At 44.5% G+C, this 60,948-nt stretch overlaps 1 protein-coding gene across 4 annotated transcripts; it reads left to right on the top strand.

Annotated features, from left to right (window-relative positions):
• Positions 1–987: 987 nt before the first annotated feature.
• SENP5 (SUMO specific peptidase 5) lies at positions 988–29,250 on the top strand. 4 transcript variants are annotated; one of them, XM_043522172.1, is made up of 11 exons: positions 988–1,160; positions 1,198–1,257; positions 10,917–12,505; positions 17,379–17,484; positions 17,643–17,790; positions 18,395–18,442; positions 20,037–20,114; positions 23,180–23,317; positions 25,254–25,337; positions 26,918–26,968; positions 27,065–29,250. In XM_043522172.1, exons 3-11 carry the CDS (start codon positions 10,948–10,950, stop codon positions 27,173–27,175), a joined length of 2,322 nt encoding a protein of 773 aa, XP_043378107.1. In that variant the 5' UTR covers positions 988–1,160; positions 1,198–1,257; positions 10,917–10,947; the 3' UTR covers positions 27,176–29,250. The 4 variants fall into 4 exon arrangements, with proteins under 4 accessions (XP_043378107.1, XP_043378110.1, XP_043378108.1 ...); XM_043522175.1 differs by lacking the exon at positions 10,917–12,505 and having other exon boundaries at positions 996–1,160; XM_043522173.1 differs by lacking the exons at positions 988–1,160; positions 1,198–1,257 and adding an exon at positions 6,978–7,105.
• The last annotated feature ends 31,698 nt before the right edge of the window (positions 29,251–60,948 follow it).

Raw genomic sequence — 60,948 nt, 5'->3', positions numbered from 1 at the left:
GTGGGGGTGGGCATGGAAGGAGAATGGGGGTGGAGCAGGATACTGAGAGGGGCAGGGAGAGAGATGGGGAAGGGAGTTGAGCAGGTTAGTGGGGAGGGAGATGGAGAAGGATGGAATGATAGTTCGCCCAACCACCAATCTAAAAGTGAGGTGCACATAAGTTCCCTCTGAACAGCTAAGTGAGAAGCCCTGCATTTTTGTATGTGCAGGTAAGAGTAAATTTTGCCCATGAAATGATCACACACACACACACACTCACACTCACGCACACACACCATGAAAGGCTCAACAGTCAGAAGACAGACCAAAAGTTTTTGTTTTAATTGCATGATTTTTAAGCCAGTGATGCTTTGGGGTCTAAGTGCTGGTTCCTGACCGCTTGGCGTTGGCACTAGTGCCAGGGGGGGTTCTCCTTCAGCTGAGGCCCATGATTTAGGGAGAGGTGCTGGCTCTGTCCCTGTGAAGTTTGGAGCGGCCTTGTTTTGCAGCACAGTGACCACCACGAGCATCTGCCTAGGTGGCCGGGGATCGGCTCCGAGCTTATTAGCAACGCTCCCAGACTCTCGCCTCTAAAATAGCCACCCCGTAACCTAACCTACTGGAGGGGCAATAAAAGCACCGCGAGCAGGATGGATGGTGGGGGCGGAGAAGGGTGCAGATGCGGGGCTGGCAATGCAGAGGTGCGGGAATCAGGGTGGTCCCTGGGAGATGAGTGGGGTTGCCGGGCATGTGGAGAAGGAAAGGCGGGGAGGTGTGTAGAGATCCTGGGGCTTTAATAATGGCAATGACCTCAGGGGCATGGAGGGTGAGAAGGACACACCCAGGTCCTTCTAAACAGAGATGGATTTAATTGTGCCTGTCCCTTTAAATCTGTAGCCCCGGCCCCTGTGGTGGGAAAAGCGTGGTGCGGTGCCCCGCCTTTCCTGCGCGCGCCCGGGGCAGGAAGGGGACAGAGAGCGCGTTAGCGTACGTGACGCAGGCGCGCTGAGGACCAGGCCCCTTCGAGCACATGCGCACTAGCTGAGCTGCCCGTCGTGCTCTCTCCGCGCTCCTCCCTCCCGCCCTTCGCGGCCTGTCGCGGGAGAGTGAGGAGGTCAGTGTGCGCCGGCGCAGTGCGCAGGGACTTGCCCACGTGAGGCGCTGCTCAGGGGCTGGCGGGAGGCGCTGCGCCAGCCAGGGGAGCCGGCGGCGGCGGGGGGCGGAGCTGGGGGCGCTTTGCTGCGGCCGGGATGCGCTGGACGACAACGAGGGACAGAGGTACGGGCCGGGGCTCGGCTCCCGCCCGCCTGGCGGCCGCTTGGGACAGGAGGGGCCGGTTTGGGGCCGGGGGCGGGTAGAGTTTGAGGGGCGGAAGGGGGGGCCCAGAGTGTGGGGGCGGGGAGGGGCCAGCGTGTGTTTGGGGGGGGCCGGTTGGGGCTGGGGTGTGCAAGGGGGGCGGCGTGTTTGGGGGGGGCCGGTTGGGGCTGGGGTGTGCAAGGGGGGCGGCGTGTTTGGGGGGGGCCGGTTGGGGCTGGGGTGTGCCAGGGCGGCGGCGTGTTTGGGGGGGGCCGGTTGGGGCTGGGGTGTGCCAGGGGGGCGGCGTGTTTGGGGGGGGGGCCGGTTGGGGCTGGGGTGTGCCAGGGGGGCGGCGTGTTTGGGGGGGGGCCGGTTGGGGCTGGGGTGTGCAAGGGGGGCGGCGTGTTTGGGGGGGGCCGGTTGGGGCTGGGGTGTGCAAGGGGGGCGGCGTGTTTGGGGGGGGCCGGTTGGGGCTGGGGTGTGCAAGGGGGGCGGCGTGTCTGGGGGGGGCCGGTTGGGGCTGGGGTGTGCCAAGGGGGCGGCGTGTCTGGGGGGGGCGGTTGGGGCTGGGGTGTGCCAAGGGGGCGGCGTGTCTGGGGGGGGCGGTTGGGGCTGGGGTGTGCCAAGGGGGCGGCGTGTCTGGGGGGGGGCGGTTGGGGCTGGGGTGTGCAAGGGGGGCGGCGTGTCTGGGGGGGGCGGTTGGGGCTGGGGTGTGCAAGGGGGGCGGCGTGTGCGGGGGGGGCCGGTTGGGGCTGGGCAGAGTGACCTCTGACCCCATTTTGGGTGTGAAGTTGGTAAATGGTTGCTGGGAGGGGCCGTGGGTACTAGTGGGAAGCTGAGGCCCTGGTTTTGCTGTGGTGGAGGGAAGGACCCCAGAGTACAGGGACAGAGCTTCTTGCCATCTCCCCAGAGAGTGGTTTGAGTTGTTGGAGGAGGTACAATTATTCCCTGTGTCTTGGGTTCTGTGTTTTCTTGAAACACTTTCTGTGACATCCATTGAGGAGGTTGGGAGGAGATGTGCCCAAAATTCCCTCTCCCAGTTTCCAAGGAAAATCTGACTAGTCTGAGCACACAGATTAAAAGGATTTTTATTGGTTAAAATTCACATTTAAAATCTACATTGTCTTTATGATGCTTAGGTTACTAGTGATTTAAATTATTATAACTGAAAGAACTTTAAAGATTTCTAACTATTTACAGTGTTTGCTTTTTGCTATATTTGTCAGGGTCATGGAAAACATATAGGGGAATTTCGGAGACATTGGTATAGACTTCCCAAAAAAGCAATATGATTTCATTGGGGAATTTTGCCAAAAACACTGAAGCCTTGCCTGGATCGAGATACTTTGTTTAGTTTGCATCTCTATTTTGGCTTATTCTTTTCTTTGCTATCAGATGTCAGTGTGAAATGCAAGGAGTCACTCAAATGTAAGGTGTCAAAGTGAACAGGTGCTCCCGGACCAATCAGAGCAACCTTGCGAACTTTACTACAGGAGTCTAGTTGTTTGCAGCTGTCAGCTGGGTCCTACTCCCTGTTCCAGTCTCTCACTCACTAAGGAAATGTGCCCATTTCAAGCTGGTGCACTAAAAATTGATTGTAGCTGCGGCAGCGAGAGGGGCTGGTCATCATGAGTACATACCCATCTGAGACGCTAGGCCAAGTAAAGTCTTGGATAGTGTAGGGTCAAATGAGCTTTTTCTTGGAGTGCAAGGATTTTTAGATGTGCAGAAGTAAAGAAGAATTTTGGTGACTGGAAATTGTTATAGTGCTTGGGATGATTTGGTAACTTCAGAAGCAGAGGAAGACTTTGGAATAATTTTCCCTTGTCGGAAGTGCTAAACCATACTGTGCTGTCAAACCCCCTTCCTGGCCTTTCAGTCTTCTCTTGAGGAGATTTCCAGCATTGCTTCTCCCTCAATAAACTAAAGGTTCAGCTACCTTGGACCACCAGTTCGTAAGGCCTGGGCTCTACTTTCAGATCAACACAGATCTAGTGTTCAGGAGTCAGAAAAATCCAGACCCCTTCGCATCGTAGCTATGCCGATCTAACCCCCAGCGTAGACGTAGCTAGGTCAATGGAAGTATGCTTCCTTTGACCTAGCTACTGTTGCCTGGGGAGGTGGAGTTCCTACAGCAGTGGAAGAGCCCTTCTGCCCTATGGGGTCATGCCAGCACATGATACAGTTCGGAGGCTGACAGCTGGTGCAAGGCACTGGTGCTCAGCACGGTCACTGGGGACCTGAGTTGCAAGGCAGAGGGAAGCTGAACAGAGAGCCCTGTGTGGCGGAGGGATAAAAACACAAATTGGATACATGGACACCTGTTCCAACCGAATGGATGGATCTTACAATCGCGGCGTTGTTGCTCTGTGAGCTGGACATTTCAATCGGTTTGATGGCATTTAATTTCTCAACTGTCTTGAGAGTTAACACCATGAACATGAGTAGGGAAGCTTCCACCTTTTGGAGCTACTCTTTCGTTCTCTGCATGCTTCAGAAGACAGGAAAACTTTCTAAAAAGATGCTAAGGACCGGCAACTTCACTTGAAATCAGTGGACGCTGTAGGTGCTTAACAGCTCTGAAAGTAGGCTCTTAATTTTTTAATGAAAGCTTAAATTCTGAGAAAACATCAGGGAGGCCCCTCAATCCATGATAAATGCAGAGACTGTGCATGTAGATTTCTAGTTCCTCTGCTCTTTACTCCGCTAGGACAATGAAAATAGACAAATTTCACTATAGCTTTGTCAGTTGCACATTCCTGCTTTGATATAGTGACTGGGGTGGTGTTCGCAGAGTTTGTTTCATGTGATTATAAAACCAACCAAAAGTTGCAAGTCTAAACATTTTAAAATGGCATTAAAACATTTCTACTAAAGACCTTATTTGTACAAAACCTAATTTTTGGGCTAAACATGCCTGACACCATCCCTTTATTGGCAATAATTTTCATAACTTATTTTTTATGTTGATATACATACGTGGTACTACTGGACTTTGCAAGTCACTGTTTGTAATATCTTATATGTGTATAGTGTCTTTCATCCCAAAGCATGCTCTCCAAGTGTTACTTCATCACTGGAAAGTTACTTCACTATGCGATGAAACTCAGCAGTTGTTCAGTCGTGCACATAAACACTGCACAAAGGTTTAGAACATGAAGTGAAGAGCTACTGTATCCAGTACTGTAAATTTTAATCTGTACAAACGGAATTACATCAAATTTGAGCTAAACATCTGTAGCTGCTAATGCAGCGATATGTAATTATCCCCCATTTTCATTGTGTGTATAAATTAAACTTTTCCGTTTCCATATTTCAATCATTTAGATTTTTTTTTTTAACTTTTCATTGCGTGGTCTTCTGTTCATATTAAGCTACCTGTGAAAGTTTTCTAATAACTTCCAGAAAGGCACATAATCTTTACAAAAAGAAAAGGAGGACTTGTGGCACCTTAGAGACTAACCAATTTATTGGAGCATAAGCTTTCGTGAGCTCTGTAGCTCACGAAAGCTTATGCTCCAATAAATTGGTTAGTCTCTAAGGTGCCACAAGTCCTCCTTTTCTTTTTGCGAATACAGACTAACACGGCTGCTACTCTGAAACTTGTCATAATCTTTACAGTGTCGCAAGCTTGTAACTGAACAGAAAAAGGAAGAATATTCACAGTTAAGGATTCAAATGTGCTGTATGTTTTCCAGCACGGAGAATGGTGACATAGCTAGTTAATTTTGCTCCAACAATGAATGTCATGTGTTGACTAAAATGTAGGTGGGATGGCATATGTATGCACTACCTATGTTCACTAACAAAGTAAAAGACCTGTTGGGGTTATAAATTGTTGCACTTGTGCAGAATTTGGCCCTTGGTGTTAAAATGAGTTTCTGTACTTGATAGAACTATTAATTTTACTGGTGGAAGTACTAGCTGTGCACGTCTGAGGCAAAATTGGACCTAAGTAATATTGTTTCCATGCAATGTAAATAAAATATAGTAGAGTTTAACATCCCAGAAGAGTGGGAGTATTCTCAGAGATGAGGCAAACTGTGTGCTGTCGTCATCCTACTGTGCCTGCTTACTGCAGCTAAGAAAACATGACCTGGCAGTGAGTGATCCTAGACAGCGTATGCCGTGTATTGCGTTGGATTTAAGGACGTAGTGTCAGATGTATCTTAGAAGTTTCTTTGATTTTTAAGCCCAATGGGTTGATTTCACGTAACTGTTTTAATGTAACATTATTATTTGTAGTGGCAAAGTGGTGAGCACTTTTATTTTAAGGCACATATACAACTCTACTGAGAAATACATTGCACAGTGCAGTTTCTCTGCTATCATTAGTGCATTTTTTAGCTATTACCCCAAATATTTTCCTTACCCCAAATATTTTTTTAAGGTAAGAGAGAGCACGCAAAACCAGTGATGGTTCTTGCAGCACTGAAAAAATTAAATGTGGCAAACCTCTACTCCAGTATTTTTCAATTAAAAGTTTTCATATAGAATATTGTTTTGCAGCTTTCAGGTCTACTAATAACGATGAAAAGAGGAAAGTTTTCAGCCCGTTAAAATAATACTTAACCAATCCCTGGAAAGCTTTTTCTTAAAGGGGCACCATCTTGAAATCCACACTGGATGGGAGGGTGGGGGGAGAATAGAGTATTTTGTATTTTAAAAAAATGTTTTCCTCTCCCCATTGTGTGAATGACTCAGGCAAACAGAAGAAACTGACCAGCAAAGCATGGGAAATAGTGAAATCGACTATGCGTTGTGTGCCAAATGCCTGAACTGAAATATAGGGAAATTATCATTAACCTTTGTAGTAATATGAAGTATTATAACACTAGTAAGTCAACTTTTTTGTACAGAAGTGTATTACTTTGTCCCTTTTGTCCCGTTTTTAACATTGGGACTAGTGTCCAACAGTTAGTGACACAGTTGTGCAACAATATTGCAAATTTCATTTCAGCTTTGTGAGACTTCTGCTCTGAGAACAATTCAAGTTAGCCTTGTGGGGTTTTTTTACGGTTAGGTCTTATTTTCACTAGGTCTTTTTTCCTAGAAATTTCCCTCTGTTGCTCTCACTAATTCAGTTTAGTGTGGAGAAGACAATGGTAGCTGCAGGCATTTTTAGCCACAGTTCTCTCTGCATGCTGGAGGTTAAAAAGCCAGCAGCAATCCAGAGTCCTGACAATGCTAGTGTTTCCGCTGGTGAAGGTGCATCTGTGTGGAGAAAGGCTAGTGTCCGACACAGTCTTAAAACATAGCAAGGTTTAGAGGTGAACCAGTAACTCCAAATGGGATTGGGCATGAGAGCTGTTCTTAAAAAAACATTGGAAGGTATGTTCATGAAGTTGTTTAGACTGACACTTCTGTGGCTCAGGCTGCAAGACACAGGCTGTTCTGTGCTCATCATGGTATCTGAGTGTCTGAGATTGCCAGTAAGTGATGTTACAGGGATCTGAAGGAAGGTTCTGGAAAGTTCCATGGCAGTTAAAGGGAAACTACAAAGACAAAAAAGGGTTAGGAGCCATTGAATCAGAGTGAAGTGAAGGACGTTGTGGGCTGGCTTTGCATTGAATCACTACCGTGCAGCTGGCTAGTTCTGCTTTTGTTGCCTGGGAAGGTTCCGGAGTGGTGCTGCTGCTACTTAAAAGGCCCAGTCAGCTCCTCTTGCGGTTTTCCAAAAAGGATCTCTGAAGCGTCAGGTTATGTCTACACTATGGCTGGATTGATGCTCTGGCGATCGATGTACTGGGGATCGATTTAGCTGGTCTAGTGAAGAACTGCTAAATTGACCACAGATCGCTCTCCGGTCACCCCGAACGAGAAGAGTAAGATAAGTCGACGGGAGAGTGTCTCCTGTTGATCCAGCACAGTATAAACACCGCGGTAAGTCAACCTAAACTATGTCGACTCCAGCTACATTATTCACGTAGCTGGAGTTGTGTAACTTAGGTCGACTTACCGCGGTAGCGTATACAGCCTCAGACTCCAGTTAGGGTATGTCTTTGTTGCAGCTAGCCAATCCCCTATTGTTGCTGCCATCCACACACACAATACTGTGATCTGGGTTTGGTGGTGCTTCAAACTCGGGCAGGTGGACTGATTTTAAATCAGCAATTTTAATCTGGTCTTGCATTTGTACTTCTTAGTTACTTTCCCAAAGCAAGGTTGATTATCATTAGTTGGTAACCATTAAAACATGTTCATTTGCAACTAACTATGGCCTTTTACACTAAACTTTGTATTTTTTTGTTAACCAGGAGGATACGTTCAAGCTCTATAATTGCTTACATTAATGTAAACGTGTATTCATATTCCTATTTTCTCTTTTTTTGATACAGTGTTAGAAAATGGCGAATTACACGTTGATTTACTAGATTAATTTTTTATTTGATTTAAGTCGAGCTACATTTGGAATGAAATTGGAATTCAATGAAATGCACAAATACAGCATTTTAAATTTTTTATTCAGATAAAGTTTATCAAAAACATGTTTTGCATTTAAAACTGATTTATTAAACATAGGAATATTAACTGTAATTAGTGAATTAAACTGTTTGTTTCTGATCACTGTGTCCTTCAAGATTTCAAAACTGGTATTTCTCATCCCCCGTACCTCATTTTTATTCATAGTCTGGAAGAGGGAAAACAAGCCCTTCTGCCCTTTCAACTCCCACTTGGTTTCTTAACTGTGAATGAACTAATCACTGAATTGAATGTATTGAATAACTGAAGAAAATATTCTCTCTCTACTGGCAGAAGAGGCTACTGCTGTGTAAAGTAGGTTTAGCACTCCAGCAAACTCTAGTTCCAGGTGCTTAGCCAGTGACTTCTGCCAGAGTATTGGTCTTTCTTTAAAACATCAGCAGCAAACTTGTAGTGCTTGAATACTTTTTAAATTTAATTTAAATTATTTTAATTAGAAGTTTAGGCCTTAATATAGGCAGTCATAATTTCAAGTTTAATTGTAAATACATTTATTTTAAAAAAGAGGAAAATATTTAAATAAAATGTATATTTTTAAATTGGGTTTTATCTGCTTGAACATGGGCTGGCTGCTCTGGCCCACCCTGGAAGTATATAGGCTTGAGCCTGGTTTCCACTTTAATTGGGGTTGGTAACCTACCCACATGGGATATAGGCTAATCAACAGAGGTTCTAATAGTCCTCCAGTGCCTTCTTGCAGTTCCCCATGGGCTGTATTTTCTTGCCCTCTGCCTACTCCTTTCTTCTGTACCGGAAGTCACCTTCCAGTTTGTATACACGGATTCAGCATTTGAACCCCACATGTCATGTGGTCTGCCACATTTCGACTGCACTTCTGCATACTTGAACAGAGATGCCATCCAGCACACACACACACACACACACACACGTTGTCCACAGTGCATTGCAAAATACTTCATAGTGGTGCAGTGCAAAGAGCCATGGGGTATCCCTCCAGAAGTCCTAGTGCCTCACACTGGTGACTATAGCACCAGTGTGGACACAGTAACATGGGCTATGCTAACGTGAGTGCTGAACACCCAGGCTAACCCTGCAGGTAAGATATACTCTTATGGAGGACCTAGCCTAAAGAGAGATGGGTGAAAGCCAGGAGAGCAAATGTGAGGAAATCACCCTTATTGGAGTTGCTGCTGTTATATCCCATTTAGGAGAACAGTAATGACTGCCTTATTAATAAGGCTGACAAAAAATAGACTACTTCCTCACAGTTGTGCTGGTTTTTACCAGTGTGTGTCCCAGTCTATTACTGCATGATTCACAACTCTCTGCAAGTCAACAGCTGACCTTTCATGGTACAGTGGGAGTAGTAGTACTAACCTTTAAATTCTTTACCCTCTGTTTGCATTTCTATCCCAACAAAATAAAACCTGTCTGTTTTTCTGATTGTTCACTCTAATAGATTTTTCAACAGTGAGCGCTATAGTCAGGGTTCTGTCAGAACTCCATTGTCAACGTCTGTTTCCACATGTTCATAACTGAAATTCTCCTTTAAGGCTGACATTTCCATGCTTGATCTCAGTTTAGACACCACGCTCCCTTGTTTTTAAACTTGTGGAAGATCCCTTGGTGTCACAGTTGCTCCTCGTACTGCTGTGGATAAAATCCAAATTTTGTAGTAATCATCCTTATTGAGAAGCAGATCTTTCAGTTGGTGAAGAGGGGGAAAACAAGTCATAATAAGTGGGTGACAAATCACTTCTGAGCATGCTTGGTGTCATCTCCTAAAAATTTTAGCAAAGGAAGCCCAGCCCCACTTGTAACGTACAGTGTTCCTGGCAGGCCCTGGGACAAGTTGCATAAAGCAAACTGAGAGTTGCAGCGACACCTTAGCAGTCATCCATTTTTTTTCCATTGGTGCTGCCCTGCTCTGCTGCTTGTTCAAATATTCTGCTATTCTTTTAATCCAGCCTGGCAGAAAAATGACTGTTGCCAAACAGAGCAACAGTGATGTGAACCTTCTTCTGCATATTCCATTCACGTCTATCAGAGGTGGACTGTACTCCCCAGGAGGTTCTTGAAATAACATTTATTTCTCCAGGCTGTACATATATTTGACGTGACTAGTTAGACCACTCATAGAATGTCTGGGTTTGAAGGGACCTCAGGCGGTCATCTAGTCCAACCCCCTGCTCAAAGCAGGACCAATCCCCAATTTTTGCCCCAGATCCCTAAATGGCCCCCTCAAGGATTGAACTCACAACCCTGGGTTTAGCAGGCCAATGCTCAAACGACTGAGCTATCAGTCCCCCTCCCCCCGCAACTATGCCTAAGCAGAAGGAACATAATATGGGTGATTTGATAATATTATGTGGCCCTTAACTTTTAAATTATTTAACAGTCTTATGTGGTCCTAAACACGCATCCTCCCTGTTTTAACTATTTATATTTGCCCATCTAAGATGCAGGTCATTTCAATGGGGAAAGGGATTTGTTTAGAAGGATCAGTCAGTGTCTTGAGCTGGTACTATTTTGTTAGTATAAGGGTTAATTTGGTTGTGGCAGCTTATAGCATTGCCTTTTAAATACAGAGGAACCTTTTTACAGTGGACTTGGCTACAGTGAAACATCATTTATAGTGAAGAAAGAGAGCTCCTTGCCTGGAATATGAACACTTTAGTTCCTTTTTCATGGAAGAGTTTCTGTTGAATTGACTCACCAGAGGATGGCTCCCCAGTACTTAAGGTTTATTATGCAATAATCCGGCTTCATTGTGTCCCTGGTGGAATCTGTTAGTAATGCATCTTGGTGGCTAACTTTCAGACTTAAGCCTGTGGTTTAAAACTCCTAAGATGGAAGTTAAATATTATCTATGCTTTACAGATGGGGCAGTTGAGAGATTCACTAACCCAAATTGGGTCAAAATTAAGATTAGGAGAGAGTGATCTGAGTAAGAGGTTACCTGCTCTTTGCTCTAACTAAGAGGAGCAGCTGAATAATAGAACTGGGAGGGGAGACATGTAACACACTGGTGAGAAAGCTGTTGCAACCATTATGCTTGACCTTCTAATGCAATGTGGGGATTTGGGAAGCTCTTGGAATTTTAGACAGGCACGCTCCCGGAGGAATGTGAATTGTGTTTTCATGGCTTTGAATTCATAGTTATCTGAAATGTAACATTGTGTTCCTTATTCTTACAGCTGCCCTTCGAGATCATAATGCAGCAGAAAAATGAAAGAACATAGAAGAAATTTAAATTGGAAAAGAAGTCGATTGCTGTTCCTTTCTAGAAGATGGACCACTGGATTTTGGGGGCTCAGGAAATACTGCTTCCAAAAGAAGCATTTTTTCCTAGCTAAGAGAAAAAGACAAAGTGCTCAATCAGTTGTGAGCCTAAACCGGAACAAAGTGTACCGATCTCTCCAGTGCAGAAGGAAGGCACTCAGACTCCAGAGTGATTGGGTTCCTGAAGTGCTTCTAAATGCAAAAAACCATCAAAAACCAACTGCTGAACACAGCACCTTTTCTACAAAAACGTCCAGAAGGGCAAAAAAGCCCTTTCCCGATGGCAAAACTGGAAACCCGCGTGCACAGGCAATAGAGAAGTTGGACAATGAATCCCTTCAGGGTGAAGATCTCTTGAACAGAGTCACTGGATTACAAGAAGACACTAGTCTTAGCTGCATGCATGGCAATGACAACAGTGCCTTTTGTGGTGGGCTGTGCGATGCTATCTTACCTGTAAAGAAGGAAGGTTTCATACCTAGTGGAGAGGAACGCAATAATGATGAAGGCAATTCCGTCTTAGTAGTCTTAAACAATTGTAAAAGAAGGTGTTGCAGAGGGCTAGAGCAGAATGGAACTTGTGGCCCCTTGACTACTAAAAAGAGGTCCAAATTTAACCAATATACTGTAAAGAAGATACCTGTATTTATGATGCATAAGAAACTTTCTATGATTAGGTTTCGGGATAGAATCATAAAATTCCCAAAACTTAGAGCAAGAGGCAAAACCTGCAAATCAAGTAAAATCAAGCCAACCTGGGTGGAGAAAGTTACCAGGGACTGTCAAGAGAATCTTCAAGGAGATTTTGAAGGTGGATTTTGTAACTGGTTTTCCTGCTGGAAATCTAAAAATAACTCCTTTTGGAACCTGTACAGCTCATCAGATATGAACAATAATACACCAGGACCTGTAGCTGAGGAGAATAAAACACCTGCATCTGACATCTGCCTTACACAGGATGCATTACAATGTGATGAGCTACATACCGAGGAACCTGCATCCAGAGATGGCAGTGTTAAAATCTGCCAACCAGAGCTGCACAAAACAGCTCCTTTGGGTACAGAGACCTTGCATGGGACGGAAACAAATGAGGCTCCTGCAGTGGACAGTTGCCATGAGGATCTTTTCCTCTCAGTAACAGAGAGAGAAATTGCAATTTCAGGTCAAGAAGATGCAGAATCTAATCAGGTTATGTGTGTTGATGAAATGATATTGTTAGAATCCTGCAAGGGGGATTCACATATGAACAATAACGTTGCAAATGGACCTTTTTCGGTGGAGCTGGCACAAAATGAAGACAGCTCTTCCCAGATGGAAGTTGAAGGCTCCATTAATCTGGACATTTTTAGTGCAAAGTTACTAGATCACCCTTACTGTAAAAGCCCCCTAGAGGAGCCTTTGCCAGAAAGCACAGGACTAAAATCAGGAACTCGAAAGGGAGGCAGAAGGAACAGTCAGAAAGTTTCTCGTGTGGCTGATGAGCAGTTATCAACATGGATTTGTGGTATACTCTTCACACGTTATAAAGCTAGTCATTCTTGAGAATAGCTGGGCATAGCATATGAAGTTGGGAATATTTGAAGTTTCCTTACCACTTTAATTCCTTTATTAAAGTGATTACACACCATGAATTACAAAAAGCGTGTAGCTTAATACTCTGACTGAGATGAGAGGCTGTGAGGAGGAGGATTGTAAGGGAAATGTGGCAATACTTTCCTCACTTGGCAGGCTTGCTTATGCTAGCTTTAGAATGGTACCTTCTGAAGTATGGGTATAATGCTTAATGGACCCAAGGTTTTTATTTTTCAACAATTGTTGAATGGTACATCTTTCTACTTTGTATTAGAGAATACAATCAAATTGGGCTGCTTGTGAAAAATATGGATCAGCATTTTAAATTTAGAAAATGTTTTTACCTTGAGGTTATAAAGGGACAGTATAGGGTTAAAGTGCTTTTAAAAAGTAAAAATCAGGTAATCGCACGTATTACTGGCCACTTAGATCGTGATCTAATTTGCTTTTCCCTAGGCTTACTGCCTGTGTAATTTCTGCACTTCATTTCATTTTAAAAAGGAGACTAAACCAGTCGATTTCACTTTTGGGTTTTCATACCCTAAATGTTTGAATAGGGTGGTAATAAACAATTATAGGGAAAAGTCTAAATCCAAACAAAATTGGTTGTAGTTGAAACTTCAAAAAAAAAAAAAAAAAAAAGCGAACACTCATATTCATAATACATGATGAACCAACGCTGCCTGATGGGGTTCCTTTTAATGTGGAGCATGGTACAAATACTTGTGTTTGAAGTGTGTTGTATATACAACCTTATCTGATGTCAGGAGATCTATATAACACTGTGGTAAGAATTAGCACTCCCTTTTGTACTGTACCATTAAGGTACTGGTACGGACTCCAGCAACACTGTGATAACTGGGTCGGCTGGTTTTTTATTAGAACAGCCTGTTTTCAGTGGATTATACAGCCTGTGATATGTTCCCTTTGACAAAGAGTGTTAAAGGATTGCTACTAAATTTGACAGATTTTGCCCCAATTCTCCATTTTCCCTGTCTGGAGAAGCTATTGGGAAGCCTTTTATGGTTGATCCTCCGAAACATGATGTGAAGGGGAGAGAAGCTGGATGCAAAATATGGTCTAGCATTGAACAAAAATTTCTTTAAACCCTATTGAGACAGAGTGATTTGCTCATACTTATATGCACTATTCCTCTACTTTCAGTTCTCTGTGAAAAGCAAGCCAGAGGGAAATGAGGAACAGACTGGCGTCCAGTTTCTCTCTCCTTCAGATCATGCGGAGAAATTCAGAACCATGAACTTGGGTGTGTCAGCTGGCTAATAGCATTTCAGTTCACTCGGAAGCAAAATTAGCACCTGGTCTATGCTTAAAATTTAGGCCAACATAGCTGCAGAACTCAGAGGTGTGTGAAATCCATACCTTTGAGCGTCGTAGCTATCCTGACTTAACCCCCGGTGTAGACACAGGTTGATGGAAGAATGCTTTTGTTGATCCACTTGCTGCTGCTTGGAGAAGTGGTGTTCCACAGCAATGGAAAAACTCCATCCATTGATGTAGGCTGTGTCTACGCTATAGGGCTGAATTGACATAGCTGCATCACCATAGCTATCCCACTGTGATTCCTGTGGTGATACATGGCCAAAGTATCTAAATAGGGCTCAACTAAATTCCATCCTTGATGTTCTAGATGGGGGAGGAGGCTTTGCGGCTAAAGCGGAGGCAAAATCAGGTGACCTGGCTTTTGTTCACTTGTTTTAGCACTGCTTAAATGGTCCTGGGCGTGTCCCTTAAACAGTGGGCCTCAGTTTCTGCTTTAGAAAAAATTGATATAATTATACCTCTCAGGGATATTTTGAAGCTTAATTCATTACAGCAGTTAGTACCAGCTGGATGTGAATTAGCACGCTACTGGGGGTGGTATTCAGGTATGTTGTGAGGCAGAAAGATAGAAGGTGAGTGCCTTCTTCCAAGTAAGAAGTACACCATTAACTTACTGATTTACACCTTGGCAATATTGATTGCTAATACTCAGGTTCATTCATATTTAATTTTCTTAAAAGTTTTAAAAAAAAATTGGGGGGGTGGGTATGGCATTATATGAAATCTCTTAAAAGAGGAAAATATAAACAGACTTTCACTTTCCACTTTTTTTTTCTTGAGAGTTTTTGGGCTCTTTGGACTCCTCTTTCCATTCCCAAGAAACCCAGCTGTGCTTTCATAAACAGTTTATGACCCAGTATCCACTTTGAATGTACTTTGTTATTAACCGGGGACCAAGTCCTGCTCTACTGGTAGTCAGTGGCAAAACACAAATTTTGGCATATGGAATTCCCAATTGAGTTTGGATATTCAATGGGTTACAAGTGCCTGCAGGGACCACTAAGTGCTGCAGAGATGGTATTTTGATAGGAGGGTCCATCAGGCTGCTTCTTAGGTCTCCAGGTCCCTTATGTTGTCTCCCCCTCCATAGCATTCTCCCCTGATCCATTTAAGAGAATGGGTGAAGGAGTTTTTGTTTCCCAATAAAGAGGTCCTAGCTATGTTGGTACATGTGTGACATCAACAAAGGGCCAGTCAGCCAATCAGTGTGGCTCCAGACAGTCATTCCTAGCTAGACTAACAATGTTTGTAGAAATCTTAGGACCTCAGATGGAAGGTGTAATAAGTGCACATTTGTTTTCTTTGAGCCTTGGGATATCACATGAGGGCCTAAGATCAATGTGATGGTAGGTCAGACTGAGGGAAGACAGAGATGGGGGCAGTGTCTTAATTCTCAACCCCTTTGATTTTTGTGGTTTTGTTTGTCCTTCTAATCTCTATCCCAGATTAATCTAAATCTTGCCCTATTGTTCAAAGGTGTTGCAAAAAGTAACGTTTGGCGCATCTGTAGTGCTGTCTATCTGAGGATCTCAAAGTTCTTTTCAAGCAGTAAAGAACTTCAGCCTCCTCTCTCTCTCTCACACACACACTCACACACACCCCCTCCCCCAGTGTGGTAGCATCTTTGTTTACAAATGAGGAAGCTGGCACAGAGAGGTTGCAACCTCGTGCCAGTTTTGAACTTGGGATTGTTTTCCTCTTTGAGTTACCATTGCTTTACACCAGCATAAGTGAGATCAGAAGTCGGCCCGAGCCAGGAACAGAACTAAGGACTCCTCAGTCCTGTCCCTGAAGCACAAGAACATGTGTATAGCTTAATAATGTCTCCAACATCGTCTAACCTAAAGACAGTATTTCTTAGCCAGGGTGAAAAACACTTTTGTTATCACAGCCCTTTACAACTTAAAGGAATACAAGCTGTGCTGTTAGTGTTTGACAAAGTTACAATTAAGGACAGTCCGCAATGAACTTCAATACTTTTTTTTAGTGTGGTTCATGTTTCTTCTTACTTTCGTTTAATATAATTTCTTTCCTTTCTTGGCTTCACTTCACCTTTCCCCAGTAATACATTATGGTGTATGTCTTCCTACATTATTTTCAGTCTGTTTTCCTCTCTGCCTTTCTCCCTCCCTCTCTTTTTATGTATCTTCCTTTTCATTGTGTTTTCAATCTCTTTTCCTATTTCTCCCCCAGAATCTCTCAAAATACCATGATTTTATTTTCTAACAACTTATCTCATCAGTCTCTCCTTTTCCTGCCTTGCCATGCCCTGCCCCATCCATCTGCTTGGAAACTTGCTACTTGGAAACTTGATCAGACCCCAAATAATTAGAGGACTAGCCAAAAGGCCAATGCAAAATAGAGAGGAACCCATTGCACTGGGGCTGTGTCCAGGTTAGAAGCGAGCTATCTGCCCCTTCCCCTGTCCCCTGGGAAAGGGAACGATGCTGGAATTCCTATTGGGGTGATGTCCCTGGTCCCTTTTCTGGGGCTCCATTTTTCTTATAAGCATTTGATTATCAGGCTTCCAATATGTTTGGAAGTGTTTCCCTCAATTCCAAAAAGCCCTCTGGCAGCTAGAAGGGAGCTTCAGGAGGAAGACACCAAATTCTGAACTGGCAACATTGGTCGATGGTCTGTTACTCCAATCTTCTCTCTTATGATTCTTCCCTCCTACTTACCCTGCTTCTTGATGCTGGAATGGGGTGATGTCTCCACCATTTCATTCCTGTTTCTATTAGCAGCCAGAAAACATCTGTTTGCTAGACTTTCCTGCTGGACTCAATCTGTTGGTCCTTTCCAGTGAATATCTCCACTTGCTGTTGTCACTGCTGCTTAGAGCTTTCCCAAGCAACAGCAGGGTGAAATTGACTTGATTCTTGAGTTTCGCTGCTGAATAGTTCGTAAAAATTGATCAGACTCTGTTATGTTTTTACTGTACTACAGTTCAAGAAAACAGTGAGCAGCAGCATAGGCATGGTAGCTGTCAGCAGACTTCGTAGCCAAAGGGCTAGAAATTTAGTTTTAATGAAGGCTTTAATTCTTGCAGTAACTGATGGCTCCCTGAATTTACAATGTTTGAATAAAATATATGTAAAATGTTAATAGAAATGGGCAAAAGGGCCTGATTCTTCTCTTGCTTGCACAAGTATAAATTGTGAGTAACTCCAGTGGGATACCTGGGTATAAATTCTGCATAAATGAAGAAAATTGGGCTCAGTGTTTAACATATTTTTCTGTAGATGATGACTTTTAAGTGATCTTTCAGTTCTGGGGTTACTTCCCCCCCTCTTTAACGGTGCCTCTCTGAGCTTTTTAACTTTTGTATTCTATTAACTGCATGCAGCAACTTGCCACCGGGTGGGTGGGACACCGTGCTATTAAATATTTATAATATCTCGTTTTGTTGGACTAGAGAACTCACTTTTTACGTTTGCTTTTTCATTTATCTGATGTATTCAAAGGATTCCTAGATGAAGTGATGAAGAAATATGGCAGTTTAGTTCCACTCTGTGAAAAAGATGTCATGGCAAGATTAAAGGAAGTCTTTAATGAAGATTTCTCCCATAGGTTTGTGGCGCTAATATATTCTAGTACTTGTAAAAGGAAAAGTTACTTGAATCGCTAATTTGCATTCCAGATTGAAACTGACACCTGCTAGAACAGCTCCATTTGGTATGAACTGGAATATCTTTATCCATGTCTCTACCTTTTCAATTCTGTTTCAGAAAGCCTTTTATCAGCAGGGAAATCCTGAAGTATCGGACAAGGCATCCAAAATCTTCCACTTGCAATTTCCGGGTCTTCTATAACAAGCACATGCTAGATATGGATGATCTGGCTACACTGGATGGTCAGAACTGGCTTAATGACCAGGTTAGAGATGCATGATGCTTATGTTTACCTCTTCAAAGTGTTAAAAAATATTAGCTAATCCTCATAACCCCCTGTGTGAGGTAGGTCACTGTTATCCTCGCTTCATAGGTGGGAAACTAAGGCAGAGAGGTCGAGTGGCTTTTCATTGGCAGACCAAGTAATATAGAACTTGAGTTTCTGGCTCCCAGACCTGTCCTCATGTAAGTACACTGTACTTCCTCTCAAAGAAGACAGTGGTTGCAGGTGTGAAAGGATAGTATTTCCTCCCACTTAGCTAGAAGAGGGGAAAGTAACAGCAATGCAAGACCCATAGCCAAAAAAACGGAGAGAGTAGCAGTCCTCCAGATGTGCCTCCGTAGACTTGAATTGAATTAAACCAGCATTTCATACTGAGGCCATCTTTAAGCATCTGCTTATATTATGTCTGCTCTAGCAGCCCATGGTTGATTCCAGAGCTCTCGGCCTGCATCAGAGTATAGTAATTAGTCAACTTCTTGTTAGAAAAAAGGTGTGTGCCCTTTAGATGCCCTCTCAGATCTTGGATTTACTTTCATGAATACAATGTTATTTTTGTGCAAATTATAATTTTTACTAACTCTTGCAGATTATTAATATGTATGGTGAACTCATAATGGATGCAGTCCCTGACAAGGTGAGCATTTTTGTTTTGTGAAAAGGTGCCCCTTACGGGGTAGAAAGGGAAAGATGGCATAAGAACATAGATACATGTGACAAATGGGAGGGAGGTCTGATGCAGATTAAAATGCCATTATGATGATTCAAAGTGACAGTCTAAAAATAGCCCCTCTGTACTCACTACTTCTGCTGCCTTTAATCAGTCTTTTGTTCACTTTACTGGCACACATGTTTACACCTCTTAGGCTCACAGAGCCACAAAAATTACGAAAGTGAGCTGGATTCTCTTCTGGCTTGTGCATCATCAGCAGTGTTCTTAACTACTTTCCAGCTGTAGAGTGTCTCATTTTGGTGTTGACGTTTAGGGCAGAAGAAACCCATCTTGACTTTCAGATTCTGGATTGAGTTTGGTTGTAGCACTGACAGTTAGAAGAACCATCTGTTTACTTGTAAGCTGAACAAATTGAATATGGAATCATTGAGACCACAAAGAAACCACACAATGCCATTTTTAGATTGGCTGGCTGCACAGAGGATAGCAACCCTTTAATGTTCTCGCTCAGAATGTAGAGCACTGCTTCTTTGAGTGGTGGTGGTGGTGGTAGTGATTCCTCATCAGTATTCTCTCTGCTTTTCAGTGCATGAACCAGAACTGTGGTATTGGAGATTGTATCTGTCTGCCTGTGCCCACTTTTTATAGTGCATAATTTAAATCCTCATGGGGGATCTTGTTCTAGTACTTTGTAGTATGCAGTTAGAAGTTTCTGTTGGCATAACTAATAGGTTTTATCCAGCATTTTCAAATGCTGAACTATCCAGCTTTTTTCAAGGAATAACTTCTACCACCTCAATACTAGCAAGATTATTAAATGCAGATGTTGTAAAGCTGCATAAGATGTGACTTATAGCTTTTCATTTTGTATTAATCTCTTCCTTTAATTGTAGAGGCTAACACAAGTGTTAACCTAATGCTAAAGAATTGTTTTAATTGTAAAAATCGACAACCTTTTGCCACAACAATAGGTTGCAGTTACTTGCAAAAGATGTGACACCGCAGACAAAGACAAATTCAGAAGCATTTTTGTGAAGTCTAACTGGCCAGAGGGTTGAACACTGATGTCCACATTTTTGTGTCTTAAACTTGTGACAATCAAATTATTTGGTTCTGAGTCACAGAGCAGAAAATGGAAGGAGTTTCCAGCAAGTTATGTCGGGAGGATGGGAAAATATAATTTCCCCCATCCTCCAGTGGTTTTAATCCCTGCAATGCGGGAGAATAATATCTGTAACTCTTCTTTAGCCTCTTCTCCCTAAACAAAATATTGCGGCTGCATGTCCTAGGCTTAGGAATGCTAAGTTCAAAAAATAAATTGCTTTGTAGCACATGGTCTAGGGAAATAGAGAGTTTATCTTCATTCTAAAGAACGGTAGTATTTAAGTTTTGCTAAAACATCTATAGACTTTCTTGTCCTTTTTTACTGTTTTGCTTTTTCAGTTCTTGTTTATTAGCCAATTAGATGTTTAATTTTGTAGAAGGTTTGTTTGGCATTACTGGAAGAATTTACACACGCTTTTAACCCTCATTTCTTTTTTTTAATTTGTCTTTCTAGGTTCATTTTTTTAACAGCTTTTTTCATAGACAGCTGGTAACCAAAGGATATAATGGTGTAAAACGATGGACTAAAAAGGTACTATTTAATTCTGTCTGTCACTTATCATTTATGTAGAATAGATCACTGGATGCTGAGACTTAAAAATTTTCTTGTGAGCAGGGGAGAAATGCTAACTTGAAATTATGTTAGTACCAAGTGACAAAAGAGAGTTTTTACTGCTTGTTACTCCTCTCAGTATTGCTCAGCCAACAAGCCTGTGGGAAAGCTGCATTCTGTTCCTCCTTCAGCATCCTCAACAGAATTGGGTTTTTTAAAGTTTCATTATCATTTGGAGCTTAGCAAAAAGGGGTTGTAGCTAACAACTCAGTTTGGATGGCAAAACCCCTTCTTGCTGGTGATGATGTTTGAGAATGAAAGAATTAAGCCTGGATTCTTGAAGTCAAGTTGGTTTGTACGGGGCTGTCGGCTGAAAGAAAAATAAATCTCTATTTGTAAACGCTTGCACGTTGGGTACGGAAATTTAAGGATGACAAACAAGAAACCCATAAAGCATTTTTAGAGACTGTACAGTAGAGCCACATTTTAACCCAGATATTAAAGAAAAAAAAAAAAAGCAGGCAAGCCCATTTCAAATAGGAATTGTAGTGTACTTTTGATAAATGAATTGAAAAGTTATCAAGTTTCTGTTTACCTCCTCTCTGGTGAAATGTGACTTTTTTTTTTAACATACCAATGGTCTTTAAAAGGATACTGTTTAGTTCCAAATCTTTTACTAGAGCTTATTAAAACTGGACGTATTAAATTTTAATTTGCTTTTTCACTACTATCAGTGGTGTACTTTATACGTTTTGCAAAAGCTTGGTAAGTGAAACTAGACTGGTCCCTTTCTGGTTCCCATGCTCTACAGCGCTATTGATTATGCTCACATCATTGTAGGAGAGTGTTCAGATGGGGACAGGACTGTATTACATGAAAGTAACATTGTGAAAGTATTTGTTAAAAAAATCCCTAAAGTCAGGCCCTAAACAGTTCTGTGTCCCTTCCAAAGTAGATCCCTGTTTCCTACCGCACCATTGCACTGAGGGGAAACTTCATTTCCTCTGGAATAAAAGCAATAGCCTGTCATACAAGATGGTTCTATAAATGCTGATAGTAATTGCTCTTACAATTAAAGTACAGATATAAAGGCAGAGGGCCAGACTTTCAAGCACTGTTAGGCATATAGCATTGAAAATTGGGTTTCTGACTAAACATTTTTCAGGAAAAGTGTCTGCTTTCTGCAAAAACTTTCAAATGGTTGTCTGAAAACTCAAATATTTCAGTTTGCATACATTGGTGCAAGGCCTCATGGGAGTTGTAGTTTGGTTGCTTAATGTCCCAGTTCTTCTTTGTAGGCTGGGCTCCCTGTCTGGATTACAAGAGGGGAGACTGTGGTGCAACATGGGATATGCAGCCTGGCCTACAGAGGAACGTGAGGCACTGCTATAGCGTTTCCAAATCGAAATACATTATCACTATTAGCTGCTGGCTGCTGAGCACTGCCAAAGATCTGTCTGACCTCTTGTTTGCATCATGTTACCCACTAATGTTCATATGGACACTTTATTTCCTTATGACAAATGTAATCTGCCCCTCTCCCACTCATCGTTTTATAGCATGGACACTATGCTTTGTACAAATAGCGTAGTGCTTTTAAAAATACATAGGGATTGCCTTACAGGATCAGACCAGTCCATTTAGTTCAGTGTCCTGTTTCTTCTGCATTTCTGGTGTACACAACAAGATTCTAGCAATATCACAGGCTTTTGTGGGGCAAAAGAGAAGATTGAGGGGCACAGCGCAGTTGAAGACCAAAGCGGTTCCAATGCCTAGCTTCCAAAAGAATAAAACCTGATCTACTCTTAAAATAATGGGAGTGTTCTAAAGTTTGCCATGTTGTTTAGATCCTGCCATTCCACATGATTTTTAAGGTGGTATTAGTCCTTCTCCCTTGTTTACCCAGCAGCGAGGTACTGCAGTCAGACAGGCAAAGTATAGTCATTCAGTGATTGCCTGTGCTACATTAATGATGCAGGATGAGTTGTTCACTGTGCCTTCCGAATGTTCCTTTGTGTGTAACATCTCTTCATATAAACCAAAATCTAGTGCATGGGAATCTGGAAATCCACTTTTGCTTTCCATTGCAGTTCACAGCACTAGGAATTAAACAACCTAAGCACATAAAACCTTCCTTAAGGAACTGTTTGTCCTCAACATTAAGATGCCGTCATCCCTTACCGAAAACTTTGTTGTTGTCACTCCGTATGCCCTCTGATTCCTCGCCTGTGGACTAGTTTTGGGGTTTTGGTATTACTGTAGCACGGCAGAGCCCTAGTTATGGCACAGGACCCTGGTGTACTAGGCAGTGCATAGTATATTGGCCTCATCTTTCTTTGCCTTTGCAATGAAGAGTCACGCCCTGTTTTATATTGCTTATTGGACTCGATAGAAGAACACCGAATGTTCTAGGTGCTGTGCAGACACAGGAAGACAATCTTTGCCCTGGAAAGTATCTCTGCCTCTTTATAGTCCGGGCTGCAGTTCACTGGGCAAGAACAAAGTGCCATGTTACAGTGAATAAGGGTCAGAAAAGTGCCTCGACCTGCTGTTTTTGTGGATTCTTTGAGTCCTGATTGCTTAATCTGCTGACCCATTTTTACCACCATCGGCATTGCAGAGTCAGTACGAATCAGCTGAGTTCTCACTGCAGAAATGTCATTAAAGATGTATGAATGGCCTAGCTTGATTGTAGGTTGTGTTAGCAATGTTAGTTAAAGTGTGTGCCCACACTACCCTCCATTCTAACACATAAATTGAGCATGCGTTGTTGCAATTGCAGATGAAGACTAAATGTGGAACCCCCACAGTGTTCATAGTCGCTTTTTGTACTGCAACAATGGCTTGCATCTAGTACAAGACACACACATGTGACTGAAATGCACATGTGAAGAGCTCTTGGAGGGAGTTAAAAGAAGAGAACTTTCAGGGTCAGGAGAGGGCAAATGTTCTGTTTAAAAATAAATACAAAGTTGTGGGAAGCGTATTTAACTTATACATGGTCTGTTACTCTGTTTGGTAATACTTATCATTTTGTTTGTCAGGTGGACTTGTTCAAAAAGACTCTCTTGTTAATTCCAATTCACCTGGAAGTCCACTGGTCCCTCATTACTGTGAACATCCCTAACCGAATTATTTCATTTTACGATTCCCAAGGCATTCATTTTAAATTTTGTGTAGAGGTAAGAGGAATTATTATAGTTACGCTTAAAGTGCTTGGATCCTTGCTTTAAGAATTAAATTTTCATCCTCACCAAAATAAGTCTAGGTTTTGGGTGCATTATGCTTTATGGAATCTCTGTGCATGTACTAAAAATAAATACTTGGCATTTCTATTGCCTTCATCCGGTTCTTAAAGTGATTACAAGGGTGCAGGAGAGTTACTAACTTCTTTGGCAGATGGGGAACCTGAGACACAGACCTTGTTCAAGGTCACACCGACCTTGTACCAGACCTAGCAGCAAAGCCCAGGTCTTCCCTTGCCATATTCATACAACCAGTCTGTGTCTAGCAAACTTTTCTGTTGTGTGTTCTCTTCTGTGGCACTCCCACAAAAACAAATGCTTAAAGCCTAGTCCAGTATAAGAAACCCATTGTTCAAAGAGGGCTAAGATAGCCGTTTGCACGTCTTGTGAGCCAAAGATTTTGTGTTTTATTTTTTTGAGGAGTGCAGGTACCAGCAAACTTTTTTTTTCTTAAATGTCTGGTTGATTGATGATAATTCGGTCATGATGGTAAAGCATAGGCAAGTAGTTTGGCCTGGACTGACCCGTTTTAGTGGCTGTTTTGCAAAGCTGACCTAATTGCTCTCTCATACAGCAGGCTGCAGCTTTTAAATGTGTGTAGTTGTCCTCTTTTCTCCTAAGGCAGAGTAGCAATTATTGTACTGAGAGCTCATAGAAAGTACATCGGAATTAAAATAAATGTCCAGCAGCAACTGCCAAAGATAAAGCTGAGGCCTCACCTACTCCTAAAAATTAGATCGACCTCACTGCCTCAGTCAAGGCTGTGAAAACTGCAGCTCCTTGTGCGATGTAGTTAGGTTGACCTAACCCCCACTCTAGACACAGGTAAGCCCCATTGACCAGCCTACCACCTCTTGGAGAGGTAGATAACTCTGTCAATGGGGAAACCCCTTTTGTCAATCTAGGAAGCTGCAGCAGGGGCTGTACTGTCAACACACCCTGGTGTTTACAGAGCTAGGGAGTTCCACGCTTTGTTGCTTCTGTAGGCCATGCTCATTGCAGACACCAGGGGCTTCTTGCATCCGCCCCTTCCCATTGTTCACACGCTCCCTGGGGGGCCACCCTCCCGTCCCCCTCTACTTCAGAGACTTTTTGCAATCTTCGCTATGCCACGGTTCCCCATTCTCCCCTGACAGGGGTTTCATGTGACTCCCTATTTCCCTGCCCCCCCCCCCCCCACACATTTTTATTCTCCTTTTTCTTTTCTTTCTCTTGAAGGGTGTCAACATTTTAAGCTTAATTGGGACATGGTAAAATGAGGGAGGTTGTTATGCTGGACTGTGTTCATTTCTGCCCACAACCAGTTCTTTTACTTACAGAGGTGGTTGACGCTGTGGCTCTGCTAACCAAGATGCTGTCCCCCGTCCCTTCTCCCCCTTTTTTGGATTTTCCGATTTCCCCCAAATCAATAGGCTTCTGTGTATTGATGCCGAGAACCTGCCCTGAAACTTTGGAATTGATCAGATGCAGCAGACAAAAGTTATCCATGACTTTCAAAGAGAGAAATGCCATCGAATTGTGTGTAAGGGCTCCGCAAGCTCGGCCAGTCAAGTAAATTAGAACTGGACAACGCTAGGCTATCTAGTGCATCTCTCCACCAGTAGAAAATTCTTCTCTACAGTTGTTTTCTTGCGCTTTGCACAATCTACTTTTAATTGCCCAAAGTGTGGTGGGGTTTCCAGTGTGTATCCCTGCATTAACTGGGGGGCCAATTTCAGCCCTGGTGTTCAATGAAGCCAGTTAGTTCTCTCCTTAACCACTAGAGCTGGATTAAGCACAAGGGCCAAACTCACCCTGGTTAAATGTACCCGCATGCCTTTCTCCTTGGCTTTAATTTGTGCGTAACCGTAAGGCTGTGATTTTTCTTTTTAAGAACATACGAAAGTATTTACTGACTGAAGCAAGAGAGAAGAATCATCCTGAGTTTCTTCAGGGATGGCAAACTGCTGTTACAAAGGTAAGCACCAGCCCCTCTAAACCCCGGTGTGAATCTTCTGCAAGCTGAATCTCTTGGGGGTGCCACCTTCACTTTTAAATCCACGTTATTTAAAGAAGCAGTAAATATTTATTTTTAAATGAACGAAAAGGAAGAAGCTGGATGACTTGGGCTTGCCAATGGACTCTTTGTTGCTGGTTCAGATCCCACCAGGCCTCTCTCTCCTGCTAAGTGAGCTGGTGGCTTCCGCCCAGACCCTGGTGGAGAAGTTATTCACATTGCAAAGCCACTATAGTCAGTGCCCATGTTGGTAGAGGGGTAAAGAACCGAGTGCTCAGTAGAAGCCAGCTCTTCTTCTCTTTAGAGCTGACTGCTCCCAAAGGTTGAAGCGCATCAGCAGGGGACAGTATGAGGTGCAAAACAAGTACAGCTGGGCATAGACAGAGCGCTTTGGTCTCCAGGGCTGTCAGTCTGGCACATTTCACCAGCACTGTATTCGCTAACAAATAAACTGTGTCTGGCAGCGACAAAAGGGAACAACTTGTGTGAAGTGCGGACGAGGGAATTTGTGACTTGTATAACTGTCCTGTAATGGCTGAGGATATAAAACAGGTCATTGAACATTAGACAGTTTCCCAATGACTCCCCACTCACAGGAGATACTTCTAGGTTACAGTGCAATGCTGAGAGGATCCCAGATACATGTCTTCCCTTTATTTCTGTTTCAGAGTAGCAGTCGTGTTAGTCTGTGTTCGCAAAAAGAAAAGGAGTACATAAGTGAAAGCTTCTGCTCAAATAAATTTGTTAGTCTCTAAGGTGCCACAAGTCCTCCTTTTCTTTATTTCTGTGTAGCCCTATGTGAGATGGATGATTTTTGGATCTAGGAATGTATCATTTTTCCTCTGGCAATGCTGTGGATTTACAGGAAATATGACTGTTAGAGAGCTAGTGAGTTGCAAGTTTTTAAAAAAAAAAAAGAGAGAGAGAGCGTGAGCGGGATGATCTGGCAAAGCCAGGAAATTAAAGGCTGTCATTTGGGGTGAATTCACTGTCTCTTTACAAACATCGCTTCTGGCCAGCAAACATGCAGTGTGCAGGCCCTCTTGGCCTGCCCACAAATTGCCCATTGCTTCCTTCAAGATCAGTGGGGAAGATGGGGATCCACCTTCTATAGCACAAATACCTAGGGAAACATTTCTTTAGGCTTGCGTAAGTTTGCTGATGTCTTTAAGTCTGACCTGAGTAAAGTAGACAATAATGTTAAAATATTTATTTAAAGTAATTGAGAGGAAGCTATCCTGAATTGGTCATTAAAAACCGGTTATAGGAGGGAGAGCTGTAATTTCAGTCATAAAATATCTACTCTCAAATACTAGGCATGATCCTAACAAGGTGCTGAGTTTGCCTCCCCTGGCATGACTGGACCCAAAATAAGTAATTGCAGCTCAAGCTGTAAGTGTTGCAGGGTCACCGGTTTTCAATAAAAAGAGCTCACTAATCTTGCAAGATCTTATTTTGGGTTTTAAATAGAACTTTGAGTAAAAACGGAAGGAGGGCTGAGGATCTGTCCTTTCATGTGTTGTCTTTTTTTCCTCCCTCAGTGCATTCCACAACAGAAAAATGACAGTGACTGTGGGGTGTTTGTGCTCCAGGTAAGAGTAATTTTAAAGCGCTATGTGGCTTTTTTTCCTTTGTATTTCTCTTGTCAGTTTTCCTGTTTCAATTCAGCTTTTTTTTATTTTCCTCAGTACTGCAAGTGCCTCGCCTTAGACCACCCTTTTCAGTTCTCCCAGGAAGATATGCCACGTGTAAGAAAAAGGATTTACAAGGAGCTGTGTGAGCGCCAGCTAATAGATTAACAATAAAAAAAACAAAAAGAAGAAAAGTTGAACTGTTTCTCTGGCATTTGTGAAGAGTTCCAGCTGGTGTTTGTGTACTTGAATTTCTGAAAACTTCCGTGAATTTCAACTGACTCGCAGCTGAGTGGTGTGGCCACTGTTACCTCAACTTTTTCTGCTCTTTCCCTGGCAGGACTTAACAGAGCTGCCCCAAAATATTCCTAATGTCAGTTTGGTTTCCTCTTTTATTTTCTTTCCTGTATTTAATATTTATTATCTACGCATGCACATAGGCAAAGCATGCGACTAAAAAAAAAAAGTATCGAATTGTAGATTTGGTGCACCTTTGAAATGTAGCTAGAAATGACAGAATACAGGTTAAAAATTTGTCTGAAAACATAAAGATGCATGATCCGTTTTCTGACGCAATAATGCTTTGAATGTATCAAAACCTTTTCAATGCCATAAAAAGAGCAGCTAAACCTTTTATTTGAAAACTCAAATTATTCCATTTTTCTCATTGGCTGTGTAGTACTGAATCCCCACTTTTTGTGGGGGTGGGGAGAGGGGTGGATAAATCCGCCTATAGATTTTATTTGTGGAGACCCCCTTTGAATAGAGTTGAAGTCACTAATAAAAAAAAAATTGTTCTCTGTTAACGTTTAGCTAGCTGTCGTTATCCCCCCTGTTCCCTGTGGTTGGAAAGCAGCCTTTGCACAAATGAGACTTCGGCACTTGACTGTATAATAAAACATGGAGATATTCAGCTTTTCAGATTGACAGTATGTTCATATGTGCTTTGGGAGCCCTGATGATTGTGCATGTGTCTTGGAACGTTAGAGGGAGAATGATGAAGCCGACCCTGAAGATGCAAAGCTTCGTTTTAACCTCAGGTTTGGTAACTAGCAACCATTCAAGTCTTAGCCTATTTATAGAATTTACCTAAGGTGAAGTGGTACGTTTCAGGCATCTTCCTTCTGGGTCTCTCTTCTGAAACTGGATTCCCTTCTAGCTGTTCTGTCCCTCCCATTTCTCTTCTCCCTCCCTCCACCCCATTCTATAACTTTAATTCAGTTAAAAAATATCTTTCCGCTCCTCTCCATGGTACTTGACTATCTTAAACTCTCGTCATCCCCTTTTTGTTTATGAATTGTAGTGTGGTAGCACCTAGGAGCTCTCATCATGGCCCAGGGTTCCGTTGTGCTAGGCGCTGTACTTACAGAACAAAAAGACACAGTCCCTGACCCAAAAAGCGTACAATCTAAGTCAGTGGTGGGCAACCTGCGGCAGGCCGCCAGACCATTTTACATTTGCACGGCCGCCCGCAGCTCCCAATGGCTGCGATTTGCTGTTCCCGGCCACTGGAAGCGGCGGGCCGCAGGTTGCCCCCCACTGATCTAAGTAAGATATACTACAGATTTGATCCTGCCTCATGTGCTGTAGGAATGTTGCCTAGCTAAGTGCAAGACAGAAGGCAGGGGAATCTGATGCTGGATTGGTGACATCACCACACCAACTCCTAGTAGAGGTTTGAGACTGAATAGGAGAGAACATGTAACTAAAGGCCTATGCATGGCATCTCCTCGCCCACTTTCTGGCCATGCTCTGCTGCTCCCCTTTCTTTACACAGTCATTTTTTCAAGTAAGGGAGTAGGCCCAGAGGGGCTGCTCTGTGCAGAGGATTATGCTGAGCGCTTAGTCGTATTTTGTGCTCATGCATAGTGTAACAGCCTTGTGCTCTCAACCGTACACCACACAAGGGCTTGCAGCATCAAGCCTTGGCTCCCAATTCAGCAAGGTTCTTAAGCTTATGTTTAAAGTTAGACGCTTGCTCAAATACTTCGTTGAATTGGGCACTTGGTTCCAGGCCTAAGTAGTTGTAAGCTCAAGATATAAACTTTGTGCATCTTTGTTTAGAAAAATCCATGGACTTATTTAAGCATTCCCCTATACTATTGTGAATACAACCCCAGCACACCTGTCATAGTGTCTGGGACCAAAAATTGCATACGTTGGCCTTTAAACAAAAATGCAACTTAGTCTAGTTTCGCTATCCAAGGTGAGTGAAATGCAAAGAATAAATCGCATAAATGGTGGCAAGTCGTTTTGATTTTAGATGTCTGCTTTTGTAATTTAGGATATTGGTGAGAGGCGAGGCAACTTTTAAAAAAATGAATTATGTTGGTGGTATGCCAAATGGGACGCTTCTCAGAATGTGAGATTCCCAAGCAAGTCTGTTCTCCGATCAGAAATGACCGAGCACTTTCCATAGAGGAGTCCTTGTCCTTGAGTATTGGATTTCCTAATTCACTGGAATCTTTGGTCACTTGATGGACTGAGAGACCAATGTTTTGGAACTTTTTCTTATGATCAACCTATCCCAACATCTCTTCTCAACCTTTTCCAAACCAGGACCATCTCGGAATGCCCTCCCATTTAGCAGTAGGGGAAAGGCAGGGTGGTTATGACTCCCAGGTTGTGAACCCCTGATCTAGACTATGCCTAGATCAGTAGTTCTCAATCTGTTTACCATTGTGGGCCACATACGCAGCTCTTTGTTATATGGGCTGCATCCACACAATATATATACTAACTGTATGGCTCTGATGACGGATGGACCCCAGCTCTGTGCTGATTGGGCCGCAAGTGGCTTGAGAACCACTGGCCTAGATCTCTGAATTTAGGGTTTCTCATTCATGATTTAGACATCGGCCTACAGTTGATCCTTTTCCTGCCATCTTGTGGCTTGATACCTACTTGCTAAGAACCCAAATTCAATTACACAAAATGGGAGAGGGGGAAGAGTCTCTAGGCCAGCTAGCTGGTGGCATCAGCCATGGCACAGCACATTTATAACCCTCATATTTAACTGGAAAACAGATGCATTGAAATGATTTCATATATGCACGTTTCTTGATTTAAAAAAAAAAATGGATCTTGCATCTTTAATCTGCAGCATTGTGATGTTAGGAGTGAAGTGGAGAATTGGATGCGTTTCTCTAAACTCATCTATTTGCCAGCTTGTCAGCCAGTGGTTTGTTGAGAAGTATTCTAATTTCAGTTGATTATGGGGCACTGCAGAGAAGAGACACTCAAATATGCAGCTTAACATTCCAATGAGGGGAATCTGAAAAAGGAATGCAAGGGAAAGTTGAACCAAGATATTAAATGTACACTTTACTTACATAATTGTTAGTGTAGGGCTGCAATTCATCATGGGCATTCAGAGCATGCCACGCTGGAGTGTTTACATTGTGAAACTTGGGCAGTTTAAGTCTTGTTCAAGAATGCTTCTCATCCCTTAAAGGAGATGGAGTTCATAACCTGCAGTCAGTTTGCTATTTCGTATAGTGCTTCAGATCTGTGGAGAGTGCCTTTATTATAACAGGCATATTTATGTGGCTGTAGTTAAGGCTGTCGGCAATTCCATTAATGTGGTATTTTAGACTTTCATAAATCGCTCTAAACTGCTTTGTCGAATACATAGCAAATATAGTATCTTGTTCTGAAGAGATTTGTCCAGTCGACAGTCAGATTGTACTACAAGCACGAAATGGGGGCTTTACCGATTTTGGGATTCTTGGTATAACTCAAACTACCCGAATTGTAACACTTGTAAACTTCTTGGCAATTGTGGTTTTATTCCCTATTTTCCGTTTGCCTGAATCTCTAGTTTAAAATGACGGGCTCTGTTGCCGACGTAAATACGCATAAAGGAAATCGATTCCACAAGGTACTCAAGAATGGGTCTAAGCCTGGGTGTGGTTGTCTTGTCGACAAGTATCTTGCTGAATGAAGGCTGAACCTTAACACGGACTGCAACGTGCTGCCACACCTTTTTGTGGGTTGCAAGTGAGACATCGTGCATATTTTGTGTATTACCCTGGTGATGATTAGGCACACCTGGAAAAATTTCCTTTCTTTTGCTAATTTGCATTTTATCTCTAGTATAATACCTATGCCACCTTTATTGCCTGGGAGTTTTCAGTATTTGTTGTTGTAGCCACTGTAGTTTTTGTTCAAGTTAAGAAGGAAACTTAAAAAAACCCAAAACCTTAGAAAGTGACTTAGATTCATAAATTTCCCAAATCACAACTACGTTGGGGGGTGTGTTTGCATTGTATGAAAGTACTAAGGTTGAGCACTGACCCTAACGCTATTGTCATTGAGCAGTGTGTTTTCACCTTTCTAATTTTTAAAACAAAATTAAAATGCTTTTTAAGGGAATGTTGACAGGAGCTCAGTTTGGGATCTCACTCACTGGAGAAGTATCTCAATTGGATTAGCTCTAATAACTCTGAACTGCAGACAATGACTTGGGGGCGGGGGGGGGGGGGGTGTTCGATAGTGGTGCAATGTTACAACTTTCTGTAGTTTGAGCTGTGACCAGTTTACAAAATGAGGCATCTTATATGCATTAAATAGAAGGCAGCTGCGTATAGTAGACATCTATCTTATACTAAGGAGATACTTTAAAAATGTAGATCTGTCAGTAAAACAGGTAGAACTTGACTGCTTTTACTCCTTTTATATGAAACAAAAATAGCACTGCTGATTAACTTGGTTATGTAGCTCTAGAGTTAAACTGCATTTCTTGCTGAACGTTATAAAAATGTACAGGGATTGAATGTGTGGCAAATGGGAGAAATGACGGCTTAGTAAGAAATGTCTCTTTAAGCTATTAATCATCTGGCAACATCCTTGTCTTTATTACATTCATAATTTAAAAACCCTCTCATGGAGGAAGTGTGGATGCTTGTTAAATATATTCTTTCAGTAGAGAGTACTAAGAAATCAGATCATTAAAATACAAAATCATAAGAGACACAAGAGCCTTGCCAGAAACAATAATTACTATTTATAGGTAATAGGCATCAGGAGCAAAAGAGATGAGTCTGGCTTGCTTGTGCCTGATCTTAATGGATTTTGCAAGCAACAGACTAGAAGGATTTGGGGATAGAATTTAGTCTTCTGGACATGTAACACGCAACTTATATTGTTGGAAACTGAGTAAAATATCTTGAAAAATAAACTAACTTGTTTCCTCTGAACACAAGCAAGGAATTTTCCCCCCTGAAATTCCAGGCAATGCTCATTCCTGTGATTTTCAGATTTGATTCAGCTGACTAGTGCTTATTTTGTCTCCTCAAACATGGCATTAGTTCACTCTTTAAGGTCCCAATTGTTTCCAAAGAGACTCTGCCGCTCTCAAGTTTGTTTCCACAGCTCTGTTAAGTTACCAAGCTCTTGAAGTGGGGGAGAGGTTTTGAAGTCATTACAGAGCCTTTAAACAAAAGTTGTAATGAGGTAAATTGGAGGGCTGGAGGATTGACATTTAAGGATGTATGAATTGTTTAGCCACATGAAGGACAGAATTTAGAGTACAAGGTAAGTCCAGTTTTGTTTCTGTTGTAGGTGCATATAAAGCCCATCCTTCCTGACTACGCAAACCTTTTTGGGAAGTAAAGTGTTATAACAAAGAGCAGTGTATTGTGGAGTTCAACGGCGCATTGAACCAGGGCTCCCCTGTCGTGTCACTAAGGTCACTTGAGAATCTTACTGGAGCAGCTGCTCCGGTTCCAGGGCCCTTTAAAGAGGGCAGATGTGCACTCCCCAAAGACACTGCCGTTCAGTCCTGCACATCTGGATTGTAGAGGAGTTCTGTTCACTAGTGAAATATTCGCTGTTTACCTCATGTTTGCAGTTAAAATAAACGGACTCCATGAGCACTGATTACAGTTGAAGAGGGAACGCTCCCTGTACATGGCTCATTAGAAATCTTGTCTCTGTCTATCATGGTAGTGTGAGGGCATCTAACCTCTGCTGCAGAGCCAGCCCAGCGGGGATGGATGGCTTCAGCAGACCCCTCCTCTACTGGGAGCACCATGTGGGCTGGAGCCTGCCGGAGAGCTAAGCAGATTCCCACTTCAGTCTCCAAGTACTCAAATGACTTCTAAAATCTTGTTTTAAAACTGTCCCACTTGCAGAGACTTTGCTCCTTTTAAAGAAATACCAACTTCTTTTCATGTTGTTCTTGGGATGTGTATAGCTGGAGACTTTTTTTTAATGGAAAAGAAATGTAACATTCTTGTGTTGCTTTGTTTCTCAGCCAATTGGTGCACCAGTCTCAAAACCACCATTTTACAGGGCAGAGAGTAGACCATCCTAGAGACATGTTTTCGTGCAGAGTTTTGGAATGAGATACTGTAGGGGGGGTTATGCCAGTGGTCCATACTTCAGTTAAGCGTTTTTTTCCTGTTAAACTTTGAGTCTGATTTATGCATTTCAAAAATACTAAAATCTTCAGCCTAATAAAAAGATCATGCCTGAATTTGTGGTTGTCTTTAGACCTTTTCAAAGATGACGTTTTCTCATGCATTCTAAAAATACACGTCCTCAGCAGTTAACTTCCATCTTTTTAATATTCTCTGTTTAAAATTCCAAAAAATAGGAGTGACTTATCTAAACATCATGGCCAAGATTTTCAGAAATAACTAGTGATTTTTGCTTGCTTTCATTCTTGGTGGTCCAGTCTGAGACCCCCTTAAAGGGGTCTGATTTCCAGAGGATAGGTGCTCAGCGACTTCTGAAAATCGGGCCCTTAAATATTTTGGGTACCCAAAATCACTAGTCACTTGAAAATCTTGGGCCTACATAAACATGTTATCGATATGGCTCCAACCCTGCAGCGAGTTCTTTGTAGGGGGGGTCTCTCAACTGAGTTCTTGGAGGGATCAATTTGTTTTGCAATCTATGGTTTGACCACCAGATGTCACACAAGCACTATCAAGATAGCATAAGCTGAGGATTTAGGGCCACGTTGTTAGGGTATTGGCATGTAAGAAGAAAGATCTTGTGATGTTTGTAGCTTGCCCTGTTGGTAATCCTGTTTTCACGTGTTTCTGAAGAAAATATGCAACAATTTTGAAACTCTATTTTAAAAATCCTTTCAGCCCCATCAAACCCACTAAAAAATCCCTATGCATCAAATACACAAGCATTTGATCTTGAGAATTATTCCAGAGATGTGCTATTCATTTATTTTACAAGTGTCCAAAGAGGGAAAAAATAAATGATTGGTAGGAATTGGGCTAGCATGCCAAAGGCTTCAGTTCAATCCCAAACCACTGCTCTGTATAGATCATGAGCGTTCTTTTTACAACGCTGTGTTACCGCCTCTATAAATTCTTAAGGCGAAACCACATCAGTGGCAACTTCTGTCTAATTTGTGGTCACATGCTTAGAACTCAACATGGTTTTGCAAATAACTAAACAGCCTGGTTTCCTTTTAAAAAATTTGTATCCAAGAGTTGGTGTGTTTTACAGTCTTAACTCACAGTTGGACCTTAAAATGGAAAACTGATTAGTCCGGGAATTGGAATTAGTTACCCTCTACCATACGCTGGGGGCTGGAATATGATTGCCTTGTGTTACTGAATCCTGCAATGCCCCATGACACCCAGGGTCGATTTTTAGGAATTTAATACAAATTACTGGTCTGCTCCAGCCTAAATTTATAAGCAGAAATGTGTTTTTACCTGTCAAATCGTTATAATCCAATCTCTAATTTTAAAGCCACTTGTCACTTTTTTTAAAATCAGGCCGTATAGCTCAAAGGGAAATTTAAATTCAAGACCTACAGAAAATACATGTTGTTAAAATGTCTTTGAATTATTTTGTTTGCAAAACTGACAAGCCTGAGAGAGAGGGGGATCTCAGCATGGAAAAACTAGCTTAAGACTTACACACATTTCAGAGTAGCAGCCGTGTTAGTCTGTATCTGCAAAAAGAAAAGGAGGACTTGTGGCACCTTAGAGACTAACCAATTTATTGGAGCATAAGCTTTCGTGAGATACAGCTCACTTCATCGGATGCATTCAGTGGAAAATACAGTGAGGAGATTTTATATACACACATTGTTTCCTTTAGCCTTTTTGCTGAGCTCCTGTAGGCAGCTCTGAGAGGTTCAGGCAGCTCAAGAACCATCCATGGCTACAACAGGGCTTCAGTCAAAGGACCCTCTATAAGTGCTCATGTGCAGAGCCCACTATTGTACACTAGGTGGCACTGTTATCTAGTCTAAAAACTTCATGCTTTGTGTGTACAGTGTTCCATTAATTAATTAGACTAAATCCACTTAGCGGACAGTAAGTGAATTGCATAGGGTAGGTTTGTCCCTTTGTGCTTTTTATCCTGTTACCAGTTAGGTAATTGGATTCTTCAGCTTCACAGAAAACTGCCCCAAACTGATCCCAGGTGTCGGGCAATTCTAGGTTTAGATAACAGTTTGCTTGGGATATTTTAAAGTGCAATGTGTTGGAAAAAGATCAAACAGGTGCTGAACTTGCTCTTTGGGAATCTGAACTGAAGCGGCTCCAAATGTTCCCAATTTAATTTTTTTTAAACAGTCAACTTTCTCCCTCTGTTTTTTGACCAACTCTAATCTGAACCCCCTTTTCAAGATTTTTCCCCAAAAACGTTTCCCTTTAGTTAAGATAATGTAGTCTTGAGAGGTCAGCTGAATTTTTGCCCTCCCCCCTTTTTTCTTTTTTTTTTAATTGGGGTAGTGGGTTCATTGTATGTGTAGTCAGAACAATTAGTAAGATGTTACAGGCCTATTGGCATGAAATGCTTTCACGCATCTGAACAAACACGCAGATGGATCAGGATGACAATGGGCCATGGGTTATCAGTTACATGTTTTGATGCAGTTCTGTTTGTTTTTCTTCGGTAACCCCCTTGCAATCTCCAGCTCGAGTTCTAGTGTCCTTATGCCCTTCCCTTCTGGCACTGGACTTCTTGCCTTGGTATGAGAGAGCAGGTCACGCAGACGATAAGAGAGAAAAATAAATGAGGTGGAATTTAAAGTGCCTGATCCAGTCGGTGCCAATTGAAATCAATGGAGTCTTCAATAGGCTTTGCATTGAGCTTTAAAGGAGAAGAAACACATGGTCTTTGTGGACCAAGTTCAGTACTAGAAATTCTTACTCTTTATCCCTCTTGCTATGGGGGGTTAACGGGTTATTAAAGAGACAAGATGGGTGAGGTAATGTCTTTTTATTGGGCCAACTTTTGATGGTGAAAAACAACAGAAGTTGGGCCAATAAAAGATGTGACGTCACCCACCTTGTCTCTCTAATAGGCTGGCACCAGCATGGCTGTAACAACACTGCATGCAACAGCATTTATGAGAAGTACACACTTCCGTAAGGTGGATGCAGGCCTTCTTGCCTGTGAAATCTCAAGAGACCTAACACACTGGGACTGGCATGACCTAAGGAAACAATGAATACAAAATATGATGGCGAGCAGGACCCTTTCTCCTTGGGGAGCAAAATGATAAAATATTTTAGCTCTTGCATAGTATGGTTCAACCCTAAATCTCAAAAGTTCTTTCTAAGCTGTCATAATGATCCCCTCTTTCCTTTGAAAACTGAAGAATCCATGACTGCTTTGTACTCTAGTTCTTTTCCTAAAGAGATCTTCATTCTCATTGGTCGGTGTGGCCATTAAAACATGTTGATTGGCAACCAAATATAGCCTTTATGCTACATTTGAAACTTTTTTGGCTAACCGGGGAGGATACACTATATCCATACACATTTCTTTAAGCAGTTATATAGCTTAACATATATATTTTTTCAGATTCTTAATTTGTTCATGATAGAAAATGGTGAATGATGCATTTCTTCTTAGATTTTTTTTTAAATTAAGATTTGTCAATTTGCATTTGGATGGAAATTGGAATTCAATTAATGTACAAAACTAGCATTTTAAATTTTTTATTCATTAAATAAAACTCACTTAAATATGCATGGAAACAAGGAAAAAACTAAGTATCAAAACATGTTTTGCATTTAAAACTGATTTCTTAAAGGAAATATTTAACTGTAGTTAATGAATTCGGTCTCTGGTCATCATGGGCCAGAATTTCAAGATATTTAAGTATCTTAACATGTAGATAGGCACCTAGTGGAAGTTTTAAAAGCACCTAAGTAGGTTAGGCCCTAATTCCTCTTGATTTCAGTGGGAGTTTGTTATTAAAATTAGAATTAGTAGATCTCATCCTTTCCCAGCTGGTTTTAATTCATAGCTTGGATGAAAATAAACTTTCTGGCTTTTTCAATTCAGTTGGTTTCTTAATTTGAACTAGTCCAAATGGCTAAACTATTCCATGCATTTGTTAACTAAACAAAGCAAAAGTGATTAAGGCAAAGTTTGTCCTGCACAACTGAAGCTGCAAGTATTTACATTTGGGGAGAGACAAATACCAGTATTTGCTCCACTAACACGGCTGACTATTATAGATGCTTAATGCAGTAGTCACACTGTAGCATATGTATTATAAAGCTTGAGTTGACCTCAAAAGTTAGATGTTTTTCCTCTTGAATCTATAGTTAAAAAGGCTTTTTAACACATTAAAATTTGAGCGCTCACTGATGCAAAATTTTTATTTTATTTTAATAAATTTGGGCCTTAACATAAATTATCATTTCAAATTTAAACAGGTTTATTAAGACTATATTAATTTTTTTATCATGTTTATTTTGAAAAAAAAATCCTTTTTTTATCCACTGTATGGGGGTGGGGTGGGAAGGGGAGACTGCTTAGTGATGGCATCTCAGCCAGGTGGGAGGCTGATTAGAAGCAACTTCCAGGAATTGGTTGGGCATGGAGGCATCCCGTTTAAAATGGTTCTTTTAGTAGGCTAATCCATCCTTCCAGTGTTTGTTAAGAGAATTACAGGGTGGTGTGGTGGGAATGGAACATGCGATAAATGGCTTCTCAAACTCCTTTTGCACAGAGGCACTAACTCCGTGGGTGCTCCGGGGCTGGAGCACCCACAGGGGGGAAAAAAAAAGTGGGTGCTCAGCATCCACCGGCGGGCCCAGATGATCAGCTCATCCCCTCTGCCCCCCAGCTCCTCCTGCCCACTGCTGATCAGCTGTTCATCAGCGGGCAGGAGGCACTGGCGGGAGAGGGAAGAGTGGGGGCAGGAAGAGGCGGAGTGAGAGTGGGAGGCTCAGGGAAGGGGGTGGAGCGGGGCAGGGGTGGGGCCATGGGGGAAGGGGTGGAATGGGGGGCAGGGTGGGGATTGAGCACCCTCAGGGAAATCTGAAAGTTAACACCTATTCTGCAGAAGCGGAGGTACGGAATTAGTATGGCAGCTGAGAGGCATGACCTCAACAGATCATTTGGGACCCTGTCATTGAAAGGCCCATGGAAAGGAAGCAAGCACTCCTCCTTATCCTTATGGTGGAGGTCTTGACTCTCTGTCCAGGCTGCCCGGCTAGCGTCCCCAGCAGCTGTCTTGCTTAAGTGGATGGCAATGTGAGTAAAATGGGGTAATAAAAACAGGTGCCTGACACAACTGCTTTGTCAAATAAAATGACAAAATTCAGTAATTTGCCCTGCAAGTTTTGAGGAAATAATTCCATTGGCTTGGCGCATCACATTTATCAGTGTGACAGTAATTTCAACTCACGTTTTCCAGGTTTAGGAGCTGATCTCTAAATAACATAACGATGACCCTGCTCCTTTCAACACCTCTCTTTTTAGAATAACTCTTTATAGTTCTGACTGCTTCTTCATGGCTCCTGCTGCCACGACGGCTATTCCTCGTTGATGGGACCAAGTTCAAGGGATGATGTGGGAGGGATAGCTCTGGGTGGGAGGGATAGCTCAGTGGTTTGAGCATTGGCCTGCTAAACCCAGGGTTGTGAGCTCAATCCTTGAGGGGGCCATTTAGGGATCTGGGGCAAAAATTGGGGATTGGTCCTGCTTGAGCAGGGGGTTGGACTAGATGACCTCCTGAGGTCCCTTCCAACCCTGGTATTCTGTGATTCTATGTGTGAACATCAGATTAGAGTTGTCCGGAGGGTGACAGTTCTGGGTGGGGTAGCAACTTTAGAGCTCTTGAAATTTGGCTTTGATTTCCACTGGAATAAAAACAAAACCCTTTGAGCATATTTGCAAACATGGAATTGTGTGAAAATGTCCATCTTTAATTGAAAGTTGAGCTTTTTGGATTGGGGAACTGACAGAGAAGGCCAGGTTCAAATCCTTACTCTGCCTGATTCAGAGTGATAAAAGCTGAAAGCCTCACAACCCAGGCCAGCTGCAACAGTTTCTCTTTCTTTCCCCTCTTGCCTACCTCCTGCAAGGGCTCCTTAATGACTGTGTCTTCTAAACCTATTTTGGAAAATTGTCTTTTGCACATAGTATAATCTTCCGTATTTGCAGGAGTTGTGCAATATGACAAAATGTCGGGAAATCTAGGCCCTGTCCAATATATTTCAGAGAGACCACCTTCCATATCCACCACCTTGTCCACAAGATTAATTTCCAAAGTCATCTTTCACAAGAGCCACATACGAGCTACTTCTGAAGAGTATATGCTAAACATCATGGTCCTGGAATAAACAGTCTCCAGCTGATCTGAAATGAATGCCATTTAGAGGCAGATGCTGGTGGTAAGTAGAGCCGGTTGCAAAATTTGATGGAACAGTTTCCCGTGGTAAATGCTGTTTGAATTTAAATGTTTTGCAGGAATGTGTCAATTTCGACAATTGCTGATGAAATGGTTTTTGAAACAATTTGGAATTGAAATGGAGTGTTTCGTTCTGACTTTTTTGTTTAGTTGATTATATTTACATTTTTATTATAAGATTTCAGCCTTGTCAAAAATGATATGTTTTGAAAAGGTCATTTCGATGTTTCCAAAACACAATATTTTAGAATATCTTGTTCCATGAAATATTTCAAGAATTTGACTTTTCGGTCCTAGTTCATGGTGATAACGTTGGAATTTCTTATGGACAGCAAATGCCATTTCCCGATCACTTGTAGTGATCGGATATAAGTAGGCTTAGCAAAACTTGATTTTTAAAAAAAAAAAAAAAAAATCATTTCAACAATGATTTTAAAGCATCTTTTATCAATTGAAATGTTTACAGTTGTGGGAAATTATGGGGTATAATTATTTAATGACAGTAGACCTTAATTAAAAAAATTAAAGCTTTATTACCATTAACACACTTTTTCAATATCCTATGTCAAAATATATGAAGTAAATACCCTTAAACTCTTAAGTTTTCAAGCAAGATTTTTCATACTTTGCCTATCTGTTCATTTCTATTATCGGTGGAAATATTTTTTCGTTGGTGTGTGTACAGCGAAATCAACGTTTGCTGACATTTGCCAGTAGAAACAAAATCCTTCCAAGCATAGGGATAAGTTAAAGAAGGTGAGGTTAAGAATGAGTGATGGATACAATTTATCATGTCTGTGCTATCACTATAGATATCTCAAAAGTTCATCGACCCAAAGCATGCTTAATGGAGAGCCTAAAAGATCAATATAAAGGCAATTAGTCCTGCTGGTACCTTCCCCTCTTCCTTCTGATGTTGATTTTGTTTTTAGTTTATGGGGTGTAAATAATCTTAATGAAAAATGAAGAAAATGGGGAGCAAGAATGCATCACCTAAAGTTGTGATACTCAAACTGTGACTTGCGAGCCACAAGTGGCTCTTTAATGCGTCTCCTGCAGCTCTTCCCAGCGCGTGATATTAAAACATGGTGTGATTGAATTGTTAATTAGGATGCTTTTACTACATTATTAGCCAATTAAGTTATCAACTTGCACTAGGTTATTAACTTACTTGCTGAGAGAATAATATATATATATATATATATTTCCCATCAGACTTTTAAAATATGAATAGCACTATAGTAAATGAAACAATGAATTCACACGACTGTGGCTTTTCGGGTAATGTTGTTGGCTAACTTGGCTCCTGGATCACTGAGGTCTGAGTATCGCTGATCTAAAGGGTATAGGGTTAGATTGGGTGTTTGAAGTACAAAAAGTTACTACCGTGCAATAGCCGTGGTGAATAGACAACATCTAGCTGAGTTGTAGTAAAGCAGCGGATGGTTATTTTGTATTTCTGTACTGGTGCCTTTGTGATGCTTCGCCTAGTGAATCGAGTCCCAGTCTCTTCCTTATCACGCTTTGGATCTAGGCCCTCGATCCTGTAATTGGAGCCACATGAGGAGACCGTGCGCCCACACACAGGGCAGCCCAAGTGTCGCGCGTCTCCCGGGACAGCCCTCACGCATTCCAGCGGAGCTGCCGGAAAGCAGCAATCACTTGGCTGCAGCTGCACCTTCGGGTCACAGGAGACGGCTGAGCAGCCGCTCTGCCTCCCCTTTCGGCAACCACGGTGGGATCCCAGCCAGGAAGAGAGTAGCCGGGAGGAGGCAGCAGCAGCAGGAGATGGCAGCAGTACGAGCTGCGGGGCCCAAGACCAGTCCTAGGCTCCCACAGCCAACAGAGAGCTGCACCAGACCGCAGGCTGCCAGCTACAACCTACCCAGCCTCTGCAAACAACCCCATGTACCCCACAGGCAACCAGCAACCCTCTCCCCTCCTTGCCTAGCAGCTTCAGCCAACACAGCTACCCTGCACTCACAGGTGCCCCAGCTCCCCCGACTTCTCCCCCCAAGCTACTCCCCAGTTCATCATCTGTGCTGGGCTCTCCTCAGCAACTACCCACTCCACAGCTGCTGAGTTTTGTGCAGCTCCTCAGCCTAACCCACCACTGATTGCACCAAGGTGTATTGACCACAGACTGAAGTTCATGGTGATTTGCAAATATGCAAATCAGCTCATTAACCAGTTGCATGAAGTGTCGGGCAGGGAGCTGGCCAAAGCTTGTCAGCTGTAGGTACAGATTACCACTGGCTTCCATGTGTCCACGCGGGCCAAGGGTCCCGCCACACAGATCTGACTGCAGGATGGGAGCCGAAGGGGAGTATGACACACAACATGTGGGAAATAAAGACCAGAGAAAAGGGAACGAGGGGCATAAATAAAGCCCGGGGCTTGCTGAGGTGTCAGTGTGTATTATGGGCCCGGTTCAGCAAAGCATTTAAGCATGCACTTAAGTTCTATTGGCATAAGCACCCGTTTAGTGCGTGGTAAACTGGGCCCTCTCTTAGTTCAGAGCAATTTCTCTTTTCAATCCTGTACAGGTGTTGAATGAAATCCTGCTCACAACTGTTAGCCATTGACTGGGGTTTGCCATTGTCCTGTGGACTAAACTGGCTGACAGGCCCCAGACGAAGAGAGAACCCAGCTGTCTCCCTAGGGGTGATGTCTCACCTGGGAAGCCTTTTCCCGCAAGGGAAACTCCATTGCTTGGGGCTTCTGGACAGTAGGGAATGAACTGGGTGGGACTTAGAAGGACACCTCTGTCTCTCCACTTTTACAATTCATCAGCAGTCTCTGAGGGGAAGATTGACGCTGGGATGAGTCTAGACACCTTTTTCTAAAGCCCTCAGTGGTGGCTCTCACGGCATTCAATGGGAGTTTTACCACCAACTTCCGTAGGAGCAGAGCTAGGCCAGTGCTGAGTGCCTGTAGGATCTTAACCAAGCTTTCCATCTGCCCTGTGATTATCCGCTGAGCCGCTTCAGCAGCACCAAAGGGTCCATCGGCAAACAGGCGTGTGAACCAGTCATCTGGACTGCAGCCTGGGAGAAGGGAGACAGCAGAGAATCCCAGGGCACAGGAGTGGAGAAGGCTAGTGATTAGTGAAAGGGGAGGGACCAGACATGCAAACTGTTCCTAGTGAGAGACGGACCTTATTTCTGAGCAAAATAATGGCCATTCCCCAGCCCATCACTCAGGAAATCTCCAGCAGGAGCCAGTGGCATTAAAAAGTGCTTCCTCCCCCTGCACCCACCCTTGCGGGTCCCTTGGTTGATCAGATCTGGGTTAGGAGAGAAACCAGGAGGATGAGCAACATGCCATATACCTTTGCCAGTGACCGAGACAACTTCCAGAAGAACCTGGTGAGGTGCTAAGAAGGGGGTTGGAGCAAAGGGACATCCAACACACTAGGCAAAGAGAGGAAAATGGAAAACAGCCAGAGAGAATAAGGAAGAGGCCAATGAAGCCCCACCCAGTTCACCTCCCTGCCAGGACAGGGTGGTATCTTATTGCACATTTGCTAGAGTTTTGTGCTAGTCTATCTTTAAATATCTCAGTGGATGGGATGTCTCTTGGGAAACAGTAACAGTCTGATGTGAAAGCTTTAATATTGCCCTTTCCTAGTTCCATCCCATTTGTCCTCGTCATGTTCCTGGGCAGCCCCCTAAACACTTCTTCTCCTTCCTTAATGTTTCCATCTTTCACTTACTGGTAGACTTGTCTCCCCTGCTGCTGTAGTTGCTGCTCGGTCAAGCCACACAGCTCTACCACCTTCATCCTTCTTGATAATGCATTTGTTCCACCCTGATTGCTTTTGTTACTCTGTTCTGAACTCCCTCGCAAATGTCTTCATGGCAAATGGAGCCCAGAACTGAACCCAATATCCTGTGTGTCACACAGAAAGGATCAGTTACCTCCCTGCTTTGTGATGCCTCTACCGCCCAAAAAGACGTTGGCTATAGCCCCTGTTCCAATGAGCGTTGAAGCCAGTGGGAGTCTCTTCATTGACTTCAGTATGCTCTGGATTGGGCCCATGATGTATTGCAAACTCATGTCTAGCTTTGTCTTCGTTGTTCTAAAGTGTCAGTTGCTCCTGCTTCCCAAGTTCCCCTCTCGCATTGAGTCTGTGTGTTTCAAATTACTTTCCCCAAAGGCACCGAGACAGTATTTTTCCAAATTGAATCTCATTTATTTTCCGCCCATGTTTCCGTCTCTCTGGGGCCTTCTGTACTAGTTCTCAGTCCTTACTGCTGTTTACAATATCTCCTAATTTAGTATCATCTGTGAATTATATTAACATGCCCGTTAGTTCCTCTTCTGTTAACGAAGCAAAAACATTACAACTTAAACTGTTTGTTAAAGCACGGGGCGGGCAAGTCTTCAAAATTCCTTTGTGTCTTTCCAATATGTGGCTTAAAAAATTGGAGTTATTTTGTTTAAGTTGAAACTATTCAAACATCAAAAGTTGGTAAATGTATAAATGTAGAGTTGGTCTCTGTTAGACTTAAAGCTGTTCCCAGATGCAAGCTACACAGTGCATTGGCTGTGTATTGCGGAGATTACGAATATTTTCTGCAGTATTTTCCCAGCTTCGAACATATGTTTGAGTTCTTTCCAATGAATTTGTTCACTTTCCCTTTCTGACCTTTTGCATTTGCTTTCTGTGACTGTTGTAGCAAATGTGTACTGGCAGGAATGATGCTGAAACAGCAAATTTAATGCAAATAGTACAGAAGAGTAACAGGAAGAGATTTTTTTTCCCCCCCATTCATGATCCATGAATCTTTGCACTGTAACTTTGATTGCCCAGATTTATTTTTGTTTCACATCTCCATATGTTGGTCCAAGATTCTAAGAGTGGACCTCGACAAAGAACGGAACATACTATGGAAGCTCTGTGTCCTCCCAGAACAGCGCAAATTTCAAATTGAGATGATGGAAACAATGCTGGCAGCAAGCAGTTTGCTGGAAAGTATGCAGCAAATATTGCAGTGCGTGAATTTCAGCAGTGAGCAATTTCATGGAAACAACAATCTACTTGTGAACCGAAATAAAGCCCTGACTTGGATGAATAAATTGTTCTCTGAAAATAGTTCACTAGTTCTCGCAAGTACCACAGCTTCCTGGCATCTTCAGCCCTGGGTGTATCAGCGGTCGGGCCACACCCACTGATGCTGGCTAGAGACCTCCTAAACCGCGTATACTTTTGGGAGTTCATACTCAGCTTTTACTAGCCTACAGAGGCCCTTGCCTTGAAATCTGTCCCCTCTGATTTATATGGCTAGGTTTGCTGGACTGTGGACACTGCAGGTGGCAGCTCCTGTTCTACTGTAATTACAAGAACAACTGTGCCATAGGGATCTGTGCAGATCCACTATAACAGTGAATTTGGTAAAACTATAAATCTCCATACCCTCGGAGAGGGAATTTGGTTAAGAAATGGCTGTAGGAAGACTTGAATCCCTGACGGTAAGCTACACCTGGGCTCATTAGCTATTGGGACACTTAGCTGCGTGTATTTCTTTAATCCATCATTTAAAATGCTTTTGCTTTGTTTAGGTGTAACCAGCTTAGTCCTTGGCCCTGTTGTAGCTGCTGAGTATTCCACCCAGGCCAGGGAATGCTCAGGTGGTGCAAAGCTGGTGTATCTAGTTCTACATTACTTGACCACTGCCTCCGGGGAAGGGGCATGCTAGGGGTGGAGCTTGCAGTACTTTGCCAGATCCTCCACTGGCCCAGTAGTTGGCTGCAGCCACAGTAACTCTGAGCAGACCCTAAGGCTGCTCTAAATAACACCAGGGATGTTTTGCAGCCTGAGAAGGTGGGAGTGGAAAGCTGGCTTACAGCCACCTTCCCTGCCTCTCTGTACAATTCTCAGTGCAAATGCAGAGCAGCTGAGGACTGAACCTTGTCAGTTTAAATAGCCCACTAACAGATAATAAGAGGCCATGGAAGTTCTGTAAAGACGTGGAACCAACCAGAAGACTAATTAATCTGGAGAGGTTCTCATCCTGATGCCAAGGAAGGGCACTGCCAAACAGCCTGTGACGGAGGCAGCATGATTGGGAAGGCTATAATCAGTCTTGCTTGTGGCACTCAGCTAGCATGCACGCCAGGCCTTTCAGTTAACTGTCAAAGCCACAGGGTACAGCATCCCCTTTTCTTGTGCCGGAGAAACTATTTCTAATGCATTACGTCCATGGGGTTCAAAGCTAGTTAAAATAAAACCTTTCTCAGTTTGCCATTCTCTTGTGAAACTTCAGAGCCCTGGAGAACAGTGTGCTCAGCCCGTCTCTGTTTCTGGGCTAAGCACGAGGAGAGGTGCTTGGCTTCAGAAATGTCCGCTGATCTCACGGAAATGGGCACGGCTCCCTTTAAAAACGCTGAAGCAGATGAGCAGGCTTACTTGTCTCTTGGTGCTAATTCTTTTCTTTTGGGGAATGGAAACCTTCCAGAAAGAGTGTCTCAAATCCATAGAATGTGAAGCGCTAATGTTTGCTCTGGGACTCGGACATTAGCAGAGACAGGTGTGGAAATACATGAATCCAGTTGTCTCCTTAGCTTCGTGTCTGGTGAGGCTCCACATCGGTTATTCCACCTCAGGCCCGGAGTCATTTTTTTTTCACCTGAACCAGCTTTTGTTTTATGTCCGTGTCCAAATGGAAGAATCCAACTTAGTGGGAGGCATTATATTAAACATGCTACAGCTTCCTTTGGTGGTATCCTGCAGGCCCCGCAGAGCGTGGGAGAATTCCAGGGATCTCTGGTTTATCGGAGATCTGTCCTCCAGAGCTTCTGAGAGAATTTGGCTACGGACCTTGGGCTGAGTTTCCTTATATAGAAAAACACAGCTGCTGTACGTGGCACGTGACACCCGCTCCAGCAACAGCGGCCACTAATACAGTTTTCATTATAAAGGACGGATGCTCTGACTGCAGGGAGATTTGGATCCTTGCAACCTCATGGCGGTCCATTGCCTTCACTACAGGTGTGGAACCCACTGTGGGATCAAGGCTTTGCACAAGTACTTGGAGGACAACCTACTCTTGGGTCCAATTGTGGATTCACACAAGGGACAGACCAGCAGTCCCATCTGCTCCTGTGCTGTGAGCCAAATAGCTGGTTCTTTGGTAGACCATCCTTTCTCCTCCCTTATCAACAGTTTTAATCATTTTCATAACGATCCCTAGCACAGCTAGGATTACCATTAGAAAATGCCAGAGCCTCGTTATCATCTAATTAGACTCACATTTCAGTGCAATAGAAAGAAAATCTTCAAGTGCTTCCTTGTGCCATGAAAGGAGAAGAAAGTGATGATTTAAACCAGCTGCAAGTGGCTGCATTCCCATTCCAGGCCTACATGGCCCCAGCATTGGACACAATAAAGGAAGCATCTATGGGCTCCGGTCAGAGCCCTCAGCAGCAATCAGTGCAAAACAGCTCCCAAATCAGTTTTGTGAGACTAAAAACTCCTATGTAGTCCAGTAAAAACAATCACACTGTCACGCTTGCCTTCTAACAGCTGAGGGGGTCACAGCAGCAACACAACACAACCCAAAATAAACTCCCTCTCGCACGCTGCCAAAAGGCCTTTATCGCTCTTCTGGGAGGGAGGGGAAGGCCTTTGCAAAGGGCCTTCACTTTTCCCTTTTTTTGTTTTGTTTTAAATTTGAGCAGAGAGCTGGAATCTCTTTCTCCTTCCCCAGATGCCATTACTGCACAGCCTTGGGTTTGCTTAGGGGACTCATTTATTTTCCTTTATGAGAACTGAGGTAGGAAATGCAGCAGGAATATAATGACTTCAGTCCCAAATGAGCACAACTGCTTAACCCTTTGGTTAACTGGGCTCCCAAGTGCAAGTTGCCTGGAACTAGCTAATTTCCTGGGTTTGGTGACAAGCCGGTAGGGTGTTGCTGGGCTGAGAGGCAGAGACTGTGGTCTTTCTGGAAATAGGGTTTTTCTGGGATTCCAGAGAGGAAGGTGTCCTGCTCTGCCCCACTTCCCTGTGGGAAATTCTTGCCTGCTCCCTGCAAGCCAGCTTAACCCCCCCGCCCCCACACACACACACCCTCCATTTTTGGTCCCCAACCCCTACTTGGGGCTGGGGAAGCAGCAAGGGGCAGGCTCAGCACTGGAGGGAAAGGCTCATGCCATAGCTATGCTGAACACGTGTGTCCCTCTCCTGCTGACAGCAGTTCAGTGCTTTACCAGCCTTAACGTTGGGCGCCCTAGTGTAGACAAGCGGCCAGCAGCCACTGGAGCACTAGGTATCTTTTCCTTTAGTCCTGCTCTGAAAAGGTCTAATCAGTACAGCTCTTCAAATGCCAGTGGCAGCCATCATCCAGCAAACGCTACTCCCAGCCATGCTAGCAACAGCGGAGAGGCAATAGGGTGTCATGTGGGAAGCAGAGGGATAGACAGACTCTCTTCAACCCCCTCCTTCCTGGATTCCATGCACAGCACCCATGCTAGCGAGCCTCTGCAGGGCCCTAGAAATCCGCTGCTTCTCCGTGCTTAGCTCCCAGGGACCTAGCCAGTTTCCTAATGGTTAAATATCTGCCATAGTCCACCCTGAACTGAAGCCACAGCCCCCTTGGGTGTGAGGAGAGTGGAGTCTGTGGGCCCACTCACTCAGGCCTTACGTGCTCTGCCGAGTTTGCAGCCATGACCTTTCTGGTGCCGGTCTGTGACGTGAACACTTGTACTGGGAGCTGGACTGAGATGCAAACGAAATGTCCTGTAAATAATCATGATAAATACTTATCGCATATGTTGTGCTTTTCCATCTTCAAAGAGCTGTCAAAACCTTAACTGATTAATCACAGGCCAGTTGCTCAGTGTTTACAGTGAACTGGAATTTTTGGTCTATGACAAAAATTCATTTCCTGGTGCCAAAAGCTACAAAAGGCTCCGTTACCAGGCCTGTTGGGAAAGCAGGGTAGGGCTTCTTCTGAGGTGATTAAGGCTCATGTGTCACTCCAGTAAATTTAAGGGAGTAGGCCCGTTTCCCTAGCCGGGAGGATGATACTGCCCGATACCATGAGGGGGAGTACGGTGGTTTTCTCACATTTCCTTTATTTCCTATTCTTCGTCCTATTGAGACTCTCTTTGAAATTCGCCTGGCATTTCATGCAGGAATACAGGAATTGCTAACCAGCTACCCTAGTACCAAATGCTTCAGTGGAGGGCCCACCCCCCACTCCAGTGCTCTTGGCCAGTTGTAATACTGCGACATGGGAAAAATCCTTCCCTCCACAGTGAGGGGTCATCTTATGAAACATGAGGCCTGCGAGTGCTTGTAATATTACATGAGAGAGCATCACTGAAGGTGCTGACTAACATTTTCAAAAGAGCTTAAGTAACTTAGGCCAGAGCAGAAGGCTCCACTGAGGTAGGGCCGGGCTGGAGTTCTGTGTTTAAGTGAATCCAGTGACCTCAGTGCCCTTAGCGACAAGTGTGGAGGGACTGCAGCCTTTATTCTGGCCCAGAGGCTGGAATGCCATATGTAGGAGGAATACACCGTCTTCCCATGCCCTGAGTCTAGGTTGGTTAATGTGGACTTTACCTCCCCAGCTGGTATGCATGCCAGTGGTGTAGACCACAAATAAGAGCAGAGTCCGCCCTTTGGGACCTTCACTCTGCATCAAACAATCAATGGAAAGGCAAAAACTTTACTAAAATTGTGCAGGTCCAGGTCTCTTTGTGCCAAAACTTTTGCTCCCTGCACATTGCCGAGCAGGTCCTTTGAAGCAATGATTCATCATGGAAAATATATCTGGGGTGAGACTTGCTCTCTCTCTGATGTTACTTCACTACACTAAATGTTTTCTTTTCTGCTTCCAAGAAACCCATTGTAATGCTTGTCCTTGCAGAGACTCCTCTGACAGCTTGGCGAGTTCAAACAAGGAGGTGTTTAGGACGTGGACCTTGTACCTTAGAAAGTGAATGTTGTGGACTCCGGTCTCGAGATGAATTGGGAGACGTTCCTATCTCAGACCTCCACCAGCCACCTAAAAGTTCATGGCAGTTTGAGACATTTAAAGAGACCCTGAGCCCACCACTGACTAAGAGCACCAGCGTCTCCTCCAGCAAGGGGGGTCTGCCAGCCACCATGAAGAGCATAACGTTGGATCTGTGTTCAAGAAGCCCTCACTTGCCACCAGCTATCCTGTCAGCCACCGTCCAGCTTCTCCTATTGAGAAGGTAACTCCAGCAATGCCTGAGCGCTCTCACTATCCTAGACTGCTCACAGTCAGTACTGGGAGATAACCTAGAAACAGCTCTGCTGGCACTCGTGGAGACCGATCTCATGGCCCAGGGCAGAGAGCTTATCTAGCTTACCATAGCACAAAGTGTGTTTCTGTCCCCTCTACTGGTTGGTCTAAATAACAGGATAAGAGTTTATTACTGCCACCAGCTGGAAGAGTGATTTGACTCCTTTTAGCTCAAGTGGGGATGCTTTTAGCTGTATGGGTCCAGGGGTCAAACCAGCCCAGGCAAGGTCATTATTCAGCCATCCAAGTTCATTCTGTAATATTGCTCATCGGCCCCACAAACTAGTCTGGCAGGAGTGGGCAATGTAATGCTAAATTGGCTTCATTGTGCCGATCCCACAACCTTATGAGTGGTAACTGTTCCTGCTCGTTGTGTGTTTGCCCATGCATGAGTGTGAGACCGAAGAGCACAGAAAGGGAATACAAGTGTGGGGGAAAAAATTGGAGGTGCAAGGGGGGGAGAGGGAGGGAGAAAATATGAGGAAAGGAAGAGAGAAAAGTAGGAGGGGTGGAAGGGGAGAAAATAGAGGGGAAAATGGTCACTAAAGAGACAGAGGAAGACCACTATTGCATATGATAAAGGAAAGAGAAACAAGGGAAGGAGCAGAATGGGAAAGACAAGCCAGGGAGAGACAGTAAGTCACTTTTCTATTTTAAAGTTAATACCAACATGTGACAATAGATAAAGACTTTTTATATATAAAGTATGCAATCTTGAGTGGCCAAAAAATTCTGCCATAAACTCCTGCCAGACTGTCAGTCATCTGTGCATAATGGAGCTCTGTGCTTTACTAATGCAAACACGTGCAAGAAAAAAAAAAAGAAAAAAAAAAGTTAAAGTTGCAAATGACAAGAGTGTAATTTACTCCCTTTTCCCCCCCACCCCCCGGCCTGCATCACTAAAACCTGGGCAGATGCCATGTAGGCCTGGTTATGGCTGCAGCTTGGCTATTCTGTACAGCCCACTCCCAGAATTCACAAAAGCAGGCGTGGAATAGCCATCCAGATACAGAAGCAGCTCACACTTGAGTATATTCATCTCAACTATGAGTCCACCTAGAAATCCTGCCAATCCAGACCTTCAGTCACAGTGAAAGGTTGCCTGAAGAGCTGTCTGACACGGTGGCGGTGATATGCTTCTCAACCCAGGACGCTTCAACATCCGCCCTGACTACGCCTCTGACCCCATGGCCCAAAATCTCCTAACTGCCCTCTTCACCGTGAGATCTCGTGTATACTCACAAGAACTTTGCACTCTACTGGTCACACCTACACTTGATCTTTTGTCTAGGAATGCATCTGGGTGGCATAAGACGTACCCTCTTATCCGTGTCACATCTCTGCCTCCTCCACAGAGATGACACCTGAACTACCCAAGCAAGGAGACCGCTCTGCTACCATTGTTCTCCCCACATAACCTCACCTGAATCCCAGAGCACGCTCAGCAAAAATTGTACCCAACCAAAGGACCAAGGAGCAGAGGATTTCGAGATCGGCACCCTAAATCTGCCTTAGGCCTTGCAGATCCCCATGATTCTGATGACCTGCCCCAGATAAAGCAGGAGAGAAGGAAACTCAGTCTGATGACACTGATCACAGCGTAGTACTATCTCCCCTCCGGAATGCAGCTGGGTTTACTGAGATGGCTCCAGTCCTTTCGAGACTTTGCAGGAAGTGGTGACAGACATTGCCTGTCCCTCCAGAGCTGCCTGCCTTTTGGAGGCCTATCCATGAAGCCATGGGGGTTGGTGGAGGGGGAGATCATGAAATAACAGGCTCTAATGGATACAATACCCAGCGCGCACTCTCCCCACTCCCCCAGTGCCTGGCTGAGATCAGCTCCTGGATGAAGGACAGCTGGCTGACGCTGAACCTATCCAAGATGAAGGCAATGCTGCTGGGAAGAAGGAAACGCTTTGGAGACTTAGCAACCAGCAAGAGAGATTTCCCTTGGATTGTCAGATCAGCCTGCAGCTGTGGGGGCCATCTGGCCCCCTTGTTGATGCCAGATACCACAGCACACTCGTCTATTGCTGCATATTAAATCCAATTTGCAGTTGTGTTTTTCTGATTCCCATCCAACGAAGATTGCAACAGATAAAAAGTTTTATCAGGACAGCTGGAAAACGGACCACATAGCAGCTGAGTGCTGTAATGCAGCACTTTTGTAAAGAGGCATCGACAGCAGAACAGGGTAACATCCATCAGCCACTCTTGCAGACTCTTACCTGAGTTAGCAAGCCAAAGGGATGCGGTAGCAGGCGGTAACGTTATACCAACTGCACACGCTACGTACATCCACCCTTTATTTATATCAAATGTCATTTCAACCACTGTGTCCCTTTACTGCAACTAAACCCAGCCTGTGGGCATGTCTTCTCACCCTTGGCTTGCAGTAAGTCCAGCCCTTAGTGGCTGTTCTCTGTGTTAGCCTGCCTGGGTTCTTAGATTCAAATGCGAGAAAGCATCACTGCGATCATCTAGTCTGGCTTCCTGGACAGCACAGGCCACATACATGGGTGTATTTTCTCCACTCAAATGATGAAAGGTCAGTGCTTGCTTGGAGGCGCTCAGAACAAGGCACCTCGGGGAGAACGGCATTTGCATCCTGCCTCTCTCAGAGGCTGAAAGACTCATTAACCATTTCATGAACTCTTTGAAGGTAATTTCTTGGCTCCCTTCCTCTATCACTTAAATTCCGGTCCAGGTCCTGTAGCCTGGCAAAGTTCCTGGGCTCAAGACCAGAGGGACATGATGGGCAAAGGTGGCTTTAAGATCTTGGGCTATCTGGGGATTTGCCCAGGCCCTAGAAGGTTGCTACAATTTCTGTCCAGCTGTCCATGGTCTGGCAGTCAATGAGTCACATGTCTCATACTCAGGAAACACAGGTCCACTTTAGTTTGGCTAAGACTTGATATTTTGATTAGTATATGGTTGATTGGTCCCGTTGGGCTGCCCGTCTGCGCTCTCCAATTCCTCGCTAAGGGCTAGATACGGCTTTTGCTCAGTGCCATGAGTAGGGGGCACGGTGTGGCTGCACTGCCTGTGAAGGAATTGTTATTCATAGGGTCACAATTTCTCCCCCCATTGCTCCTTGAGCGGGTGGGAAGTAGAATAATTTTGCTATAGCCTTTTACCAGTTGTGGCCCACTGTCCTCCTTCCTGCTGGCTCAGCTCTGCTCATCTTCTCTCTAGTCCCTCCTAGGGGTGAACAATAGATCTGTACCCCTCTGCCCTTTGCCAAGGCCCTGGGAGTCCTAACACCGAGACGGTGAGCAACAGATCTGTACCCCTCTGCCCTTTGCCAAGGCCCTGGGAGTCCTAACACCAAGACAGGGTCTTATTCCCCCAGAGCCCCCTGTATGGGTGCCTTACAGCCAGACTCAATCTTACCCTACGTTTATTGCACTTCTTACTTATTGGCTCTTGTGGCTGAAATTGTCAGACCTCCATACAGTACCTATGAGCCTGTACGCTTTTGCATGCATCTGGTCTAGGCAGTTGCATGTGCTCGCGTGAAAGCCTTGTCATTAGAACCGTGCGCGCTCGCTCAGGTGTACGTACCTTTTAAGAGTCGCAGCCAATTTATCTAGGGAAAATTCCAGCACGGCAAGAGTCTCATTTCCATCTTCTTTCCAAGTGGTCATGTTGCCACGGGGACAGTGTCTTAGCAGGTAATTTCTTTACACGGCCTATCATCAGCCTTGGAAGTCAAGACCTCAGGAGGCTGGAGCTGGATTTCAAAAGGGGCTGGATAGTTACATAAATAATCAAATGTTCTGGCTACACCATGTGCTAAGGTAGCTGTATTCACATCCCATGCTGCAGGGTGTGAACTGATTGCTACTGGAATCTGGTGCAGGTTCAGTACTGCACCATTTAGCAGGTGCATTGTACTTTGTTTTACCGTCCTGGAATCACAGAAATTAAAGATGGAAAAAGACCTACAGAATTAGGTCTCATCTAGTCAATCCCTTGCCGATACAGGATTGTTCTCGGGTACAGCTGCAGGAGGCAGGGTATTGGGCCAAGTGTCTGATTGGTAAGGCAAATAATCTATGTTCCCATGTATAGTAATTTTCTTTAGCTGGATTCTGATTGTGAGTTAAAACAAAGAGGTTAAAAGTGTTAATTATGTGGATACATCCCTCCTGGATTAAACAACAGAATAACTAGACTACAGAGTGTTTTTTTTTAACAAGGGAAAGGAGGCAGTGGGCTGAGAATCTTTGGCAGCTGTCACATGTTTGTCTTTGATGATGTCAGTTTCGTCTGTTAGGAGCTGCTCCTCTTGCTACTGTCAGCGTTTCCTGGGGGAGGATGAATTCATTGATACGCTCTGTTTGCTGTCCACATACTCACAGTTCATGTGTTACATTTTACATAAAGTAAACTTAGCAAGAGGAAAACTCATCAGGCTGTTCTTCAAAGCTAATGCACAGTAAATATATTCTGACACTGACAGGTATTTCTTATTAAATAGCTCTGAACTGCTGTACTAGGTTTTGCTTAAGTGGCATTATTCTTTCTGAGCAAAGACAGTTCATTTATTAGTCATCCTAAAAGCCAAATAACAAATATTATTCTCTAAGCCAACTAAACAAACCAGTTAAAAGAGGCTTGTCTGAAATGATTCAAGTGCAGTGTCTGAAAAGCAGCTGATGTTTTAGTGTCAAAATACCATATGGAGACTTGAGTGCTTTATAAGCATGCTTTGACCCGAGCTGCGAACTCTCCCAACACCTTTGAACAGAAAGGGAATATTCTTCCTCGGGTGCATGGGAGAATTCAGGAGCACATCTCTCTGCCAGCTCTAAAGATGTCATTCTGGCACCGCCAAGAGTGAGCTGCAGTAATTGAGGGGGATGAATAAAAATGCTGGCAGACTTTTCGATTTCTGCAGGAGATGCATTATGAAATAACTCAGCAAAGCTAGAGCTTCCCATTTACCCGGTTAAAAATAAATAAAAGTGGTTGTCTTGTTTTCACAGTGACTTTCTGCCCTAACGAAATATTTCCTTTCTTACAACCATCGGATTGGCTTCATTCTTGTCTAATAAGGATATGCCTGCATTTTTCTGTGTGGGTGTGCATGTATGCGGGAGTTTGTGCATCTGTGTCTTAGCCTTGGCATATCAGGACAGAAAATACCTCACTGCAGAATGTCCACAAGGAGGCAAACGATTGTCAGTCAGACTAATTGATTTAATAGCTTACAGATTTTCCCCTTCACTGCAGAATCTTCCTTGACTATAGTTCCGTAAGGGAAAGGCTGGTGGCCCAGAGTGGGACAGTAAAGACATCATTAACCACTCTAATGGATCGTGGGTCTGAATTAGGTGCCAGGAAATGGGCCTGAGGAGTTGGGAAATGCAGTTTCTGGGTGTTGTGATGGGACATGCACTGGAAGAGCCATTCAAATTATTCATTGCAAATCATTTATAAAGCTGCTTTGGGCCTCTTTTTGGTTCACAAAATATTTGTGCTCTGACCCAGTTTGTACAGATGTTTTCGTTATTCACAAGTCATTTGGACAAACAAATTTTTGCCTTTGGATCATTCATGGAAAGTTGTCTGAAAATACAGCCCTTTTGGTGTCTGGGCATGACAAGATCTGAAGCAGAGAAAATCCCTGATCTGTGATGGTAAAGATGGAAAAGTAAAGAATTTAGCTTTGAGGTGGTGGGTCATTATTGAACATACAGAACTGATGGATACTGTGAACTCCCACGAACAGCCAGGCGTCCTACAGTTGGTCTTCTACAGTATGAGGCAGCTCTCAGTAAATGAGGAAGCAGTGGTATAGGTTTGCTTTCTTTCAGTGTTGTCCCAATGACAGATGATCACTCAGCTATGGAGATTAATGTGAGAGGGGCAATGGTCCCGCTATTGTGGGGAACTTTTCTCGCTTATGAATTACCCCAGGGAACTGGGCTAGCGAAAGGGTCTGAGTCCTTGTGTCCATGCCTTTTACCCAGAGGCCGGCCTGACCTCGAGGTCTCCCCTTCCACTCTCCTGTGTGGCAGAGTCCTCGGAACCCCAACAAGGCTGGGCCCAGGATTCCTGGGGGTCTCGACCCCTAACCTTGTCGTGGTCACTTAGGGCAGGGGCTAGGGTGTCCCACTCCGGGGTGCTCTCTCTGCACTGGATGCGTCCCTGACCCACTGCTCATTACATACAGTTCAAAGCAAATACAATTTATTGAACAGCTGCCAATTAGAAAAAGTAAGGGAAAAATGGGAAAGGTTAAAGGAGAACACGTAACCCCGGCACGGGGACATCACAACCAGCGTCTCTGGAATGTCGGGGAAGTTCAGTCTGTTCTTCACAAGTCCCAGGCCCTGGCTGTGCCGCAGGGACGCTGCGGGTTGGACGCTTGCTCTGGTGGTGGCCACATGCCTCAGGCTTTAGGTGGCAGGACCCTTCTTCCCACCGTCGCCCCCGCCCCGTCGGGGTTACGATCCCCCTCCAAGTCTGGCCTGCCAGGCCTCTTGGCTGCGGGGGTGGGGGGGCCTCCCTGCGCTGGGCCCACTGCCCAGGGTCCCCCTCCCTCTCCCCAGCTGCTCACACACCCGGCTCCAGACTGCTCTAGCCCCACTCTCACTCTGTCTCAGTACTGCTGCTGCTCTGCCTCTAGTTCCCTGGGCTGCTTCTTTGGCCCCTCTGGCTGTGGTTGCTGCAGCTCTGCTCCCAGGACAGGTCTGCTCTGGGGGCCGCTTCTGTGACTCTGCTCCCAGCACTGACCTGCTTCCTGGGCTGCTTTTCTGGCCCCTCTGGATCTGGCACAGCTCTCCTCGGGCCCCCTGCTCTCTCCTTAGCTCAGCCCCACTCTGTCTGACCCAGACAATACCAGCTCACACGGCAGACAGGACCCCCTCGGCCTCCTAACTCCCTGCTTAGCCTGTCCTCCCCATCGGTCAGGCTGACCTGGAGCATTAGCCTCTCCCCATTGCCCCTGGGGACTGTCAGCCTCAGGGTCCTGATTTCGCATTGACCCTTTCCCTTACTTATAGTACTGGAAGCTACCCAACCAAAACACCCTCACTGAGTTTTCATAAGGGGACAAAATCCCCTTACATTAAGGTGCTGATGCTGCATCTCAAGGGTAACAATTTACATGCTGATGTAATTCAGGACACTGGGTGGAATCAAGCATTTCCTGTGTGAACTGACGTTTCCTCCCCTTTGTGAACGTTCTTGGGTTGTTGATCCTGCTGAGCCAAATGCAACTCTCTCTAACTGGGTATATTTTAAATCAGCAGCTCTTTCTCCTCTTGAAATGGGGGTCTTGCATTAGGGAAAATGAAAGCTGGTATGTTCTTAGAACAGAATGATGAGGTAGAGGGAACTAGACTGCTGTGGTTCTGGAGAATAAAATTGGGGTCCAGGTAAAATGCAGAAAAATGGGTTCGGATAAACAAGCTGCATAATGCTGCACATCCACCATTTCATTCTTTTCATGGGTGGAGCTGAATTCATGCAGACAGTTCGCCTGGTATTATTTTCACTTTTTTCAGCTGCGTAGCAGATAACAGGCAAAATAAAAGACTGCTCTGAAGAGACACACAAGTGTAACTTGAAGAGTCTCAACAATCCTCCATCAAGGCAGCATTGAAAAGGAGACCTTTTTCTTAAATCTGACACTGAGACCAAATCTTGCTAATGAGAAACCCAGACTTGTGTTACCATGACAACTTCCTTGGTTTGCATGTATTGAAAGATAAGTTAAAGGTCCAATGCTGCCACCCTAGCTTCTGCTGAGTAGTACCTTACTCCAGGAGTAGTGGAATTGCAATCAGTGCGATTTGTTGAGGCGTGAATAATCCGCAGGAATAAGGGATGCAGAAGCAGGCCCCTTGAGCATTATAGCTGAAGAAAATGAAAGTAAGTGCAGAAGCCTGCTCATCTGAATTCCACAGAATGGGACCTGTAGCACCCTAAGGCAGGGGTGGGCAAACTTTTTGGCCCGAGGGGCATATTGGGGTTGCAAAACTGCATGTAGGGCCTGGTAGGGAAGGCTGTGACTCCTCAAACAGCCTGGTCCCCTACCCCTATCCGCCCCCTCCCACTTCCCGCCCCCTGACTACCCCCCATCAGAACCTCTAACCCCCCCTGCTCCTTGTCCCCTGACCGCCCCCTCCCGGGACCACCGCCCCCTGGAACCCCACCCCCTATCCAATCGCCCCTTCTCCCTGTCCCCTGACTGCCCTGACCCCTATCCGCACCCCCGACCCCTAACAGGTCCCCTGGGACTCCCACGCCTATCCAGCCCCCCGGTTCCCTGACCACCCACTCCCAGAACCTCCGTCCCATTCAACCGCTCCCTGTCCCCTGACTGCCCCTAGAGACCCCCCGCCCCCTTACCATGCCGGAGCCAGCCACGCCTTTGCGCTGCCTGGCAGGAGCAGCGGGCCAGAGCCCTGGCAGCGCAGTGCACTGAGACTGCGTGGGAGGGGGAACAGCAGGGGAGGGGCCGGGGGCTAGCCTCCCCAGCCAGGAGCTCAGGGGCCGGGGAGGATGGTCCCGCAGGCCAGATGTGGCCCACGAGCCATAGCTTGCCCACCTCTGCCCTAAGGAGTTCTCGGGACCCAGTACTGCTGCTTCTGTGACTCCCACTGAATTATGGGAAAGTTGGGGGACAACACCACCACTTAACCGAGTAGTGCAGTTCAGAGCTACACATCAACCCTACTAGTCCCATGCCCACATCTGTCCCTTGTCCCCACTGCATATTTGCTCACCCTGCAGCAGGGGATTCGTCATCTCCCGCTCCCAGGCCTGTGGAGCAACTGCAGCCAGGTGCATCTCCCTCTTTCCAGGCCTGGTGTTGCAGGGAGGGATGGGGGGAGCGGAGCCACTCCTAGCTGGTGGGCTCTGTCTGCCCCCTCCTTGTTTCCTGTGATCATGGTGTCTGCCCCTGAGGGGGGGGGGGGGCCTCCTGCAGGAGCTCTGATTGGCTGCTCTTCCCCCAGCGGTGGGAAAGTGGGGAAGGCAGCCAATCAAAGGGGCTCTCCTCTGGACAAGGAGACTGGCTCCAGCACAGGCTAAAATTCCATCACTCGTGGTCATCTTGCGTTGAAAACCATGAAAATCTCACTCTGGCACCGTGATCTCAGCCCCGCTTCCCTCAGCCTAATGACTGGCCAAGAGACCCGGTCAGAAAATGTTCCAGCGGAACATTTTTCAGTCAGAAAATGCTGTTTTGTCAAAAGCAAAACGTTTATATAGAAACATTGATTTCACCAACATTTAATGTTGAATGGAAAATTGGGGGTGGGGGGAGGAGGAGGAGGAAGTGTTTTTGACTTTTTTGGAACCAAATGTTTTGATTTTTCCATCGCGAAATTACTTTCAATTTTTTTTTAAATTATATTTTAAAATATAGCCATGTGTTAAAAGTCACAGTTGGAACAAACTGTTTCGGTCTTGCCCAGTTGAAATGTTTCCATTTTTTTTTTTAAGTTGCACTTTGAGGGATATTTATACTTTTGTTTTCCTTTTGGTTTGGAACAGGGAAATATTTAAAATCGAGGGTTTCTGAACCGTGGCTGCACAATACCCAGAGGCTCAGCGCATGCTTGTCTGCACTGGGAGTTTCCAGACAGGCAGCTATACCAGTGAAGCATTTACAGGCACTCAGGGTCACAGGACAACCTCTTACTGCTCTGGGTTGTACCCCAAACCGTGACAGTGGGAACTAGTGAGCTGCAAGTTGAGGAAGAAGAGGAAGGGCCAAACTTTAGAAATAGAATATCAGGGTTGGAAGGGACCTCAAGAGGTCATTTAGTCCACACCGCTGCAGGACCAAGCCCCAATGTTTGCCCCAGATCCCTAAATGGCCCCCTCAAGGATTGAACTCACAACCCTGGGTTTAGCAGGCCAATGCTCAAACTACTGAGCTATCCCTCCCCCCAGACTGCACCAGGACTCGGATTGCAGGCTGGATGCATGGTGACAGAGAGGGAGGAGCACCTGCTGGCAGGACGATATAAAGCTGTTCGGTGGAAGGGAGACCAAGATGTGCTTGTGAGTCTCTTTGCAGGGGCCCCCAGAAGTGAAGAACTGGAGGAAGCGGAAGTGTTGGCCTGGGAGGGGTCCCACAGGGGCAGCTAAAGGGCTGGGGAAATTACCCCAAGAAAGGGAGCAAGAGAGATTTAGGTTAGATATTCGGAAAAAACCTTTTAACTCTAAGGGTAGCTAAGCTCTGGAACAGGCTTCCAAGGGCGGTGGTAGAATCCCAGTCATTAGAGGTTTACATGGGCGGCGTGTGACTCCTGCATTTGGGGACGCTGGGCATGAGTGTCGTAAGCTCCCTGCAAGTGTGTGGGGGGGGCACTGGCAACCGGACCATGGCCCCGTCCCCCTGCTCTGCACCAGACCCCACTCCAACTTCCCTGAAGCCCCACCACCCTGCCACTTGTGCCTCTCTGCCCCCTCACCCTTCCCCAAGTACCCCAACCCGCACCCCTCTGTCCCCTACCTGGAAGCCCCCTCACATGCCACTCACACCTCTCCATCCCCTCCCCTGAGGCTGCCCCGCCTGCTGCTCATGCCTCTCCACCCCCGACAGGTGGGGGGCCATCGAGGAAGGGGGCGGAGTGGGGACGGGAAGAGGCAGAGCGTGGGCAGGGCCGGGGAGGAAGCGGATGAGAGGGAGCAGGGCCTCGGGGTGGAACATGGGTGGGGCCATGGCTCGGGCACCCTTTCGGGGGCGGCACCCCAAAGGCGAGGGGCCAGCGTGCCTCCAAAGGGAGGTGGGCTGCATCCTGTTTGGGGAGGCTTAGCCTTCCCTGACCTCTCATACCTGCCGCCCATGGGGGGCGGTTTAAGAACTGGCTGGACAAACACCCATCAGGGATGGTCTAGGGCAGTGCTACTCAAAGTGGTGGTCCGCAGACTGGTGCCGGTCCGCGAGCCATCGGCTGCCAGTCTGCGTGCACATTGGGAAAAAAAATTGTCAGTCCCCCACATCAGATAGCTTGAGAAGCACTGGTCTAGGGTTACTTGGTCCTGTCTCAGCACAG

Source organism: Chelonia mydas, chromosome 9 (assembly GCF_015237465.2).
Source record: "Chelonia mydas isolate rCheMyd1 chromosome 9, rCheMyd1.pri.v2, whole genome shotgun sequence".
Lineage (NCBI taxonomy): Eukaryota > Metazoa > Chordata > Testudines > Cheloniidae > Chelonia > Chelonia mydas.
Note: the sequence above shows the minus strand (reverse complement) of the source record. Positions and strands in the feature narration are given on the sequence as shown.

Bases quoted from the DNA above. Each gene is read 5' to 3' on its own strand.
- SENP5 (XM_043522172.1), top strand. From the start codon at position 10,948: ATGAAAGAACATAGAAGAAATTTAAATTGGAAAAGAAGTCGATTGCTG. The intron at 20,115-23,179 runs GTACTATTTAAT...TTTGTTTGTCAG, and splicing joins TAAAACGATGGACTAAAAAG to GTGGACTTGTTCAAAAAGAC. The intron at 25,338-26,917 runs GTAAGCACCAGC...TTCCTCCCTCAG, and splicing joins GGCAAACTGCTGTTACAAAG to TGCATTCCACAACAGAAAAA.